General features: G+C 54.4%; 2 protein-coding genes and 1 long non-coding RNA gene across 4 annotated transcripts in view; all 3 read left to right on the top strand.

Moving 5' to 3' along the window:
• LOC306640795 overlaps positions 1–683 on the top strand; it is a 3,956-nt gene extending 3,273 nt beyond the window's left edge. The window contains exon 3 of the long non-coding RNA XR_013757914.1: positions 104–683. This is a non-coding gene — a long non-coding RNA (uncharacterized lncRNA). The remainder of the gene's footprint in view (positions 1–103) is intronic.
• A 30,897-nt stretch (positions 684–31,580) lies between these two features.
• On the top strand, positions 31,581–51,762 carry SYT12 (synaptotagmin 12). 2 transcript variants are annotated; one of them, XM_079102924.1, is made up of 8 exons: positions 31,581–31,831; positions 37,744–37,808; positions 41,889–42,082; positions 44,346–44,738; positions 46,697–46,912; positions 47,565–47,685; positions 48,725–48,858; positions 50,217–51,762. In XM_079102924.1, exons 2-8 carry the CDS (start codon positions 37,766–37,768, stop codon positions 50,388–50,390), a joined length of 1,275 nt encoding a protein of 424 aa, XP_078959050.1. In that variant the 5' UTR covers positions 31,581–31,831; positions 37,744–37,765; the 3' UTR covers positions 50,391–51,762. The 2 variants fall into 2 exon arrangements, with proteins under 2 accessions (XP_078959050.1, XP_078959049.1); XM_079102923.1 differs by lacking the exon at positions 41,889–42,082 and having other exon boundaries at positions 31,758–31,831.
• A 5,148-nt stretch (positions 51,763–56,910) lies between these two features.
• On the top strand, positions 56,911–65,578 carry RHOD (ras homolog family member D). The gene is made up of 5 exons (XM_079103217.1): positions 56,911–57,114; positions 61,452–61,539; positions 62,268–62,377; positions 64,494–64,628; positions 65,043–65,578. The coding sequence occupies exons 1-5, from the start codon at positions 56,983–56,985 to the stop codon at positions 65,208–65,210; spliced, it is 633 nt and encodes a 210-aa protein (XP_078959343.1). The 5' UTR covers positions 56,911–56,982; the 3' UTR covers positions 65,211–65,578.
• Positions 65,579–69,260: the final 3,682 nt, after the last annotated feature.

Here is a 69,260-nt window from a genome sequence, read left to right as displayed (position 1 = left end):
CTTCAGCGCAGTTCCTGGCACGTACAGGTGCCCGGCACTCGGGAGCTTTTATAGTAGCGTTTAAGTAGTAGTGTTATTTACCATTCACTTTGATTTCTCCAAGCGATAAGGTGGCCAGGTTCCTGCATTCAACCTGACAGCCTGGCATTCCAGCTTCCTGCGGGGACATGAAAACTGAAGAATGGACCCGTTTGGTACCACTGTTCTGAACTTGAAGAACGAGTGCCCGAATCACGGTGCATTGGAGACGTTGCTCAGAGCAGAAATCCACTGTCGGTTGGACATCCGCCAACGATTTTAAATTAAATATGTATGTCTGCAAGCTGTGGTCATATTTTCAAGGAGAAAATCTAATGGCACTTACCACTGGGCTTATGATTCTGTGAACACCCAGACTTCGCCCCCAGAGGGTGGAGCGCAGTTCACTTGCTGAAGACGCCTGTGCTGGCCAGACTTAATAGGGCTGGACCCAGGTCCACCCGGACCGGGCCTCTGTTAGCCCATCTGAACAATGGGGTAAGCTCTGCAATTGCAGGGGTAAGACTTCCGAGTGGAGGGCACGTGCCTTTCCTGCTGCCTCCAGAGGCCCGTGGGATTCCCAGGTAAGATTCTCATGGGCCCAGAGGTGAGCTTTGTGTCTGACTTCCCTAGGACAAACCGTGTGTTCCCAGGCTCTGGCCATCTGCTCCACTCTCCCTTCCACCCCTGCCAGCACCAGTCCTCCGTGCCTGTAAGACTAAGCTCTGCTGCCACTTCCTCCAAGAAGCCCACCTGGCTTCTCCCCCGGGGATGTGTCCTCCCGTTCTCCTCTGGGACCCCTCTGAGGCACTTCCTTATGTGTATGAGAATCCCTCCTTTTCCAGGGCAGAGATGCTACTCACCTCGCCCTGGGCCTCACCAAAGGCCTTGCCCACAATGTGCAGGCACAAATTAACTTCACTGACTGCCTTATGAGAACCATCTGGGTAGCCTGCCCCTGCCTGTAGCCTTCTCCCATCACCACGACCTTAAACAACATCCACCACTCAAGAAATAGATGTTAGCATGTGTCACTAATGTCACTCTTCTCTGCACACTTAACCTTCTCTGAAGAGGGGCTGCTTATTCCCATGAATGGGTGAGGGGTATTCTTTCCTAATGGCACATAAACCAATGCTGCCTTTCCACTGGTGCCATCTTGTCCCCATTTGAGAGCTGAAATTATAGGGACATAAAGGTAAGTCGCTTGCCCAGACCTGTAGCTAGTTCATGATAGGGTGAGGCTCTAGACTTGGGAGTGCCATGGGTCGGGAATTCTTATTGTGTGCTGCCCAATGGCCCCAGTGACTCCAGTCTCCTGCTCTTCACATCCTGTGTGATCCCCTTCCCTGGAGAACTGATGACTTGCTCCTAAGGAACAGAATAGGGCACACGTGATAAACGTCACCTCTGAGACAGCCCCGGGAGACTCTGGCTCCCCTCTTGCTCCCTATCTCACTTCCTTGCTTTGATCGAAGTCAGTTGTCACATCGTGAACTACTTTTTGAGAGACCCAAGTGTAGGCAGCCAATAGCCAACAAGAAGCTGAGGCCCTCAGTCCTGTGACCTGCCAACCATGCCAGGAGTGAGCTTGGAAGCCCGTCCAGCCCGGTGGCACCTGCAAATGGCTATAGTCCTCAATAGTAGCCTGTGAAAGACCCCAAGCGGGAGTCTTGCTGAGTAAAGCCCAATTCCTAACCCACAGAAAATGTGAGAAAATGTGCCCTGTCTTAAGCCACTAAGTTTGTTGTAAGCCTCTAAATGTCATTTAAGCTATCAGGTTCAAATTAAATCCTGGAGGGATTATCTCCAGAACCAGTAAAAATCCTTGAAAAATAGCGGTTAAAACCAAAGGAAGAGGAGAAGGAAGCAACACATTTCAGTCCTGCGGCCTTCATTCCTTGCCCCAGGAGTCATTTGTCACACAGCAATGGATGACTGATTGACTCCAGTATTTAACACCACACGTTTACTATGTTAGGTACCCGAACACAGAGAAGGATTGCCAGTCTGGTAGGATAAGGCATGTGTGTGTGATTGAGCAAGAGTGGGTTGCAGAGGGGCTGCCCCCCTGACATGGCCGAGGGGACAGGGAAGGCACAGCAGTGTCATTCACAGAGCCAGGTGCTGAAAGGTGAGCAAGAACTGGCCTGGTGAAGAAGGCAGGAGGATGGGAAGGGGAGGACAGGAACACACATTCTCTGCTTGTCCTCAGTGGATGGAGAGATTATTAAGACCCTGCATTTAGCAAGAGGGCTTGACATGAGCAACCCAGCACATCTCCAGAGCCTGTGAGTCAGCACCCTCTTCCTGGTTCAGAGAGTGGGACGGGCAGGGACAGCAAGCAGAGGCCAGGGTCAAAGACAGTGTGTTGTTGCCTTGCAGCCAGGGTCAGGGGGCCTGTGGGTTAAACACTAGGAGCGCAGGCGGGGCTGGAATAAAAAGGCCTGCGATGGCGTCAGCATCGGAATCATTGGGTCTGGCCCCTTTTTGTCCATTCTAAGCTCCTTGTCTTAGCTCTCCGGGGAGGAGCTGAGTCATTAACAGACCCTTTCCCCAAGGATGGCCCAGAAACTTCGAGGGAGGAAAGAAGGCCAGGCCAAGCCCTGGGGGGAAGCAGCAGAGAAGCCAGCACGTCCCTGACCCTATTGGGCAGCCCAAGCATGGAGGAGGCAGGGGCCTGGCTTCTGGTTCTGCCTCTGCTGCTGACCCAGGGGTAGGGTCTGGGTGGGGACAGACAGTAGAAGTTTGTGCTTTAAAGCCAGACTGACCCAGTGGGAGTCCAGCTCTGCCACTTACCGGGTATGCTCTCTGGCCAAGAGCTTGAGCTCTGTGAGCCTCAGTCTCCTTGTCTGTAAAATGGGAGTTAACAAGCTAAGCATGCAGGCAGGCTCCTACAGTGCTAGCTACTGGGGAGACTGAGGCAGGAGGGTCACTGGAGTGTAGGAGTTCAAGGACAGCCAAGGCCACCTAGTAAGAGCTTGTCTCAAACTAACAGCAGCAAAAAGATAATATTGCCTACAACACAGGACTGGCATGGTGTTCAGATGAAATCCATGGGTGTGGGCCAGACACATGAGGACCCTCCAGCCCTCAGATGCTATAATTCTCTGGAATCTGCTGGCCCCATCTCAGGAGAAAGAGCTGCTACTGGCAGTCTCCTCTGCAGAGACATCCACATTCATGATTTCATCTCAATTTTTCAAAGAACCCATTTTATAGAGGGGAGACAGACCAGGAGGGGGTTGTCTACAATAATCAATCCACCAACTCATTTTTATTGAGCACTTGCTGTGCACCAGGCCCTGTGGATCACATTTAAGCCACAGAACAATTGCCTGAGTCGTCTCAGTTACTGACCAGGAGACTCATGGGAGAAGAATGTACCCAAGGTCACAGAGCTGTAAGTGCTGAAGCTGCAATTTACCCACAGGCACTTGGTCCTCAGAGTCTAGCTCTTAACCTCTGTGCTGTGCTGGAATATTGAGGCAGAGTTAGGCTTGGAAAAATCCCAGGCCTCCTGATGCCTGGCCTAGAGCTATCTTGTTTCCTCTTATTCTTTTAGAATTTTTTTCTAATGTGTCAAAATACATGTCATAAGATTTACCATCTGGGCCTTTTAATTTTTTTTTTTTTTTTTTTTTTTTTTTTTTTTCAGTTCTGGGGATTGAACTTAGGGTCTCTTTACCACTGAGTCACCTCCCCAACCCTTTTTATTTTTTATTTTAAGATGGAGTTTCACTAAACTGCTAAGGGTCTTGCTAAATTGCTGAGGCTGGCCTCAAACTTTCGATCCTCCTGTCTCAGCCTCCTGAATCGCTTAGATTAACAGGCGTGTGTGCACATGCCGGACTCCATCTCAGCTGTTTTTGAAGTGGACAGCTTGGTGGTGTGGTATTCATCCACAGTGTTGTGCAATCAACCTCCAGAGCCCGTTTCATCTTGTAAAACTGAAAATCTATAATCACTAAACAATGGCTCTCCACCTCACTCCCACCTGGAGTTGCTGGCAGTTGCCATTTTACTTTGTGTCTCTATGAACTTGGCTTTTCTAGGATGGAGCTGTCCTGACTCATGAAAGCCTGTCTCTGCTTTGCTGTTGAGTCATCTGTGCTCCATGTCAATGAGATGAGTGGTGTGTACAGCCAGGGCCCAGTTCAGAGGCAGCCAAGCTCTTCCAGGGTGGGTGGTCAGGGAGGGCTGCCTGCAGGAGGAGGAGGCAGGGGAGGAAGAGACAGGAAGGTCTACACTCCTTGTTCCAGAAGGTGAAGAGGTGGTGGGGAGTGTGACTCAGGGATGCTCGGCTCCTGTGACCTGCCCTTTGGTTTATGACAGCCACCTCAGCAGCACCAACCTTTGCCCCCAGGTGAGTTCCCTGGGATGGGTGGAGGCACCAGGCCATCCTAGAGAGCCAGCGGCTTGCCGAGGGACCGAAGCGTCCAGAACCATGGGAACAGGGCTGCGCAGCCAGTCCCTGCGAGGACCGCGGCACTCCTATGGGAAGCTGCAGGAGTCCTGGGGAAGGCCGGTGGAGGGCCCGCTCCGCCGGGCGCTGAGCCTCAGGCAGGGGCGAGAGAGGTCCTGGTCCCAAGGCCTCGATGGAGGAGCAGAAGGGCTGAAAGTCCCTAGTCAGAAGGGGCAGCCCGAGCGGAGTGCGGGGGACACGGAGCAGCTGATCCAAACCCCGCCCAGAGGCGGCCGGTGGTGGCTGAGCCAATGCCGGCAGGTATGGCCGGGGCGAAGGACGGGGCGTCCTGGAGCGGGTCTCCCCGAGCGGGGCGGGGCGGCGAAGGCTGGCAGGGAGGCGCTCAGCCCGGCGTCTTGGGCGAGGCTGGAGAGGCAGCGAGTCCCGTGGGCTGCCGCCGAAGGTCTTAGGACGGGCGGGTGGGGACAGGTTGAAGGCGCTCGGAGCGGCGGTGCGTGGGATGGGTGCGCGGAGCAGGCCGGCCACCTCGCCCCGGAGCAGAGAGCCGGACCCTGGGGCGGCGGGCGCCCGGCCCCTCCGCGCCTCTGCTGCCCGCGGGTCGCCGGCCCGCGGCGCGTCTCCGGGGGTCTGCCGCCACCGCGCGGCCGTGGCTGGAACAGCACCAGAGCCCCCGCCGGGCCGCCGGCCCTGGCGGCTCAGCTCTCCACCTTGGCGTTCCAGCAGGTGAGGAGAAAGTGGGACAGCTTCGTCACCAGCTTCCCCAGCGTGACCCTGAGTCGGCCAGCCTCCCCGAAGCCCCCACGGGACAGCAGCTAGAGGTGCTGGAAATATGGTGGCCCTTGCTGCGCCCCAGGGACCGGCCTCTTCACGGCTCCTGTGGACTGTGTGCTCCAGCCTTCCTCACGGGGCCGGAGAAGGCCTCTGTCACCAGCCCACCAGAGCCCCGTGTTGCTGCCTGCCTTGACTCTGTCCTTCCCGCCCCAAGCCCGGCTCTCAGCAGAGACCCCTGGCTGAGCAGAAGGTGCTCGGCTCTGCCCTTGGACTAGGAAGCCCGTGAAGGTCTCAGGAATCTGCTCGGAAGTGGCAGCTTCTTTGTCCCCAGCCCCACACAAGACCTGTCATCCACTTCAAGACAGAGCTTGGTGAAGCCAGGGCTCAGGGGTCCCTCACAGACGTCAAGCCCTGGAGTGCAAGGACCGCTCTGGACGGTCCTCAGTGTTGGGCACTCTGAGAGGCCCATGCCCGTATGTTACCGACTTCCGGCCTCACAGTATCCTGATGAAGGAAACAGGGGAGGCCTTCCTTCCCATGTGACTGAGAGGGAAACTGAGGCAGGGGGTCATTGTATGGATGTACCTAGCCCCACCCTGCACCCCCATCCAATGCCCACCTTTGGGGTTGTAATAAAGATGCTGAGCCAAAAGAAAGGCTTCGCCAGTGACTAACTCAAGTTCAGAGCCTCTCTCGGCTGTGACGTATGCTGGGCCCAGAGCCCAAGCACGGCTTCCTCAGAGGATCAGAGAAGGTGAAAAACTCTCCCAGGGCCACACAGAGGGGAGTGGTCTGACTCCAAGAGCTTGAGCTCTCTGAGAGACTCTGCATTTCCTGTGGGGTCCCCAGGGCTCTCCAGGACTGGCAGGTCTAAGGTCAAAGGTGAGGGAGCAGCAGGCACCTAGCACAGGGACTGTATGGGGGTTGACGAGGCCTCACAGAGGAGTGGGCTCCCTCAGAGCCCAGAACCCTGGCAGGGTCATGTCCTAGGAAAATGTTGTCCCAGACAGCCAGTGGGAGCCTGGCTCTGAAATCAGACTGTGGAACCATCGAGCCCAGCTAATTGCAAACTTGAGGTCCCTCCTGCTCAGCACCCTCCACAGAAGCACTGGGGTGCATCTGGGAACCCCCAAGACTCCAGGAAGCAGCTCGAGTCCACAGCTGTGCCCTGGAGGCTCATCTCGGCCTCCCGGCCCTGCAGTTCTACTCAGCATGTTCTGCGACCTGCCTGTCTAGTGCAGTTCCACAGGGAGCTGGCCTGCTCCCGGCACAGTGCCTAGCTTGGTGTGGCCCTTCGTACAGCTCAGTGAATGATTGCTGAGTAGGAGTGGCTCAGGGTCACCTGTGAGCACGGCTGAGTGGACCTGCGGCTCATGGGTCTGGGCTGTTCCTCAGGCAGGGTGATCCCTACCTCAATCTCACCAGCAACCCCACGGACAGGAAGCTCATTTCCGGGACCCTTGGGAAAGCCCCAGCCACACACTGGTGGGTGGTGACCCAAGATAGCCCCCACCATTCCTCCCATCTCCTCGGCCTATTAGCCTTGTCTGTCACACCTTCTCCTGTGGAGACCCTTGAATGTCTCCCCAAAACCCATGTGCTAAAGACTTAGTCCCCAGAGTGGCATTGTTGGGAGATGATAGGACCTTTGAGAGCTGGGGCTCATGGGACAGCCTTAGGTCATTGAGGGTATGCCCCTGAAGTGGACTGTGGGACCCCAGTCTCTTTCACTTTCTCTCTTTACTTTCTGGCCACAGTTTTGCTATGTCCCACCATGATAAACTGCCTCACCACACAACCAAAGCAACTGAGCCAATCCATCGTGGACTAGAACTTCCAAAACTGTGAGGCAAAAAAAAATCCTTTTATTCTATTATCTCAGGTATTTTGTTATAGTAACAAAAAGCTGACAAACACATTTCCCATCAAAAGCAGAGACTATTTCCCCTCTCTGAATCTGGATGAGCTGCGTGATCTGCCTGAACCAAAAGACTGTTGTGAAAGTGCCGTTCAGGGTTTTGAGGTCTAGTGCCATTCAGATCTTGCAGTTCCTACTTCTTGATCCTGTTCTTCCTTCCCTGGGAAATCAGCTGCCTGTTGAGAAGGCCAGGCTGTCCTGCTACAGAGATCATGTAGAAGTCAGGGGCCACAAGGAGCAGGACTAAGGCAGTCCCACAACCAACACCAACTGCCCCAATCCTCAGACCACGGCCCAGTTCCCAACTGATGGCAGCCTGAGTTGTTCCAGCTGACCATAGAGCAGAAGAATCATCCAACTGAGTCCAGTCAACCCTCAGATGTAAGAAACCCTTCTGGCTCTGCATCACTAAGCTTGGGGTCATATCATAGTTCTAGTGCTGCTATGACAAATAGCCGCAAGCTGGTGTCTTAAAGAACAGAAATGTATTCTCTCACAGTCTGGAGGCCACAGGTCCAAAACGAGGAGGTTGTCAGGCTGTGCTCCCCCTGAAGTTCCTAGGAAAGAAGAATTCTTGGGCTGGGGATATAGCTCAGTTGGTAGAGTGCTTGCCTAGTGTGCACAAGGCCCTGGGTTCAATCCCCAGCACCACAAAAAAAAAAAAAGAAGAAGAATTCTTCCTGCAACTCGCAGGTTCTAGTAGCTGCTGGCCATCCCTAGTGTTCCCAGTCCCCAGCTCTCATCACGTGGCATTTTCCCAGTGCGTCTAGGCCTACGTTTCCCTCTTCTTGTAAGGACGCTGGTGGTACTGGATTTACGGTACTGTCTGACGTCCTAACTTGACTCCATTTGCAGAGACCCTGTTTCCACATAAGGACACACTCATAGATTCCAGGTGGACATGAACCTCAGGGGGGGACAAGTTCAACCCAGTGGAGGTGAGTAGTTTGAGATGCACAGTAGCTCACCAAAACACCTCCTCCCCAGGACCTGGCACAAGGGGAGCGCCCAGCAGGGCATCCATTTCCCTGGAGCTTCTTATCCCTGCGGAGGACAAAGCCAGCGAGGAACGGGTATTTGATATGCTGTCCTGCAGGAACAAAGCCACCCATGCTGCAGCCTGGCTGCCACAGCAGGGTGTGACCTTGACAACAGGCTCCGGGTCTATTGGAACAGCAGTTCCAGGCTTGAGGAAGGTAGGGGGTGGCCCAGGAGACCCAGACCAGTCAGTACTAGTCCCCGGGGAATCTTGACAATCAAACAGTGGCAGAAAGAGGGAAGAGAGGCCGTGTTCCAGAGCACTGACCGGGACCACACTCCTGGGCCCTCTGCCAGGTTGCTGGCGGGCCGAGGGAGACAGTGCCGTGTAGTGGTCAGCCACACCAGAGATGGAGTCCGACTGCAGGGTTTGAGTCCTGACCCTACCACTTGGGGGTTTGTGATCCTGGGCAAGCCACTTACTCTCTCTGCCTCAGTTTCCTCATTTATAAAATGCAGCTTAGGACAGCAGGTGGCTCCTAGGGTCATGGCAAGGCTCCCTTGAAGGTAGGTAGGCTAGAACATACTTCCCGCCTCACACCTGCTCACGCGTCTCCAGGACTGGGGGCTCACTCCTGATCAAGCACCACCCTTCAGAGGTGACCGCTGCCCTCCAGGCGCTCACAGGCCAGCTGGGGAGGAGACAGACAGACAGACAGACGGCTGCCGCTCTGCTCTGAAGCGGAATGAAGTGAAGGCTGGTTGGGCAGCGAGGTGGGGGAGACCCGCCGCACATCTTCCCTGGTCCCCGCAAGCTCTCTGCGGGAGGGGAAAGCATCTTGCAGGGGAAACGGGGCCGCTCGGCTGCACTAATGGGGGAAGCAATGAGGCGAGCAGGGACACCGTGTCCTCGCCTCCGCAGGGCCGGGGCTGCAGATCTGGGCTGCAGAGGCCCTTGAGCCCAGCAGATCCAGCCCATTTATTTTACAGATGAGGAAGCGGAGGCTCCCGCAGCGGGACAGAGGCTGATCTGCAGCTCTCGCCTGAGCTTCAGCCTCCCACCCGGAACTCTGCAGGGCTCAGGAGCCGCCAAGCTCTTGGGTGCAGCTAGTGAGGGCTCAGGCCTGGGCGTCCAGCCTGAGTCCATGTCCCCTCCCCACAACTGACTCTTGAGCAGCCACTGCCCTTCCCTGATCTTTTTAAAATATACTGTTTAGTTGTAGGTGGACATAATACCCCTATTTTTTTTTATGTGGTGCTGAGGCTTGAACCCAGGGCCTCATTCATGCTAGGTGAGCGCTCCACCACTGAGCCACAACCCGGCCCCTTCTCCACTCTTAATTCTCTCTCTGTAAAATGGGATGACGCTCTCCTTGGGGCTGAAGGTTAGGTAGGATGCCAAATGTGCTAAAGCTTTGCAAACTTCAGAGGGTCTTATCCTGAGCGAGAACCTCATCTCCTCCTTCTTGACACCCTCAACAAGCTGGAGAGAAAAGTGCAGAAGAGATCTGAGGCCAAACTGCCTGAGTTTAAATCCTGGCCCTCCCACTCACTATCTGGGCAGCATCAGTCAAGTTACATAACCTCTCTGTGCCTTGATTTCCTCGTCTGTTCAATAAAAGTAGCAATCCCTCTCTGCAGGGTTTTTGTCTGACCCAAGTTAACACATGTGGAACATTAGGGCAGTTAGTTGGCCCTCCGTTCAAAGTAGCCAGTTCTCAGGAGTTTTCCCATTTGACCTTGAGAAGGTCTTCCCTCGGAACCTCGGTAGCCTCCTCTGGAAAATGGGGCTGTTAATAATAGCCCCTGGCCCGAGGTGTCTGGGGAATGAGAGGCCAAGGCACACGCTGTGCTGAGCTCAGGGCCAGCCCCGGGGCGGGCGGCTCAGTGAGAGCCTGGGAAGCCTGGCACAGGGACCCAGCATGTCCTCAGCTCACCTCGGCTAGGCCAGGCCTTGGCAGGGCTGTGGGCGGCAGGGAGGGACCATCAAGATCCCAGACAGAGGGGGCCCTGGGCCTCCCAGGATGTGGTCTCACTAAGCACCCAGTGGGAATGGGAGTGGGAAGAAGTCCCCACGACTCTTCACCTTGCTTCCTGCCCCCACGGTGGCTGTCACTGCCCCTCCCTGCCACGTCTCCCCTCTCTGAGCCCCAGGCACAGCAGTAGATCCCAGCCTCCTGGGGCAAGGCCCGCTCAGAGGACTTCAGAAAGGACGAGACACAACCCTCTTCCCGAGGCCCAGCAGGGCTTCGCACCGAGAACCAACTGCACCCTGCAGCTGCTCAGGGTGCAGATGTACCCTGAGGGACAGCAGAGGGAGCTGGGCTCACCCTATGGAGCCATGGGGGAGGGTGTGGCCAGTGGGGGGCACGGAGCTGGCAAGGGACAGCAGGAAGAATGGGCCTAGCACAACTTTTACTGGGCAACCACAGGAAGACAAGGGGCAGGACTTCCGGATCAAGAAGGCAAGCCCAAGAGCCCCTGTTTCACCTGGGAACCCCAGGGAAGCCACACAGGATGTGCCATAGCTTGGGAAGATTCCCAGTGGCCACTCCAGCACAGGGGACAGGGACAGAAGACGAAGGGCAGGCAGAGCCTGCTGGGAGGAGTGCCACAGTCTGTTCCGGCCTTACAGTCAGGGTCTTAAGGCCCATGGGAGGGTGGGCTTGACTGGGCCCCACACAGTGAGGTGACAGGGCCCAGCGCCTGTAGCCTCATCCGCCTGGCCCGCCGGCCCCACCCACAGCTACTTCCATAATGTCCTTCCCTCTGCCTTCTTTCCTTCTGCCCAGGGTCACCTCCCCTGTAGCAGCCCTGGGGCAGAGGGTGCTCGGGCATCCCCTTCCCAGTGCAAGGCCTGGGCCTGACTTCAGGAGGTCGATGGGCAGCAGGCCTCACTGTCCCTGCCTTACCGATGGCGGCCCAGGTTTGCCTGTGGCTGGATCCCTTCCCCTCCTTCCCCACCCGCCCCCTACTTCTCTTCCCACCCCCAATCTGGAGCCAACGTCCCACCTATCTACCTTGGCTCCACGCTGTCACCTCCCGGGGCACGGACACCAGACAATGGCTAGTGAGTGCATCTCCGTCACAAGAACAGAGACAGCTGGAAGGACAGGACTCAAAGCTGTTCTTCCTTCCCTGGAGAACAGACCTGGGGGCCCCAGGAAGCCTTCCAGAGCCTGTATGGGGCCTCTGCTGCCTGCAAAGTCCATGGCCACTTCAGAGTCACTTTCCCAGGGAGCCCCGTCCCTGCTCCTGCCCAGAGTCCTGACCCCCCAGGTGCAGAGTGCTGGGTGCCGGTGGTTCTCCTGTTCGTCAAGTTGGGTGATTCATGTGCTCACCAGGTGTGTGACCTCTGGGGTACCCTTTACTTTTCTAGGTTTCACCTTGTTTATCTAAAAAATGGAAGAATTGAATGGGTTTTCAGGTACAATCAATTAACAGGGAACTCAACCAAAACTCGCTTAGGGAAAACAAATGCCTTGACTCACATAATTGAAAAGTCCAGACCCAGTGCTACCTTCAGGTATGGCTTGATCAGGGATTCAGAGCCATCCCTAGGATCTCTGTTCTCCCTCTCCCTCTCCCTCTCTCTCTCTTTCTCACATACACACACTCTTTTCTCTCCTCCTGGCCTTCTTATGGAGCTGCAGTAACTCCAGCCCTCTAAGCTAAAGCCCCAAAGAAGAGTGCTTACTTCTGTCTGAGAAGTCTTTGCAAAAGCCTCGGTTCAAAAGAGGTCACATGCTTATTTCTGAATCAATTCTCTGACAGAGGCGACGGGAGACTAAGTGGTCAAGCTTGAATTGACTTGCAGGAGTCCCATGGGGGCAGGACAGATTCTCCAAAGAAAGCAAGAAGCTGCCACAAGACATAGAGTAAGTGGCCTGAGGTCACACAGTCCCCACTCCTTCCCCAATTCCACACTCCTACACATCACCCCCACCTGAACATCTAAGAGGGACCTCAGGTCCCACATGTGCCAAGTCTTCTCTGGTCTTCTGGCCCACCTCGCTCCCCATCTTGTTCAGGCAACTCCAGCATAGTGGAGCCAGGAACCTCACTGGTCAGAGACTCTTCCTGGCCGCCACATCCCACCTCCACCCACTAACTTCCCTGCCCCTCTTCAAAATGCACCCAGACTCAGAGCCTTCTCTGGGGCTCAGCTCCATGGCCCTGCGGTAGGCGGGGGCTACTGGAGAGCTGGGCTTCCCTCTGCAGTCTTTTGAATTTCCCAGCATGTTTCTGCCCTGACCCTGACCCTGACCCTGACCCTGATCCTGACCAAGCATCATTCATCCATTCAGCAAATAAGTGCCAATGTCTGCTCTGGAGTGACCTCGGAGCCCTAAGCAAGCAAGCCTCAGGCCTGGATTGTTGCAAACCAAAGAAAAGATGTCCCAGAAAGGACTTGGACATGCAGAGCACCAGGCGGCTCAGTTATGAGCAATATTTGCAAAGCCAAATTAATATGATTAATGACTATTTATTAAACCAAAAATCATCACATAACTCTGTTAAGAGGGCAGAGAAAGAAGATCCGCATGTTGGGGCAGGGTGGAAATAGGAAAGCTAAATCTTCACCTCCCAGAGTAGGAAGTCGCAGATGAAGTTCAAATACACAGACCCAGGGACTCACAATGCAAGCATTTGATCTGGAATTGTGGAGATAAATCCCAGAGGAAACACCTGGTGGGGTGGCTCCCCTGGGTGTGTGGTGGGACAAGGCGAAGGGTCACAGATCTTAGACTATTTGCTTTTTAAAACTAAGTACACACACTTCTTTGATAAAAATAAAAATGAAATGAAAAAATAAATGGAACAGATTTATAAATTACTTATGAGGTTCTGACCTCGTGACTATAAGGAATAGATGTTTTGGAAATAAGTCTCTTGAAGATCATTTCAAAAAGCACCACGGGGGGCTGGGGTTGGGGCTCAGTGGTAGAGCGCTTGCCCGGCAGGTGTGAAGCCCTGGGTTCCATCCTCAGCACTGCATATAAATAAATATATAAATAAAACAAAGGCCATCGACAACTAAAAAATAAAATTTAAAAAAATAAAAACAACACAGGATGATTGGCAGAACTGGAAGATGGTCTAGATCCTAGATGATAGAGTGGCGACCCTGCAATGCTGAGGGTCAGGGAGGAGTTCTCAGACCCACACTGAACGAAGTGGCTCAGGTGGAAGAACGAGGTTCTGCGGTATTTGCAACCTGTTCTCAAAGGATATAGGGAGAAATTTTGCATAGCTGCATATATTTAACTACATATATATGTCAAAGAATGTACATCGCAAAGCACAGTGGCAGCGACTGGTGATCAGGTGGAGAGTACGCCAGAATTCACTGCACTTTCCTCCAACTTTTCACACGTTGAACTTTTTTCAAAATAAGTCCTTGATTTTTTTTTTTTTTTTTTTTTTTTTTTTTTTGTGCCATGGATTGAACCCAGGGGTGCTTAACCACTGAGCACTCCCCAGCCCTTTTTATATTTTATTTTTAAAAATTTTTTCGTAGTTGTAGATGGACGGCATGCCTTTATTTTATTTGCGGTGCTGAGGATGGAACCCAGGGCCTCACACGTGCTAGGCAAGCGCTCTGCCACCGAACCCTAGCCCCGGACCCTTTATATTTTATTTTGAGACAGGATCTTACTGAGTTGCTAAGGGCCTCACTAAATTGCTGAGGTTGGTCTTGAACTTATGAACCTCCTGCCTCAGCCTCCTGAACTGCCAGGATTACAGGGTGCACCACCGCACCTGGCTTCAAAATAAGTGTAAAAACTAAAGTAATATGATCACATCACTAGAAGAGACAGTATGCGTCTCCTAAGGGGAGCGACAGCTGGGACATATTCTAGCCCCCCAAATTCACAGCTGTGTTTTATCAAGCTTCAGATCCAGCTCTCAGTTCACAAGAACCCTGGGGACAGAGCAGGTTCAACTACACCACAAAGGCAATCAGCCAGATTCAGGTGGGGGGCGGGGGCGGTCCCTAGAGGATGAACAGCCCAGTTTTTATCAACAAATAAATTGCCAAGAAAAAACCAAAGATGGACGGGGATATTCTAGATTAAAAGACACATGACAAAATTCCCAACCACAATGTATTAACTTTATTTGGATACTAATTCAAACAAAATGAGAGGGAAGGAAGGAGAGAAAGTATTTCTGAACCGTGGAACACTTGGGACTTTGAGCATTGATCAGCTATTTGATACTATACGATTATTCTTTCTTAGGGGTGAAAATTATACAAAACCTCTGTGTCCATGGGTTTTGCTATAAGATTCGACAACCGTGGGTCAAAATATTGGGGAGAGCTGTGGGTGTATCTCAGTGGGGCCGGGGGGGGGGGGGGCACTTGCCTAGCGTGCATGAAGCCCTGGGTTCCAACCCCAGCACCACAAATTTGCATCTAGAAGCCAGGTGCAGTAGCACACATTGCTAATCCCAGCAGCTCCAGAGGCTGAGGCAGGAGGATCTCGAGTTCAAGGCCAGCCTCAGCAATTTAGTGAGGCTCTAAGCAACACAGTGAGACCCTGTCTCTCAATAAAATATTTTAAAAAGGGCTGTGGTTCTGTGGTTGAGTGCCCTTGGGTTCAATCCCCTGTACAAAAAAAAAAAAAAATTGCATCTAGATTTTTTTTTCTTATCACTAGTCCCTAAACGATGTAGTATAACAACAATTTGCATAGCATTTACATTTCATTAGGCATCATACGTAATCTAGAAATGACTCAAAGTATATGGGAGGATGTTCCTGCGTCACGTGCAGATACTATGTCATGTTATGTAAGGGACTGAGCATCCTCACAGTTAGCTATCCGCTGGGGGTTCTGGAATCAATCCCCCAAGTATACCCAGGGCAACTGTCGGAGTTACATGAATAAAACATTCCTCATCTCTTGGATTACTTTAATCGCTTGTGGATGGTGAGGGGAACAGATGAGAATGTCCACAAGCAGAATGTCCAACCCTGAGCTGATGCTGCTGAAGCCGGGTGACAGTACTGGTAGACATGAGGTGCCTAATTTGGCACATACATCCCAAATTCTTCTTAATGGAGAGTTTCGTTTGTTTGTTTTTGTGATACTGGGAATTGAACCCAGGGGCCTTAACCACAGAGCCACATCTCCAGCCCCTTTTTATATTTTATTGAGAGACAGGGTCTTGCTGAGTTGCTTAGGGCCTCAGTAGGTAGCTGAGGCTGGCTTTGAACTTGTGATCCTCCTGCCTCGGCCTCCTGAGACACTGGGATCACAGGCATGTGCCACCACACCTGGCCATATGGAGAGTTTTGAAAAGCAGTGTCTTCTTGAGTCCCGACCACGTGGAAATGGCTGCCACACCCAGCAGACAGAGAGCTCTGTACCACAAATCGCCTCCTGGATATGAGGCTGGGGTCCAGGGTGCTGTCAACAACTCACAGAGGGCTCCATCTGACGAAGACCTTGCTGACAACTGTTTCATAAAATGTACCCGGGCTGGGGACGGTGCTCAGGGACAGAGCACTTGTCTGGCATGTGTAAGGCCCTGGAATCCATCCCCAGTCCTGTGGGTGGAAAATGATATGTATGTATCCCCTGTTTTCCAAACAGGGACTGCAGCCACTAACTACTACTAGTTTGTTGTTGTTGATGGTGTCCTAGTGCAGATTTCACCTCTGTCGCACAGCGAGGGCACATGCTGACCCAATAAGAACCCAGTTTGGAACCCATGGCCAGAAGCCAGTGGAGACATTTGGGGTTCCAGCCAGTCCCAGCTGTGGTGGGAGGAAACAGTTATCCCGTATATTTGGAAGTCTGTGGGCAGTGTTTACTTACTGGGAAGTCTGGGTCACTTCCCCTGTGGGCGCTGGAAGCCATGTTGGCCAAAGGACACCAGCTGGAGGAGGGTCAGGCGTGGGCACTTGGGGTGGGGACATAGTGAGTAAGAAACAACCACAAACTCGGTGGCCTGGCCAGAACCACCGACATGCCGAGTGGACTTGGACAGGCGTCTCTGGACGTCAGCTCGGCTCTGAGTAGTTCTGTCCAGGTCTGGCGCAAGGGGCTGTGAATCCTTAGTCTGTGTCCTTCCAGCTCTAGTGCGGCTGGGTGCCGGAAGACCCCTTCTCCTTTCTCATCTGTGAAACAGAGACAACGAGAGGACCAAGGCTGTGGGTTGTCCCGAGCAGCTGTGAGGATCTTGAGGGGATGAAGCTCTAGGCACAGGGCTCTGTGTTCTGGGAGCTCTCACTACAGAGGATCTGCCACTGCTGTCACCTAGTGTCCCTTAGATGACAGAGGTCCAGCTCCAAAGAGACTGAACACGTCAAACTTCTGCACCAACAACCCCATAACACAGTTAAAGGATAAAACAGAGCCAGGCGTGGTGGCAATTTGGGAGGCTGAGGCAGGAGGATCAGAAGTTCGAGGCCAGTCTCAGCAACTTAGAATCTGTCTCAAAATAAAAAATATAAAGGGCTGGGGATGTATCTCAGTGGCAAAGCACCCTGGGTTCAATGCCCAGTGCCAAAGGGAAAAAAAAAAAAAAAAAAAGTAATTTTGTAGTGGAGAAACCTGATAAAGCCTATCTCAGTCAGGTGATCAAGGTCCATATCAACAGTTAATGGCACTTTTCCTCTGTGATCTTTCTCCCAAAACCAAAAACCCCAGCTTAATCATGAGAAAGACATCAGAGAAACCCCAGCTGCAGGACATTCTAAGAAATAGCTGACTAGTTGGACACGATGGCACATGCCTCTAATCCCGGTGGCTTGGGAGGCTGAGGCAGGAGGACTGTGAGTTCAAATCCAGTTTCAGCAACTTAGTGAGGCCCTAAGCAACTCAGTTAGACCCTGTCTCTAAATAAAATACAAAAAAGGCTGGGGTTGTGGCTCAGTGGTAGAGCCCTTGCCTAGCACATGTGAGGCACTGGGTTCCATCCTCAGCACCACATATAAATAAATAAATTAAATAAAGGCATTTTCCATCTATAATGAACAAACATATATTTTTTAAAAAGGGGAGTGGCTGGGGATATGGCTCAGTGGGTAGCACCCCTGGGTTCAAACCCTGGTACCAAAAGAAAGAAAAAAAGAGAGAGAGAGAGAGAGAGAGAGAGAGAGAAGGAGGGAGTCATAAAATAGAAGAACTCCAAGAACAAAGAAAAAAATGAGAACTTCTATAAATCAAAAAAAAAAAAAGACCAATAACTCATTAGGAAAATGAACAAAAGAAGAACATAATACACACCTGAAGAGAAAACCAAGCCCTGTAACCAAGGAAACCATCCAATCAACAATGAACCGTCATTTTGTGACCTATCTGATCGGCAAAATTGGAGCATATTGCTGGTGTCCCGGTGCTTAGGGAAACGGGCTCACAGGCAGGAGTGGCAATGGGCACAACCATGGAGGAAGAAATTTGGTCGTAACTTCCAAGAAAAAAATGCACGTGGGCCGTGTGTTCGTTACAGCATTGTTTGTAATAACGGAAATCAGAAGCAACCCTTGTGCCTCAATAGGAGGCTACAGTGAAGACACCAAGGTGGCCTGCGGGGCCAAGGGCAGCACTGTGGAGTGCTTATCAGGGTTGCCTCCCAGAAATGGACTTTCCACCACTCTCTGAGTTAATTACTACTATCATCCTCATTTATAGATGAAAAACTGAAGCACAGAGAGGTTAAGTCACTTTCCCAAGGTTGCATAGCTAGTAGACAACAGAGTGAGGATTTGAATGAAGAGAGATCTCTGCACGCATACACAGTTATCCCTCGGTATCCATGGGGAATGGGTTCTAGGCCCCCCTACAGACACCAACATCTATTAGAACTAAAAAGTTCAGCAGGACGCAAGACGGACATACAGAAATCGATTATATGGTTGTCCCTTGTACAGTGGCCCCAGGACCCCCAGCAGATACCAAAACCCAGATACTGACATCTCTTATAAAAAGTGGCTTAGTGATGGCAGTAATTTACACACGTCCTCCCAGCTACTTTAAGTCATCTCTGGATTGCTGGTATACTTAACACAATGTAAACAGTTGTTCTCCTGTATTGTTTAGGGAATAATGACAAGAAAAAAAATCTGTACATGTTCAGTGCAAACTCAGCCATTGCAGGCCCACACCATGCATGTCAGCAGCAAGGTGACAGTTCTGATCCGGGGCTGGCTGGACCCTCCGATGTGGAGCCTGCAGGTACAGAGGGCTGGACCCACACAAATCTGCATGCATGTTCTAAATGCAAACACCCAATTAAACAGCTGAAAGAAACACACAGTCCACCAACTTGACAGGCGTCTTGCCCTTCCAGGTGTGTGGGAGGCGGAGGGAGTGAGTAGGACTTCACCCCCTCCCCATAGGACAGGTGCCTCTGATGCTGTGGCTGTTTCTGCTTTCCCTCTTCCCTGAAGCTGTCCTCCACCCCTGACGCCTGCGCCCTCACCCTGGCCTGTCTGGCCTCCCAGCACTGACCCCAGGAGGGTGGACGGGGGAATACGAGGTCATCATTCAACTTTGAATTTCAAATGAGGCTTTTCCAGAGCCCCAAACAGAAACTCTGGCCTTGAGAGCAAGCTTCCCCCTGGAGGAGCCTCCACCATGGGGCCATCCCAGGGAGAGTAATGAAAGTCTCGGGCCACGGAGGACTCACAGTCAAGGGTTTTCAGCAGCCATCCAGGGGTGTGAGAAGGTGAGGGGGAGATGGGCGCCATTCCTTGTGTCCAGGTGGTCTGATGCATGTCCCCACCACACATTTCCCAGGACCCCCTCCCCAGGCTGTGCCCCCAGAACATTAGCACTTGCAAGTCTCCAGAAGAACCACTTAGCAAAGCATGGGGTAAAACCAGACAGGCAGGACACTGGTTCTGGACCCTGGGCCTCAGGAAGCTGCAGGGGGCTCCCCGCCGCCACCTCTGCATCCCAAGAAGATGGAATAGCCTCCCAAGGTCAGAGGCTCAGGCTGAGGGAGGACTTGGTGCCAAGAAAGGAGGCTGCTGCCTGCAATCAGGCCCTGGTCAGCAAGCGTGGACGCAGAGGAACTGAGGCCCCAGCCCAGAGTTGAGGAGCAAGACCCTCAGAGCAGGACAGAGAAGGGTGTGGGAACCAGGCACCCCTTCCTGATACTGAGCCACACTTCAGTGCTCTGATCTGCCCTGAGATAAGAAAAGGACAGGGAGAGAAACCGGGTTCGTGACCCGTCAGAGGCTTCCGAAATTCAGTGGGTTGATGAATAGAACAAAATCAAACTAAACAGCACAGAATAGGACAGAAAATAGAAACAGGACTGAGCAGCCAGGCACTGAGGCACACGCCTTTAATCCCAGCGCCTCAAGAGGCTGAGGCAGGGGGATCCCAAGTTCAGGGCCAGTGTCAGCAATTTAGTGAGACCCTCAGCAACTTAGTGAGACCTTGTGTCAAAATAAAAAGGGTCAGGGATGTGGCTCAGTGGTAGAGCACCCCTGGGCTCAAAACGCAGTACTAAAGGAGGGAAGGAAGGAAGGACAGAAAGAAGGAAGGAAGGAAACAGGAAAATGTCAAGGTGCTCTGCCTTGTTGTTGTTGTTGTTATTGTTGTTAAGTTTTTGCTACATAATTATTGATTAGATGCTGAACCAGGTTTCAGAACACAGTGAATTTATTAACCCAAGTCAAAATTCCAAGAAAGGCTTTCCCCAAAACTAAGAGAAGTAGTCTAAAAGTAAAAAGAAAGTGACCAACATTAAATGGTCAATATTAGGAATTTTGCTTCCATTAAGCAGAATTGCAGGCTTGTGGGCTGAGTTCAGTTATTAGAGAATTAGAAAGAGTTGTATTTGTCACATGAAATTTTGTGCTTAAAATCTGAACTATAGCCATTTGTTTGGTTGTTGGCCCAGTGAGGACACGAAGTCAGCCCTCCAGATCTGCAGCTTCCATGTCTGCAGATTCAACCAACTATGGGTCAAAAGAATATTTGGGGAAAAAAAACTGCAACAGTATTGAACACATACTGATTTCTTTTTTCCTTGTTATTATTCCCTAAACAATACAGTGTAACAACTATTTGCAGAACACCAGCATGTGTTAGGAGTCACCAGAGATGCCCTAGCGCTTATAGGACACCGTGGGTCCCAGGCAGTTACTATACTGCTTTGGATCAGGGATTTGAACATCAAAGTACCTGGGAGAGGCTCAGGAATCAATCTCCCACGGGTGACCACGGGCGACTGCAACTTAAGATTTTTAAATGAATGTCACTATCATCATAAAGGGACCAGTGGGTTCAATAGGCACAAGATTGGCCACTGTGATAGGGAAAGTAGGAGTGGCAATGGGGCAGGAGGGAACTGACCCCAGCCCTGGGGCCTGCAAGGAAGAGAGGCCTCAGGCAAGTCCTGAAAGTCGAGTGTGAGCCAGGCAGAGTCCCCAAGGGCATGAGAGCTCCCTGTCCAGGGGACAGCGCCAGCCCTGCCCTCCTCCAGGCTGGCTGGGAGGGCTGTCGGACAAGGGCAGCCATAGACTGGGAAGACAGGGTGAGGATGCCAAAGCCAGGTAACCAGGCCAGGCCTGTGGCACTGCTGCCTGGCAGGACCAAGGTGCAGGCACAAGGAGCGAGGTCGGCATTAGGACCGAATGGTGTCCCCTCCTTCACCAGCAAATGCATATGTCCAAGCCATGTCTGAACAGGACTATGAATCCATCCTTTGTGTCTATGAGGTCTTCATCTCTGGATTCGATCAACGGAGATCAAAAGTACGGGAGAGCTGCGTCTGCACTGAGCATGCCTGAGCCTTTTTCTTACCATCAGCCCTGAGAAGGCAGAGACTGCTCCTCGCAGCCTTTCGCAGCACAGCAGGTAGTGTAAGCCACACGGAGGTGATTTAAAGAACACCTGAGCCTCCCAGGAGAAGAGGTGTCTCCAGGGGAGGGTCCAAGGCATTCCTGGAGAGAAGGGAGACTCCATTCAGGACCAGCATGGTGTTGGGTTTATGTGAGAGGAAGCAATTTCAGTGGGCTGGGGATCTAGCTCAGTTGGTAGAGTGCTTGCCTCACATGCACAAGGCCCTGGGTTCAATCCCCAGCACCACCACAAGAACAAAAATGGGGGCCTTCTCAAGAGTGAGAGATGAGGCTTTAGGGTTCCTGGCTTCCTCTTAAGGGAATCTTGGACAGGGGTGGGTGTGGGAAGGTGTGTAGGAATGGCCTCAGCCTGGTGATCCCAAGGTGGGTTCCAGTGAGCTTGGGCAGTCTCAGGATCCTCAGGTTGATGTGGTCTCCATTATCTGATCAATGATAGCAACAGAAATTCCTCAAAATATTGCATCTTTCTTTGATTGATTGATTGGGGGATTAATTAACACTGTATGGGTAAATTTATAGTTTTTGTTTGTTTGTTTGTTTGTTTGGTACCAGGGATTGAACCCAGGGGTGCTTGAGTCACATCCCCAGCCCCTTTTATTTTTTATTTTGAGACAGGGTCTCACTAAGTTGCTGAGACTGGCTTGGAACTTGTGATCCTCCTGCCTCAGCCTCCCAAGTTGCAGATTTTTCAGGAATTTGTGAGTAAAGGGCCAGGAAGAAAGACTTGCTTAGGGCTGACAGGCCTGGAAAAGTACACAGAACTTCTGAATTAAAGTCTTTTTACTTTCCTTTCTTTATGTCTCCTTTCCACCTATTTATTTCTTTTATGCTACCTCTGGAGGATGCACACTGGTTATTGCAAATATGAAGCCATTTTGTATAGGGGTCTTGAGCACCAATGGGTTCTGGTACCTGAGTGGGTGTGTTGAGTCAATCTCCCACGAACACTGAGGGATAATTTTACCTGGAAATAGGGTTTCTGGAGAGGTAATCAAGGTTAAGTGAGGTCTCAAGGGTGAGGCCTTAAAAGAGAAAGAGAGACCAAAGATCCAGAAATGCCATGTGAGGACACAAGGAAGCTGTCTACAAGCCAGGAAGAGAGGCCTCATCAGAAACCAACCCTGCTGGCATCTAGATCCTGGACTTCAGCGTCCACGACTGAGAAAATCCACTTCTGTTGTTTAAGCTACCGGGTGTGGGGTATTTTGTTACAGTAGCTCCATCGACTAACATAGGCTGGGAAAAAAGTTCAACGTGGGTCAAGGAGAGAAGCAGGGCCAGCGACATAGTTTGCAGGGCCTGGTGCAAAAGGAAAACCCTGAGCTGTCTTGTTGAAAACTGATTGAGGGGCTGGGGGTCGTGGCTCGGTGGTAGAGCGCTTGCCTGGCATGTGTAAGGCACTGGGTTCGATTCTCAGCACCACAAATAAATAAATGGGGGGGGGGGGGGGGTCATCAATATAAAAAAAATCAAGAATTTCAAGACAGAAACAGGTGTGCATTAAACCACGTGTGCAGACACAAGTTGGGCACCCTCCACGCCCAGAAGAGAGGTTCCGGTGGAAGCCTTTAACTAAGTAGAGGGATCACATCTGTGTGCATGGCATGCTGGGGCCCCAGTGTGTGCTGTGCACTGCGACAGCGACAGACAACCCGTTCAAACGGCCAGCGGCAAGATTCCACAGCCTGCCTGGGGTTGCCAACGCCCAGGGAGCACAGGTGGACCGTACTTCCCCCGAGGAGCGAAGGCGAGGCGCGCACAGACATCAGGCCACCCTTTGGAAGTATTTTCAGCCCGCAACACCCGTACTTCTCAAGGGCAGCCGGTCTATACCACGTGACTGTTCTCCTGGCCACTGGGGATTGGAGCAGGGCTGGTCACCTGACCTGAAGCAGCCAATCAGAGCTCTCTCCTGAGCCGGACGCAGACTGAAGTCCGAGGTGTTAAGTGGGGCATCTGTGGCTGGACGTTCCTCCCCAAGAGGAGGCTGCAGAGGAGGACCCGCACCCAGGCGCCTGACAGCCTCTTCATGGTCATCCTGTCCTTTATGGACATCTGGCTATACCGCTGCCTTGAAATGCTGAGTCTTTTTGATAAATCCCCCTCTGTGGCTTGAGCGGGCCCTTGGGGCCTGCTAAGAGTTGGGGAAGGTGACACAGAAGAGGACATGAGCTGAGTGCTGGAAGGAGCAAGAAATAGGGAGTGGACAACATGGTGGGAAGAGCTGGAGGGAGCGCAGAGGGAGGCAGGCTGGGCTCGAGGCCTGGGTGGTGGAGGAGCAGGAAGGTCGGTGGGTCGGAAGGGACCAGCGCCCAGGGGGCTGGGAGAGGAGGCCAGGAGACACCGACTCATCTGCAAGGGTCAGGCCGTGGGGCGAAGGGCCTTCCCAGGGACTGCCCCTGCTCAGGGCCCTCCTGCTCAGCTTCTGCAGGACCCTGAAGCCACCAGCATCAGAGGTCACAGCCGTGTGGGGTGCTCTGCGAGCACTTCCTGCGAACTCCTTCAGTTTCGCTATTTTTACACAGAATCTCAGTTCCTGAGTGGGAGGAGTAATGAGAGCAGGGGAGGAGAATGGGTTCTTTATTAAAGGCTGCATTTAGATTGAGGGCTTTTGCTCCTCATTTTTGAGGGGGAGCATTTTCTCCCGGTCTGAGGAAGTCTCTCTTCACCGGATTTTCTCCTCCTTTCAGTTCTTTTCCTGATCTGTTTGCTCACCAACGAGTCGTAACGGTTGTGACTGCTCTCGCTATGGGTCCCACCTCTGCCACCTCTTAGTGTTTATTCTTGGCCACATTTTGTAACCTCTGATGTCTGCGATTCCAAATGTGTGAACTGGGGGCTGATAAAGGAAACCCATCACAGGGGCAGCTGGAGAATTGGGTCAATACATGGAACACAAGGACTTTGCACATGTGGGTTCTTGATATATATATGAAAAGACACTGTGAATTTCTAGGTACATGGGGAAGGCCAAGACTGGCTTGCTGGAGCAGTTATGAATGAGGTCGAAAGGTAAAGAGGAATTTATATCATCTGGAAAGAAGCAGTTGGAGGGCATTCCAGGCAAAGGAACTGTGCTAAGCAAAAGTTGGGGACAAGAAAGTATTCCTTGCCTAGCACAGTGGCACACGCCTGTGATCCCAGCAGCTTGGGAGGCTGAGGCAGGAGGGTCTTGAGCTCAAAGCCAGCCTCAGCAACAGCAAGAGGCTAAGCAACTCAGTGAGACCCTGTCTCTAAATAAATACAAAATAGGGTTGGGGATGTGATCCAGTATTCAAGTGTCCCTGAGATCAATCCCCTGTACCCCAAAAAATAAATAAAAATAAAAAATAAAAAGGGCTGAGGATGTATCTCAGTGGTTAACCACAGCTGGTTTGATATCCAGTACCAAGAGAGAGGGGAAGAGAGAGAGAGAGAGAAGGGAGGGATGAAAGGAAGGGTTTGTGTGTCTGGGGAATAATGAATAGGGCATCATGCCTGAAGCTTCCAGCATATGGCCTGAGGGATGGTGACAGCTGGATGAGAGGCTGGAGTGACAGGTGGGAAAATGCAAGGAGACAGGGTGACCAGTGATTTTTGGCTTACGGGGACTTGAGAAAATGTTTTGCTCCCTCCCAGGCTAGAAAAAGAAAGAACATAGTCCTGGGAATTACCCAGAAGAACCTTTACTCATTCTGTCCTCCACTGCAGAAACATCTGCGCTGGCTCCTCCCAAGCTCCCTTGCAGGTAGTGGGTGGCGGGGTGGCCTCTGGAGGTAGCCACTCTGCCTGGGCCCAGGTGGCAGTGCTGATATTCTGGGCCCTGAGGGACAGTGTCCAGACAGTGAATATTGGGCTGTAACTGGAGGTGGGCAGGGCTGAAACCCATGGGCCCTCCCATCCCCCTGGTCCTTCCCTGGGTTCCATCCCCAACCCTGAGCTCACCAGGCCTGTTCTGGCTCCAGACTTTTTGGCTGCCCAGCCTCCTGCTGGTGACACCTGCCACCATTTCCAAACATTTGCTGAGGCTGCCCTGTGAGTTAAGGGACATCTCTATCCATTCATCTATTGAAGGACATCTAGGTTGGTTCCACAATCTGACAATTGTGAACTGAGCTGCTGTAAATATTAACGTGACTGTGTTACTGTTGTGTGCTGATTTTAAGTCCTTTAGGTAAAGGCCAAGGAGTGGGATAGCTGGGTCAAATGGTGGTTTCATTCCAAGTTTTCTAAGGAGAACATCATGCTAAGGTAGATAAGCCAATCCCAAAAACCAAAGGCTGAATGTTTTCTCTAATAAGTGGATGATGATACATAATGGGGGTGGTAAGGGAAGAATGGAGGAAGAATGGATTATGTAGAGAGAAATGAGGGATGGAAGGGGGTTGGGGGAAGAAAAGATGGTGGAATGAGACAAACATCATTACCCTCTTACATGTGTGATTACACAAGCGGTGTGACTTTACTTTGTAACCAGAGAAGTGAAAAGTTGTACCCCATTTGTGTACAATGAATAAAAAAATAAAAATTAGAAAAAAAAAAAAGACACCTCAGGAGAGAAGAGGCTCAGAATTCAGAGCCAGCCCACATGGCCAGGCCTAGTGACTTCAGCTCTCCTGCACTTGGACTCTTCGTCAGCAGAAAGAACCAGGAACGGCCTCCCCTCCCAGGACTGTGTGGGATAATGAATATAATGAGGATCTGGGACAGGCCTGACAGATGCCAGATGTGGTGCTGTTCCTGCAGAACCCTGCCTGTGTCGAGCGCTCTTGTCTTTCTAAAGCTCCTGCAGGTGTGTGGCCGGAGCCACTGGGACTTAGGAGGGTCACAGCCTTTCCATCCTCCCTGGCTGGCCCAGTGGGCTTGGGACCTCAGGAGGCTGAGAAGCAGGCAGAGGAGATTGGAGAAGCCAGAGACCTGGCTGTATATATATGGAAAGCCTGAGAAGTCATGGCTAGAGAAAAATATCATAAAGAAACAGGCTACCCAAGAGGACAGCTGGGGAAGGAGCAGTTCTGTGAGGGCAGGTGGGAAGGAGGGGCTTGCCCCAGCATTATGAATGTACTTGGTGTTTTCCAGAGAGGCTCCTGGGAAGACAAATAACTTTTCAGCCATTTAGATGCAGGCCTGGGAGCAATGGCGCATGCCTGTAATCCCAGTGGCTCAGGAGGCTGAGGCAGAAGGATGGCAGGTTTGAAGCCAGCCACAGCAACTTAGTGAGACCCTAAGCAACTTAGGGAGAACCTGTCTCTAAATAAAATATAAAAAGGGTTGGGGATGTGGCTCAGTGGTTAACTGCCCTTGGGTTCAATCCCTGGTACCAAAATAAATAAATATATAAATAATAGATACTAGCCCGGTGTTTCTTTCAAAACATCAGGAGAGTCTCAAAGGAGTGTATTTTAACCAAAGAGGAGCACATAAAGTCTGCAGGGCAGGCCTGTTCTGGAGCCATAGTCCTTGAGCCTAGCCCATGATGGGGACCCCGGGTTCCAGCACTATGGGCCTTAGCCAAGGGCATCCTGGGTCTGCTCACCCCTAGGAGACCACAGCTCTGCGGACTCTCCCCACCCAGTACCCCACACTCCCAGAGGAACCTTCCACTCCACCTGTGAGCTCTGGGAAATTCTCTGTGTCCAGCCTCCATTGTCCTTTCCACAAACTGGGGTTATCACCAAGTGTTGTAAGAGTTGGCAGAGAACACGTTCACACAGTGTCACGTGCTGTGCAAATTTCTTTGTTATCATTACCTCAAAGGGAATATTGGGGGGAGGTGATACTCCTCCAACCTGGTGAGGTAGTCCCCATCTTATAGATGAGGGCACTGAGTCAGAGAAGGTAAGTCACATGTCTGACAGGAGAATTCAAGTTCACGTTTGCCTGACCTCAAAGTACTGGGCTGAGCCTCTCTAAAAGAAACTGGGTGCAGTAGCATGCGCCTATAATCCCAGCGGCTCTGGAGGCTGAGGCACGAGGATCACAATTCAAAGTCAGCCTCAGCAACTTAGTGAGGCCCTAAGCAACTCATTGAAACTCTGTCTCCAAATAAAATATAAAAGGGCTGGGGTTGTGGCTCAGTGGTAGAGCTCTTGCTTAGCATGTGTGAGGCACTGGGTTAGATTCTCAGCACCACATTAAATAAATAAATAAATATTAAATAGTTCAGCCTGCAGGGAGTGCAGGGCAGACAAGTGACAAGTGGCCAGAGCACCATGAGCTAAGCCAGGCCCTGGGAAACGGCCAGCTGCTTGCCAGACCACTGTCCCTGGGGCCCACAATCCAATCCTGTCTTGGAACTCTGCAGCCAAGGGCCATGACTGGCGTCCCCGTCTCTGTGCCTTTGTTTATCTGTACCTGAGACTGACTACACAAAGAGTCCCCAGGGGCTGACACAGCCTGCCCTTTGGGCCAGACCCCAGGGCAGTGCCTCATCCAGAGTGCCCTCAGTCCTCAGGAACCCATCCCAATTGTCCCGAAGGCCAGTGGAGAATGCGTAGGATACCCACTGGGAGGCGTGCATATGGGTCCCCTCCAGGTCAAGGGTCAGCCATGGACTTCCCCACCAGGATGTCCAGGCAGGAGTGATGCAGCTGCCCCCAGTTCCTGGGGCTTGAGGACTGAAGAGTCTCAAGAAGGGTGAAGCACCAGGTCTGTGGCCTTCACCAACTGGCCCCGCAGTCACAGCCGGGATTCTGTCACTTGGAACCTTCCTAGTCCTAGGGAGGTTCCAAAGGTCCGGAGAGCCTCTGGCCAGAGGCAGATAACTCATGTCACCTCTCTGGGGTCACTGCAGCCTGAGAAACTGAAGGGCAACATCACCTACCAGGGGCTTACACACTGCAGGGACCCCAGGCAGGACAAAGACACTCAAGGCAGAGGCCCCTCTGGAAACAGCCTCTGTGCCCAGCAGGGGAGGCTGAGCTGGGCCTGCCTTGTGCTATAGCTGTCCCCAGGCACACGCCAGGCCTTGGCCCTGACCGGGGTTTGTGGTTAATTCCAGTTGTCTTGGGACTTCTGTCTGCTGTCAGCTGCTGGTGACCCTGTGGTGAGGTTCCAGATGCCACTGTCCCCTCTTGGCTCACTGGGCTCCAGCTTTCCCACCGCCTCTCTGAGCCTGCAGCACTTCCTCACTCACTCATTCGCTTACCCACCCCACACACACTTATTGCACACCAACTGCATGTCAGCACTGTCCCAGATTCCTGGGGTGGCCCCAGATAGACTATAACCAAGAAGATTGTCACAGTCTGTCCTAGCGTAGATTTAAGAGCAGGTACTCTGGAGCCGAGCTGCACATGCTCAAATCCTGGCTCCACTGCTTCACAGCTCTGTGACCATGAGCAAGTTAGACATCTCTGAGCCCCATGTGCCCAACTTTAAAATGGAGCCAAAGGTTTGGGGTGAGAATTCAATGCCTTAAATTGGTTTTAAAGAACCATTGGCAGGGCTGGGATTGTGGCTCAGTGGTAGAGTGCTTGCCTAGCATGTGTGAGGCACTGGGTGGGAACCTCAGCACCACATACATAAATAGTTGTGTCCATCTACAACTAAAAATTTTTTTTTTTTTAAATAGCCATTGGCCCTGACCTAATAGTGTGCCATGTGTTTTCCCTTAACAGTCTTGTGGGTTACGGAGAATGAACTGTAAACAAAGGCATAAGTTCACTGCCGACTGTAGCTGTTCTTGTTTTTGTTTTTGCTTTTCCGAGGTTTGACTTGAACCCAGGCCCTTGCACATGCCAGCACGTGCTCTGCCACTGAGCACCGTCCCAGCCCTTTTCATGTTTATTTTAGGACAGCATCTGGCTAGGTTGCCCAGGCTGGCCTCAAATCCAAGCCCCACCACCCTCAGCCTCCCGAGCCGCTGGATCGTAGGCATGTCCCACAGCACCTGGTGCAGTGCCGTGGGAGGCATTAGTGGAATGGAGAGGATCCTCAAGGTAAGGTAGTCAGGAGGGTCTCTCTGAAAGAGTGACTGCTTCAGTGTGAGAGAAGTCTGGGAGGTGGAAGGTGCAGGCTTGGCCACAGCAAGGAAAACGCTTTCCAGGCAGAGGGACTAGCAGGTGAGAGTCCCTGAGGTGGAAAATAGCTTGGCAGGTGTCAGAACGCCAGAAGGAGCAAGAGGCAGAAGCCTGGTGGGTGAGGGGGCAGTGATGCGACAGTGAGAGAGGCCAGGAGGGCCAGATCACGCAGGGTCCTGTGAACCACAGAAGGCTTTGGCTTCTATTTCCAGTGCAGCCTGCAGACACACATGGTGTTTTTATAAATTGTATTGAGGCATATCACACATGCAGGAAAGCGTACAGGTCATAAGTGTGCAATGCTATGAATTTTTCACATGGCAAACACACCCAGGAGACCTGTACTGAGATCTCCTCCAAGATATGAGCAGCACCCTAGAACTTCCCTTAGTCCATTTTCCCTTACTATAATAAAATACCAGAGGCTGGTTAGTGCATAAAGAAAAGAGGCATATTTAGCTAGTGGTTTTAAAGGCTGAAAGATTAAGAATGGGTGGCCCCACTAATTTGGCCTCTTTTCGACTGTGTCACATCATGGCAGATGGCATCATGGTGGGAGACAGAGAGATCATATGGCAAGACAGAAAGTTTAAAGGACTTGGGAAAGGACAGTCTTGCTCCTTTATAACAACCCTTTCAAGAGAATTAGTCAGGGTCTTACAGAGTCACTTTATCCCTCCCAAGGGCAACAACCCCCACTAACCTAGCGACCGTCCCCCTGCCCCCACTTTGTAAAGGTCCCACCACACTGAAGACTGAACCTCCAGCACACAAACCCTTGGGGGACCTTTGGAACCATACTCAAACCCTAGCTCTCCCCTGGGGCCCCATGGTCCCCCTGAGAAGCGTCATCCTGGCCTCTAACAGAAGAGAGTAGTTCTGCATGTTTTGAAACTCCTACAACTGAAAGTGAGCAGCACTGCGCTGTGGGTTCTGGCTTCTCTCACTCAGCGTCGTGTTTGTGAGATTCACCCACAACCAGCTGCAGTTCTGCTGCTTCTCTCCGATACATGGTATCCCGGGGGACCATGGGCACCACAGCACATCTGCACTTTCAACTGCTGGCGGGCATTGGTGGTCTCCAGTAGAGACATTCCAGGTCTGTCTTCCGGTGCACACGAATTTGCTTTTCTGGTCACTGAAGGATTTTAAATTTGAAATGGCCAAGATTTTTCTCATACTCACTCCAGGTCCCCAGGGGTACACCAGAATCAGACCGGCTTCAACTTTACTTTTCTTGAGCTGACAGAAGCTCTTCTCAAGTCTGCCCTGTTATGCCACGGTGTGTCTAACTCCCCGCGCCCTACCAAAGGGAGAACCCAGGCATTCTGCAGGCCTTAGGTGTCCTCTGGCCCCTAGAAAATGGGCACAGTCTACCAAAGCTGCTGATGGATGTGGAGATTAAATGGAAACTGTGAAAGTCAGTGGTCTGGCACCCAGCCCCTCCCCAGCCACAGGACATAACTAATGCACTCTCTCCATTCTCCTCCAGGTCCAAGAAGTGTAATGAAAACAAGGGCGCCCCCTATGGGTGAGGGTGAACCTGCAGGCAGGCCCCCTCTCCACAAGGCCAGCGCAGACAGCCTCTACTGAGAGGGCTCTGCCCACAGCCTGCTCCCAACTCCAAAGGCCGAGAGCTTAGATGGTCTAGAAGCGCGATCGCCCTCGCACACTGGCTCTGCGTCTGGGATCTTCACCCACCTTCTCCACCAGACCCCAGATCCTTCCGGAGGCTTCTCCAGGTGCCCACCCAACCTGCTCTCCTGGTTGCTTGTGCCCACAACACGTGGCACCTTCCTCCGCACACCCAGCCCCTCTTGATGCGTGCGGTGTCTCCTGCCAGACTGAGGCAGGCAGGAAGGGACCTGTCCCCCTGTTCCCGGAAGATGGAAGATCGCCCACACCTGGCACAGTGCCAAGCGGCCAGCGGGGGCGTCATAAGTTGCCTCCTGAATGATTCATTCATTCTTTTGGGAGAGAAAGCACGACCCTTAAGAGGTTAAGAGGGAGGGCACTGAAGTCACAAGGCCCTGGGTTCATGTTGGGTCCCTGACCTTTGACACCGTGACCTAGGTCACCTGAGTTCCTTCCCTCATTTAAAAAATGGACTGACCACGATTTGATTATGCCATTTTTGGGACTAAACGAGATGGTGTTGTGAGGAACAAGCGTGGATCTGGCCTACAATAACAGCTCAATCATGGAGGGGGCGTGGATTATCCATTTATCCATTCAAAAAAGGGGAGGCTTCCCGCTGCGCTGCCCGCGGGTGTTTCCTTTGGCTTCTGGGAGGTGGGCGGCATCGGGTCCGTTTTACAGATAATGAAACTGAGGCCTAGCAAGGGAACAGGATAACCCGGGGCGCAGCAGGCTGAAGCTAGAACGCAGGCCTGCTGCCTCTGCGTCCAGCGCTCTAAGGTCCTCCCAGAGCCTCGAGTGAGCCTGTCCCCACCCACCGCACCCCATCCCGGGGTCCGGGGGAGATTGGGCTTGGTCTCAGGCGCCCCTCACCCGGGACCCCCGGGCTGCGCTCCGGCATCTCCGGCTCCGGCAGCGCCGCTCCCGGGAGTGGAGAGAGCGCTCGCGGTTGTCACTTTAAATTAAAGAGGGAGCGGGCGGGCGGGTGAGCGCGAGGGAGCGCGCGGCGGGCTCCTGGGAGCGTGCCCGGACTGCGGCGCAGCTCCCGTCCGCCGCCCCGGCCCGGCGAGCCCCCGACCCGCACAGCACTCCTCCGAGGCGGGCGCCGCGAGACACTGCAGGGGTGGTGTGGCGTTGCCGCGGGCCGCCGGGCTGGGCCGGTGCGTGCGCGCTGCGGGAGGCCGGCAGGAGCCGGAGCCGGGAGCCAGAGTCAGCCTCAGGCGGAGCGGCGGCCCCTCGGCGGAGCCGGGGTGAGTACGCACCGGGCCGACCCCAGCGCGCCACGGGGATCCGCGCCCTGCGCGCGGATGCACGTCGTCCCTCTCCCTGCGCCCGGGACCCGGGGCCCCGCGCACTCCACGCGCCTGCACCCTGGCGCCGCGCTGGCACACCAACGCCAGGCACAGCGCACGCCGGGCGCCCTACCCCGGCCCAGCCGCTCCGCGCACTGCGCATCGCCTCGCGCCGCTCGCCCGCACGCGTGTGCACACACGCGGCTCACCCCGCTATTTACACACCTCCCCTGCGCCCGCGCGGCGCCACAGCCCTGAGTTTCACACTCAGCGCCCTGTCCTCCCTGCCCCTGCCCTGACGGCACAACCCCTCAGGGCTCTCAGGTCAGCTCCCCCACAGTCCTGTCCCTATTGTCGCTGGGCGATTCCTCAGGCAGAACGCTGGGTCTGCAGGAACTGTGCACATTCCGAGGGGCAAGGCACAGCCCATCCCCAAAAGGCCCCAGGCTGCATCAAGAGCCAGAGAGGACCGATGACCTGCCCCGGGTTGAAAATTTGGGCCAAACATGGGGTCAGTGAGCCAGGCCTATGAGTGAAGAAGCCCTAAGCCCAACTGGTGATCCGTGCTGCAGAGGGACTCTGTGCCCCCACCTCAGTTAGTGAGGCCACCTCCATCCGGAAGAACTCGAGAACTTGCACACTAAAATGTCAGCCCCTCCCCACACCCCCGAGTTTGGAGAGTGGTAGAAATAGTACTTCCTATTAGAAATGGGGAAACTGAGACTCAGAAAAAAGAAGAGACACACCCAAGTTCACACAGCGAGTTTGAAGAAGGATCAGGAAAGTATCCAAGCCCCCCTGCCTTCCCACTCTGAAATCTGAAAGCTTTCCTGAGCAGCGTGGAAGAGTGGGGACTCCTAGCCTGAGGTCCAAACCTGGACCCTGCTTCCTAACAGCTCTGGTGACTATAGGCAAGTCATTTCTTGCACCTTGGTTTTCTTACCCCTCAGAGAGCTGCAGGGAGGAACTGCCGAGATAAGAGGAGCCAAGTGTTTGGTCCAGTGCCTGGTGCATAGTGGGTGCCCAATGTCAGCCACCACTGCCCCGAGCCAGTCTGTACTGTGGTTTCTGTGGCCTGTTTGAGGGATGGTGCCAGGATGTGGTCATCTCAGATAGTGTTGGAAAGCACTTGAAAAGGTTTTCTTTTCTTTTCCTTTTTGGCACCAGGATTGAACTCAGGGGTACTCGCTCCCCAGCCCTATTTTGTATTTATTTAGAGACAGGGTCTCGCTGAGTTGCTTAGCACCTTCCTTTTGCTGAGGCTGGCTTTGAACTCATGATCCTCCTTCCTCAACCTCATGAGCTGTTGGGATTATAGGCGTTTGCCACAGGCTGAAAAGGTTTTCAAACCTAAAGATCCTGAAGAAGCTCACAGCCCAGAAGGTTGAGGCCTGCCTGTACCCCTCACTCCCATCCTTCCATTTCCTGCCCTCATGGGGAGGGGGTCAATACCTTGCTGGCCAGAGAGGTATCTTGAGATTGCTGAGCAAGGAGATGGGGTGGCGTGGGGAGCAGGGACAAGGCCCCCTTCCTCTGCCAAGGCACACAATTCCTGGAAAGCCACCTCTCCAACGAGCCCAGGAGGGGGCCTCCACTAAGGTCAAATTCCAGCAAAGCCCAGGTGGTGGCTCTTCCCACCCACCTCATCCCCGAAACACCCGTTCAGGAGTCCGCATGGTGGCCCAGAGCCCAGGCCCAGCTCCATCACTCCCTGGCACGGGGCCCAGTGTTACCACTCATGCTGAGGCCCTGAGACCCCAGCTTAAACATCTGTAAAAGGGAATCCAGTGTCCACAATCCCCAGGTCTACAGCGTGTGCCTTAAACACACGCACGCACGTCTACGTGAACACAGTGATAAGGAGGTGCCATTGAGCTAGAAATCTAGAAATCGAACCTGGAGCTGTTTACAAAGAGCAAACTCCACAGTGGAGACTGTGGGACTGGTGCTGAGACCCAGTGGGGTGCAGTCTTAGGAGCTCAGACAAGGGCCTGGCTCCCCGCCGTGCTAGACAGTGAGGGAAGCGCTGCTCACTGGCTGCTTTGGCCTCTGATATGTCTTGCCAGCATACTAGTCCTAGCCTGAGCTGTGCCCCTCTTCCTGGCAGACCTCCAGGCTGCCACAGAGAGCCCACTGAGGTTGCCTGAGGTGAGATGGACCCAAGGGATGTCAGGGATAGTGAGTAAAGCCATTAAGAAGGGCACTTGCCTGGGGCAGGTTGGTGGGGGTACCGCATCCCTGTCCAGATACTCAGGGGCTGAGGCAGGAGGATCAGGAATTCAAAGCCAGCCTGGCAGCCCTGTCTCCGAATGAAAAAAAAAAGAGGGCTGGTGATACAGCTCAGTAGTAGAGGGCCCCTGGGTTCCATCCCCGGTACTACGAAATTAAAAATAAATAAACGAAAAGAAGGGCTCTGGCAGCAGAGCCAGACCTGGCCCAGTGTCAGCTCCCCGCTCAGGGCTTGGGTGACCTTGGGCCAATTCGCTGTCCTTCTCTGAGACTCCTTTTCCTCCTCTATAAAGTGGGGATGATAACAGAATTTACTGTCTTGGGTGCTGAGGAAGAGGGATATGAAGTCCTTGGCATGGGTGCTATTGCTGCTAATGGAACAGGCACTGGACCGGGGGCAGGTACCACCACTGCTGGCTTCACACAGGTCACTGGAGCTCTCTGAACATCTCCTAGCTCACCCCAAGTCCAGTTTACCAGGCTTAAGAAGAGAGATGCTTCCAAGGGCCATCAGGATCTGCAAGTGAATGTGGGGAGGGGTGGAGGAGCCAGGTGTGAGCCCAAGAGCAAAAGCCAACTCCATTGTCTCTGTGTTGGGGTGGGTTGGGGGTGCAGTGCAGACCTGTCCTCTGAAAATCCTTTTGCTGATTTTGTTTTTGTTTATTTGTTTGCAGTGCTGAGGAGGAGCCCCTGGCCTCCCACATGCTGGGCAAGTGCTGCACCCCTAGGCCCTCCACCTTTTGTAAATACATTTTTTGGGTTATCAGGGATTGAACTCAGGGGCACTCGACCGCTGAGCCACATCCCCAGCCCTATTTTGTATTTTATCTAGAGACAGGGTCTCACTGAGTTGCTTAGCGCCTCACTTTTGCAGAGGTTGACTTTGAACTCACCATCCTCCTGCCTCAGCCTCCGGAACCACTGGGATCACAGGCTTGTGCCACTGTACCCAGCTTAAATCTATTTTTAATTAGAAATTTCCCAATTTAAATACAACTCACCTAAATTTCAACAAATTAAACACAGCCACAGGCTGGCAGCGCGGCCCATGTGATTCCTCTGTTCAATCTGGGCCTGTCTAGACCGTGCCAGGCCAGGAGCCCCAGCAGTGAATATTTGCTGAGACTTACATGCTTACCATCCTCCTGGCACACTTACAGGGCAGTCATGAGTCCTTTCTACAGATAGAACAACTGAGGCTCAGCGAGAAACTAAGTCCAAGGCTACTCGAGCCAGCAAGGGGAAGATCTGGAGTAAGCTGGGGACAGCTGACTAGGAGTCCTGGTGCGGGCTGGCCCCTGCAAGAGCCTCCACATCTCCCCCCCATCTCTCTTCCCTTACTCAGGCAGATGTGCTCTGGCTTCTAACCCTTCTCAGCAGACCACAGAGGAACTTGAATCAGGGGGCCTGCATAGTGGTCATTCATGCCTTCCCCAAAGTCACAGCTCCCAGGCCAGGGTGTTGTGATGAAGGAAGGCAGGAAGGTGGGCTTTTGGGATTCTGGGGTCTGGCTGGACAGGGATCCCCCAACAGCCAGAGGCCAGTCACAGCCTCAGGTTCTGCCTGGGCCATCACACTGTACTATGGGTGTGTCTTTGGCACATGTACCTCATGAATGTGCAGCTGGTGTTGACCGTCCCAGCCTGACCTCCCTCTTGCCAAGCCAGCAGGAAAGCTCTCTGATGGCATTATCGGTTCCCGGCAAGGCAGAGGCAGGCTGGGAGTGTGTGCTTCCGTTGTGCTTCGGTGTATCTAGACCTCTTTCCCCAGCAGCAGGGCCACCTTGGGCTTGTTCACACTCATCATTTGACCTGCATTCGGCCACTTTTTCGTAACCATGTGCCCACCTATGGAGAGACACAGTGGTTAGGAACTCAGAACCAGAATGAATTGGCCTGGGCAAATTACTTTAAGTCCCACTGACAATCCCTCTGCAAGCCAGGCATGACAATAGCACCTACCTCTCCGAGTTGTTAGGGGGTTAAGTGAGGTCATGCGTATGCAGAATGCTCAGAACCTTGCTTGGTGAGTAAGAAGTGCTTATCCAGATTGGCTGTGAGCGCTCTCTCAAGCCCAGGGCCCAGGGATGCACTTCAGCTGAGGCAGGATGGGTGAAGCCTTCCTGGTTAAGCACCGCCTCCCATCACCATGACAACCCTCCTCTCACCATTGGGAGCACCATTGGGAGGGGGCAGCATCAGGAGAGCCAGGAGCCAGGAGCCCTCGGTGTGCCCTCATCTGCCCTGCCTGGCAGGACATCTGCCTGAGGGCTTGTGGCACCTGTCTACGTGCTGGATAACCCTGACTAGACCAAGGCGCCCAGCTTCTTGGTTCCAAAGCCACAGGATGAGGAGACCCTCAGGATTCCTAAAAATACCCAGTGTCTCAGCCTCATCCTCTGTCTTGACCCTGGTTCCAAAGGGAGCCTGCAGAATGCTTGGCAGGGTTGGGAACTGGTAAGCCACCGCCCAAGCGCCTTTCACACTGCGCCTGAATGGTCTGGACGTTTTTTGCGAGTGGGTGGCAACATTTCAAAATAAGGAAGCCAGGTGCAGTGGTGAGCGCCCATAGTTACGGCTACTTGAGAGGTTGAAGCAGAAGGATCACTTGAGCCCAGAAGTTCCAGACCAGCCTGGGCAATGTAGTGAGACCCCGTCTCAACAAATAAATAAATAATTCTAAAAAATGCGCACATCAAATAAAAATCAGGAAAGTACGTGCAAAAACATCCAAGCAACTGGCTCTTCTTTAAAGAGCCAGGAGACTCGGCCATGATGTTGTGGCCGTCCCACTATTTGGGAAGGTTGCTGCCCAGGAGCCAGGCAAGCCTTCTGCCCTTCTCACCCCACTCTCCCTTACCTGCCTGAGGCTTGCAGGCTTCCTGAGGTGTAGACATCTCTGGACTGCAAGGGAACCCAGAGGTCGGAGGTGGGTAATTCAGCCTTCTGTGCCCTTGAGTTGAGGTCAGTGCAGCTCATCCCCGGTCTCCGTAGATCTCTCCCTACCCACCCGCTTAGCACGCATCTGGGAGCCAGATGTGCTGCTTAGCAACAATGATAATAAAAGAAGGGCCCGGGCTCAGGTAATGGCCTTTCTAGAATAACTTGGACCTCAGTGATAGTTCATGAAACCAGGAGTGAAGAGCAGGGCAGAGAAGAAGCCATCCCGTGCAGGGAAAGGACTGGGTATAGGATATGTAGGAAACGCAGATTTGCTCTTTTCCAAATTTGACGGAAGCATGGGCGGTGAGGTTTGTGAATGAGCTGAGGAGCCTCCCCCGCATATGGGAAACCCGGGGTCACTGCTCAGCAGCCCGTTGGTGTTAAGGGGCTGGAGATGAGGTCGGGTTGCCAGATTTAGCAAATAGAAACACAGGCTGAACAATTGTACTTTTTTGGCCTAAGTCTGTCCATGCGATATTTGGGACAAACATGCTGCTGGGAATCCTGTGCTTCATCTGGCAACCTGAGAGGAGGCCTGAGAGTGCTTGAAAAGAGATTTAAACTCCATTTTTTCAAATGTCATTTTTTAAAAAACTCAAGCTCTGAGTGACCCGTGCACAGGTGCCACAGAGGCAGGACATAGGATCAGGGACCGTGACCCCCTGCAGCCCTCACCGCTGACTCTTTCTTCCCTTCCAGTCCCAGCCACTGCAGGGGCGCCATGGCCGTGGATGTGGCGGATGTGGCAGAATACCACCTGAGCGGTGAGTCCCTGGGAAGACCCTGTGGGCCATCTCAGGAGCCCCTCCTGCCAGGCCTGGGTGGAACATGACTACTGCCCTGCTCAGTGGTTAGGGCAGTGGTGACTTGTCCCAGCCCCTGGGACACCATGCTGGGACCCATCTGAAGTCTCCCCATCTCTCCGTTCCAGGGGCTACTTCATGGTAAAGCAGCTCCTTCTGTTTGGCCTGAGGGACCCCTGGGAGACCCTTGTCCCACTGCTCTGTAAGGATGGGCCTGTGACAGGGAACCACTCCCCCATGACCCTTCCTGGAGCCTGCCAAGGAGCCAAGTGAAAGGGAGCCCAGGAAGGTCGACGTGAGCATCGTGGAACATGGGGCTCAGAGGGCCCAGCCTGGGTGGGAAGCGTGTGGCCACAGCTGGCCTCTCAGTGGCCAGGGCTGAAGGTCGCAGACCTGCTATGCCCAGCAGTGGCGGTGGTGTCCGGGGAAGTACACCCACCATCTTTTATCCCTCTGCTCCCCTTCCTGTTGGGAGACATGAGCCTCAGTGCTCCCCATTACACAGACACCTGCCCTCCACCGTCCCCCATCCCCTGAGGCCAGGAACAAGCTTCAGGGTGTGTCAGGCCCTCCACTCTTACCCTCCAACCAGCGTGGCTCACTGTTCACCTGCAGGCTCAGAGGTCACCACCAAGGCCATGGGTGGCTTCGAGCAAGTGAGGAAACCTCTCTGAGTCTCCACTTACTCATCCATAAAATGGGTATAATAACAGAACCTGCCTCACAGGATTGTTCTGAGGACTCATGGGTCAGTATGTAGAAGTGCTTAAACGGGACCTGGCAAATACTCAATAGGAAGAGCTTCATGGGCAGCTGTTATTATGATTCCTCCTCTTCCCCCTCCCTCATTTCTGGTCTTGGCTTAGACTCCTTTCCTTTGGGAAGTCTTCCCATATTGCCCTTGAGGCTGACACTCCATGAAATCAACCAGCAAATGAGGACTTATTGTCATTTCATGTCCCCTTCCTGACTTGTTCCTTTCTGTCCCACCCCAACTCTGCTCTTCTGCCGACCAGGGCTGCCGGCAGCCTGCTCACCCCTGGGCCTCTCTTCGCACCCTCTGTCCAGTCCCCTGCTGCCGCCTGCCCTGCTGTGGCCCAACTGAGACAGGTGCACATCCCTCTCTGATCCACCAGGCACTTTCCTGCTCACCAGGCTCCAAGAACACTCCAGAGCCTTGTCACAGCTGGGCCTGGGACCCTCCATAGATCTCTTGCTTGTGGTTTGATTTAACCACACATTGTACCCACAGGAGTAGGCAGGGAGGTAGGTTTGCTCACAGTCCCCTCAACGCATTACCTGGTCTTTCCTCTGTTCTCCCCTGGTCTGGGTGACTTTTACATCAGCATCTCCCATGACTTTACACTGTTGGGGATTGATTTTTTTTCTTTCTTAACAAGGCTAGCAACCTTCCTCTGCATTGCCACAGGGCATCCTAATGACCTCACTTGTCATTCTCGAAGGCCAGTGACATTACCTCCCATGACAGTGCCACCGCCCCCACCAGCCTCCTTGGTGGAACCTTCAGGCTCTTTCCAGATTTCTGCTGTTATAAATACAGCCTCAGTGACTCACGCCACACATAAAACTTGTTGAGATTTTTCCCCTTAGAATACACACGCCAGGGTGAGATGGGTAGATGGGGGATGTTTTCACCACTATCTCCGGTTTCTGGATGAGGAGACTGAGGCCCAGAGGAGCCAGGTGCCTGGCCTGGGAGCCAAGGCGGCTGTACCCAGACTCCGCCATGCCAAGGTCTGTGGCCTTGAGCAGCAGGGCAGACATGCCAGGGGCCTCTCTCCACCTCAGTTCTCCTCTTCTGGAAGTGGAGGTCAGGACCTGATAGGGTGCTCTGTGCTGGGTGAATGTGGGGTCTGGGCTGGGCCCTGACCTTCTCCAGAGAGGCTGGATTCTGGCTAGAAGTGCCCCTGCATGATTCCTTCCTGTGCAGCTGGCTTTGGGGCGGTGAGGGCAGGGGCCTCCCCCAGTCCCCAGAGGCCCTCTCCTCCCACTGGGCCCTCTGCTCACTCTGGGTTCTTCATACCTCCTCCATCCTTCCTGCCCTGACACCTTGACCTGGCCCACTTCTTGCTTCTTCTCCAGGAAACCTTCCTGGCTGCTCCCGATGTGACAGCTGGTACCCCGTTTCGTTTGCTTATTTTCCTGTTCCACCCCACTACCTAACTGTGAACCACTACATATACCCCAGGGATAGGGCCTGGGGTAGATTCGCTAACCCTGGCTCCCCCTGTCCACAGGGTGCTGGCACACAGTAGGTGCTCAATGGATGTTCAGTCATTCATCTCTACCTCTGACATGCCCTGCCTCCTTTCTTCACCTTGCTGCTGGGGACCCAGAAGGGGTGAAGGCCGGGTGGGACAGTGGTTACCTCGCTTGCTCTGGAGTCTGTCTACAAGTGGGAATCCTGGCCCTGGGCCTGGGGCCAGTTCTTTAGCCTTTCCATGCCTCAGTATCCCCGCTGAAGTGGGTGCAGAGGCAGAACCGAGAACTGGTTAGAGAACCGTCCTTGCCAATAGTGTGAGCACCTGCCCAATGAATTCCAACACCTGGTCTGCTTTCTTTGGAAAGCAAAGCTGGGTCGCCAAGCAGAGCGAGGCCTCACCTTTCAGCCCTTCCTCGGGCATTGGAGCTTTGGTCCTGCTGCGGGCCACACACCATGTAAGGGGGGACCCAGCAGACACGGTGGAGGGAGCAAATCACTGGAGACAGCCGGGTGCACACACGGATGTTGGAGGAAAGTCTCTGGACACCTGAATTTGCCTCCAAGCGCTGCACAGCTCTGGGCTCCTTTCACTTTGGCTGAGTTGGTTTCTTGATTTGTTGATTTGGGGCAAGATTTTTTATTTATTTGTTTGCTTTTTTAGTTGTAGGTGGACACAGTACCTTTATTTGCTTATTTTTATGTGGTGCTGAGGATCACACGTACTAGGCAAGCATGCTACCACTGAGCCCCAGCCCCGGCCCTGGGGTGAGATTTATTGAGATAAGATTTACATACAGTATAATTCACCCACTTTAACGCGTATGATTCAGTGGCTTTTAGTATATTGTACCACCAGCAGCATGGTCAATTTTCAGAATATTTTAACACCCTAAAAAGACACCATATCCCCCCAACTTCCCCTATTTGCCAATTCTAGATATTCCCTTATACTGTCACGCCTCGTGATCTCAGGGGATTCCTTCAGGACTCATTCACGTACCAAAATCCATGGATGCTCCGAGTCCCTAACAGAACCATGAGTATTTGCATATGATGTGCACACATCCTCCAAATTATTTTGAGATTACAATGTCAGTGCTGTGTAAATCATTGGGATGATGCGTGGTTTACGGAATAACAAGAAAAAAAAGTCTGTGTGTGTTTGATACGGGCACAGGCCTAGCCCCACAGCATGCCATCTGGGTTCGGTTAAATCCACAGATGTGGAACCCACCGACCCAGAAGGCTGGCTGTGAATGGACTCACGCAGCATGTGGTCTTTGCAACTGGCCTCCTTCACTCAGCCTGCTGTTTACAAGGTCATTGGCGTCAGAGCGTCTTCTCTTCGTATTGCCAAACAGCATCCTGGTGGTCGGGATGCTTTGTCCCTCCTCAGTTGATGGGTTGTCCTGGCTGCGGCTTCAGGCAAAAATAGGATCATCTTTTTCTCACCCAAATCTCCTCTCTCTTCTCCTGCTTTGACTACCTGGAAGCAAGAGGTCCTATGAATGAACCCAAGGAGGCAAGGACAGCCCTCTTTGTAAGCCTAAGAAATATGTAACCTTTGTTCACAGCTCTGACCAAGGATCTCCCCAGTAGAGACGCATGCTTTGTGGAAAAGGAGGTAGAAACAGATACCTCGAAAAGTGTGTGTCCTCTTCAGCCCTGGATTCCTAGCACCAAGTACTGAGCCTTGCACACAGTAGGCCCTTAATAAAAATTCACTCAATGAACAAGTCACTACTGAGCCACTTGCTTCCTGGGTGGGGGTCTGGACCACTGCACCCCACTAATGAGAGGCTGCCCTTGCCTTACAGTCATCAAGAGCCCCCCTGGCTGGGAGGTGGGAGTCTACGCTGCAGGGGCCCTGGCCCTGCTGGGAATCGCAGCTGTGAGCCTGTGGAAGCTCTGGACATCGGGGAGCTTCCCCAGCCCCTCCCCATTCCCAAATTATGACTACAGGTACCTTCAGCAGAAGTATGGCGAGACTTCCGCAGAGGCCAGGCCGAAGGTGAGGCTCTGCTCCTGCAGGTACACGCCCCCAACGTCACTCTCACGATGGCCTCTAGTGCCTCCCCTGGCCCTCGCTGCCTCTTGGTTAACATCTTCCTGTGAATGGGGACCAGTCTTCCTGCAGATCTTCAGCTCCTAGCCCCCATGCTTGGGAGTCAACAGATACTTGAATGAATGAATGCTTTCCATTTTAAAAACCATCCTGAGAAAAATACAAAAGTATAAATAAGAAGGAAAACATCTCTCCAAATGACACACCCACCTGCCATTTTTAAACTGACATTTTGATGTGAAATACATTTTCAGTATTTTTAATCTATCTCTTCAGTTCTTTCCTTCTCTTCTTCCTTCTCCTCCTTTCCTCTTCCTCCTCTTCCTCCTCCTCCTCCTCCTCCTCCTCCTCCTCCTCCTCCTCCTTCTTCTTCTTCTTCTTTTTTTGTACTATTATTTTAAACCCAGGGATGCTCTACCACTGAGCCACATCCCCAGCTCTTTTTATTTTTTATTTTGAGACAGGGTCTTACTAAGTTGCCGAGGCTGGCCTCCAACTTGCAATCCTCCTTCCTCAGCCTCCTGAGTCACGGGGATTATAGGTGTGCCATGGGGTCTGGTTCTGTTAAGTCATTTTCCATATATGCTTTATGTACAGTGGGCAGCATTACACCCTGTTCTTTTCACCTCACTTACGGCTGAAGTGTTTTCCCCAGGTTGAACAGCCATTGCAAACATCATTTTAATGGCTGCATATGATTCCTCTTTTTGTGCTTATGCCATGGTTTACTAAATGCCTTCATAAATAATGCAGTGGATGTTTTGTATGTAAAACTTTATCTTCATTTGGAATAATGGATTTTGGATAGATGCCCAGATGTGAAATTACTGTATCAAGGGGTACAAACATTTTTAAGGCTATCAATACATATTGCTGAATGTTTTGTCACTTAACACTTGGCACAGAATTATTCAAATGTCATGTAGAGTTCCAGGGAGCACAGCATGAATCTGTTACCAGATTGGAGTCTCTCAATTGGGGTGCCCAGGGGGACCATCTCACTCTTTGTTGAGAGGAGTATAAATTGGGATAACTTTTCCAAAGAGCATTTTGAAACATGTCAAAAGTCTTTAGCCAGGCCCAGTGGTGCACACCTGTAATCCTAGTGACTCAGGGGACTGAGGCAGGAAGGTCACCAATTCCAGGACAGCCTCAGCAACTTGGCAGGGTCATAAGCAACTTAGATGGGCCCTGTCTCAAAATATAAAATAAAAAGAACTGGGATGTGGCTCAGTGGAAAGATGCTTTGGGGTTTAATCCCCAGCACGCACACACACACGCACTCACGCACACACACACAGCCTTCAAAAAGGGCTGTCCCTGGGCCAGGATTTTAAGACAGCTATATAATACTGTATTTGTGAAAAATACAGTATATTTGCATTTGTGAAAAATTAGAAACAACATAACTTCCCAACAATAGGGGAACTAAATTATTATGGTGAAATAAATTATGCTTATCTGCTCAGTGGAAAATTGGGGAGCCATAAAAAATTATGTTAACAAAGACATGGGAGATGCCTATGATATGAGGCTTTTGCCTTCTCAGATCCTAAGGTTAATTGAGAGAAAAGAAATTTTCAAATGGGTGAATGTGACCCAACACAAAAGCTTCCATGCACTGTGAACTTTTTCTAATCGTTCGAGGCTACTCAGTCATCTGTCAAGTGGCTATGCCCTCCTGTCCTGTCCTTACCCATTCCCCTTGTACTGGACACTTACATTGCTAACTGCTTTTCTCTTTTATAAATATCATTGTAGTAGACATCTTGAGCACATTGGGGGATACCAAGGATTGAACCCAGGGGTGCTCTACCACTGAGCTACATCTCAGCCCTTTTTATTTTTTATTTTAAGACAGGGTCTCACTAAGTTGCCCAGGGTGGAACTTGTTAGCCTCCTGCCTAAGCCTCCTGAGTCACTGGAATTACAGGCATTCACTACTACAGGCTTTAACATCTTTATATATAGAATTTTGTCCCTATAAATAAACATATTGAGGAAAAGCTTCTGATATTCTGGTAAAGGAGAAAACACTAAGTGACATGAAATAGCACTAAACAAGAACCTTCCTGGCTGGGGATGCACTGGTTTTGTGGAGGAGAACCAGGAGGTACCCCTGAACAGGGCTCACCCACCACATCACTTTGCTGCCTGCTAGAGACTGTGGCCCTTGTGAAGACCCCATGTCACTTTTTCTCACCTCCAGAAAATGCCTGCCTGGAATGCCCAGCGGGCCAGGACTCGGGGACCACCCAGCCGCAAAGGCAGCCTCAGCATTGAGGACAATTTTGAGGCCATCAATGAACTGGGGCCCCTGGAGCTGATGGGTCGTGAGCTGGACCTGGCCCCCTACGGGACTCTCCGGAAATCCCAGTCGGCAGACTCCCTGAACTCCATCTCCTCTGTGAGCAATACCTTCGGGCAGGACTTCACGCTGGGCCAGGTCGAGGTGAGCATGGACTACGACCCAGCCTCCCACACCCTGCACGTGGCCGTGCTGCAGGGCAAGGACCTCCTGGAGCGCGAGGAAGCCAGCTTCGAGTCCTGCTTCATGCGCGTGAGCCTGCTGCCTGACGAGCAGATCGTGCGCATTTCCAGGGTAAGTGGAGCCGGGCGGGCGGAGGGCCGCGCTGCAGGCCCGGGCAGGGTCCCCGAGGGCACTAGTGAGCAGGTCTGGTGCTGATCCAGAGCCAAAGGCGCAAACTGTCCTGCAGATAGAACAGGAAGTGTGAAGGCCTCACACAGTGTGCAGAAACTGTCCATCTCCACTTCTGTCCTGTGTCAACACTGGGTCCTGGCAGGAAGGGAACGATATGCTCAATTGGCTAATTTAGGGAAGGCTTAGTGGCAGGACTATTCACAGTGGTGGGGGCAGGGAGGGGGCAGCCTTGGGGATGGCATGGTGCCCTGGGTCTACTAACAGGAGGGTGGGCTCACCCTAGGTCTGAAGGGAAGAGCGGGGACCAGTGGAGAGGGCCAACATGGTTAGCCCTGGGGGTGCAGCAGAGAAGGACCTCGGGGAATAAGCACTCTGGCCTTCCTCAAACCTCCAGTCTCCTCCGGCAGCCCCAGGCACTGACCTGACAGGAGAACAAAGGCCAAGGGGAGCTGTAGACAGTCTGTGGAGATCAGCTCCAGGGCCAAGAGCAGATGCAAGAAGCGGGGAGAGTCAACAGGGAGGGACCCTCCACCCAAGGGTTCCTCAGCCTCGACAGGGGCTGCCTTGAGCCAACACGAGCAGCAGGCAGCTTCAGGCCCACAGAGATTCAGACACCGATGCCAGGAGATGGATGGGGTCCGTGGCCTCTCACAGAGTGGGAGGATCCCGAGGACCTGCAGGACCAAGTATCTCTGACCCGCCTGGTCCCTGAGGAGGGCCGTTGGTAGACAGCAGCGACTGCAGTCTGAGGGGTGCTGAGAACCTGCTTCCCAGAGCCCAGCTCCTCCCTGACTCTCTCATTAGCCCACGGGGCCAGGGCACCATGCTTGCCCGGGACAACCCCAGCACCTAAGCCGGAGACTGGGGACTGGAACCCAGAGTTCCAGTGGCCATCAACACACTGCTCCGAGAATGAAAAGAAGGGGACCCTAGCCCCCATGGGCAGGGGTCAGCCAAGAGGCCAGCTGCATGCTGAGGTCAGACCAGGAGGTAGCCTTGTCTCACGGAAGCAAGGAGGCATTAAAGGCTTGAGCAGGGGGTTGTGGGGGCAACAGTGGGCTCCTGGGGAGCACTGTGGGAGGAGCCTTCCCACAGCCAGGCAGTGGCAGGAGAGTTTGGTCACAGGTGCTGGAGGCACTGGAGGATTTGTTCCCGGGGAGGCAGGTGACGGAGCCTCACATCCCAACCAATCCTGGGAGCCTGCTGCCTCCAGGCGGGGCAGCCCCAGCTGCAGAGAGGGTGCCAGGAATAAGAACTCCTCTTTAACTATTGCCAGGCAGTGACTAAGGCAGCCCCCCACGGAAGGGAGAGCGTGCCCGGGAGTGCACCTTCCCAGGGGGCCTGCCCACGGCTTCCTGGGAGGAGGCCAGCGGCACCCACGAGGCAGGACTGAGCTGGGAAGTGGAGCCTGCCTAGCCTTGCTTAGTCACTCCATCCATCTGCCCTACAGTGTTCAGGCAGCAGGGCCAGTCTCTGCAGGGGGCTGGGACATCACTGGCTCTCGACTCTACAGACAACTGCCCCACCCCCAGTGCACCCCTGGGGCCAGGGCTGGGCCCAGGCATATGTAAGAAAGACAGCGACCGGTTCAGTGGGAGCACCACAGGGCTCTGGGGTGCCACAGGCACTGAGCGTGGGGATGAGCTGGCTCAGAGTGTGGAGGCTTCAGATGCCAGAGCAGGACACTAGGTTGGCCACCACCGAGGAGGGCGTGGGGCTCATAAACCTTCAGAGCTGAGCTGCCAAATGAATAGGTGGTGTTGAGATTGTGGGGACAAGAGAGCCCCAGGTCTCCGGACTCCCAGTCCAGTGCTCTCTCCCTCCCACGACCCCTCGGGCCCCTGGTGCCACCCTCTTCCTCAGCTTGGGGGCTCCCTCCATGGCCTCTCCCTCTGCAGATCCAGAGGAATGCCTACTCCATCTTCTTCGATGAGACGTTCTCCATCCCGCTGGACCCCACAGCCCTGGAGGAGAAGAGCCTGCGGTTCTCCGTGTTTGGCATTGATGAGGACGAGAGAAATGTCAGCACCGGGGTGGTGGAGCTGAAGCTGTCCGTGCTTGACCTCCCGCTGCAGCCCTTCAGCGGCTGGCTGTACTTACAGGACCAGAACAAGGTAACTGGGACCTGCCTCGTCCTGCCTGTTCTCTCCTGGAGACAGTGCACACATACACTTCCCATAAAGGATTCCGCTGTCTTTTTTCACAACCTGAACCTCAACATCATTAGGAGAGCAGAGGAAGAGACCTGAGTTACTTTGGGGGAACTGCTTTCTGCATTCTGACCACTGTTTACAGCTCTTCTCTACTCTTACCATCCAACCTTCAGAGGCTCTCCTCCTACAAGCCTCTGCGAGGGATGCACACCTCTGGCCCTAAAGTGGATTATTTCAGATGGCGGTCAAGCTGAAGCTTACTTTTATAAGTATAAGACCAGCAGGGGAACATTATTATTGTAATGCAAATGATGTAATTCCTTTCTACTAGGATCACAGAATGTTTTCCTGAGCCCGGAGTGAGGGAGCAAAACTGCACTTGATCAACATGTTTGATAGGCAACCTCTGAACCTCCTTCCAAGGAAGGAGTGGAGCATGCTCCATGCTGCAGCACGGGGTGGACTCTCCCTTAGTCCACCTTGCCTGCCTGGTGCCCCAGGTACAAAGGGCCCCCAGGAGCAGCAATTCTCAATAGAGAAGGAAACTTCTGTCTTTCCCTGGGCCCCTCAGGTCCTAGGGTCAGAAGCCTTCTGAGCCACACCTGTCCCCTAGGCCGCCGATGCAGTGGGGGAGATTCTGCTGTCGCTCAGTTACCTGCCCACGGCCGAGCGCCTCACCGTGGTGGTGGTGAAGGCCAAGAATCTTATCTGGACCAATGACAAGACCACAGCAGGTAAGGCCCTGTTGGCTTCTGGGTTCTTCCAGGTGGCCCAGCCCCTGTGCTGTGGGCACCTGGCAGCATCAGCAGGGGTGGGGCACAGGGCCAAAGCCCCATGGATTCTGCTGAGCCCCGGATCTGGACACAGTGGGAAGATGAGTCCAGCTGGGAAAACATGGGAAACCTGAAGGGTGATGGGGGGCCCTGAGAGGGAAGGGTGAGGGGCCAGCACTCAGGACCAAGGTCTGCACCTGCCTCTCAGAACTAGAGTTCACGATGGAAGCTCCATTCCCAGACTTCAACGGGGCCCGGGCTGGGTGCCTGGCAGGACCTCATGCCCCAACTCTATGGAAGCCTCCAGCCCCTCTCAAAGCGGGAACCTGTGGAGGCAGCGACCATGAGGACCCAAAGAACAAAGGGCTGGGGGCTCCCAAATCTCGGGAGTTGCAGGCCTAGGGTGCCCAGGCCCAGGCCCAGGCAGGCTCAGCAAGAATGCCTGGTGGGCGAAGTTCACAGCCAGTTGGTGACTTGGTATCTCAGAGCAGCACGCTGTTAGTTAGGCAGACTGCGGCGCCAGCTCCCGGTGACTCAAGCTGATGTCTGCTCTCAGGCCATTTATAGAACAGAAAATGGTGAAGTCTGTCAGGCTCCCATGTGAGTCTGTGGGCTGCGAGGTGGGCCACCCGAGTCCAGAGCCCAGCCCTCTCCTGACCTGCCACATGAGCCTCAGTGTTGTCACTTGTCAGATGAGATTCAAAATAATAGAGTCAGGCGCCATAGCTAGCGCACATCTGTAGTCCCAGCTGTGGGGGGAGTAGGGGAGGCTAGGCAGGAAGATCCCTTGAGCCCAGGAGTTGGGGACCAGCCTGGGCAACACGAGGAGACCCCATCTCTTATAAATGAACGAACGAGGGAACCCCCAGAGGCACGGCTGCTAGAGGTGACGATGATAGCCGAGGGTTGCGAGCTGGGGTCAGGAGGCCCAAGCCAGGGTGGGTAGAGCTGTGCTGGCAAGTGTGGCGCCAGTCCTCACCCCCCGCCCACCTGCCTGCAGACCCTTTTGTCAAGGTGTACCTGCTGCAGGATGGGAGGAAGATGAGCAAGAAGAAGACAGCCGTGAAGAGGGATGACCCCAACCCGGTGTTCAACGAAGCCATGATCTTCTCGGTGCCGGCCATCGTGCTCCAGGTGAGGGTGGGGCCGCCGTGGCCCTCAGGGTCAGCTGCTCAGGTTCCTGGAGGCCATCAGCTTTCTAGTTAAGAAGCATGTATTGAGCTCCCCCTGGGTGCCAGCCCAGCAGTGGGTATTTGGGGACATGGGCATTGCTTTCTGGGGACGCAGCCACTGTTTTCCTGGTGCTCACAAGAGACAGGCAGAAAGTCCGCAGACAGTGTTACTCATGAAATGCATCCTCGACTTTAGCAATTAGGTTGCTTCCCGCAGCGGGTACAGCTCAACAGAGGCTTGGGGGAAGACAGCTCCCAGTGGAGGCAGCTTCAGGGGCCTAGAGATGGGTGGGGGAACCCCAGGGCCCAGAGTTCTAGCCCTGAATCTCCTGGGGTTCTGTGGCAGAGGCCCTGCTGTGCGCCCCACACCCCCATGGCTTCCAGAGAATGCTGTGCTGTAGGGAGACCTCTCCCAGCAGGCTGTCGCAGACCACAGGTGGGGAGGCTGCACCCCCCTGCCCTGGTGGTCCTGCTTGGGACCGTGCCCCCTTCCTTCACTGTCTCCTTCATCCTTAGGCACTCCGGACAGTGAGACGGTCCTTTGTGCCTGGGACCAAAGCCTGTTCCCATAGCCCTGGGACTGTGCAGAGGCTACCTAATCCCACCCCCAGGGGCCCCCTCTGAATTGGAAAGCCCAGAACTCTGCCCCACTGTGGCTGTTTCCAACAGCATCTCTGGGCAGTCCTGTGCATCACAGCCCTGCCACCCTCCTGGACAGATTGCCCTCGCTGTCCCCTGGGCTGTCACAGAGCCACTACTCCAAGCCTCCAAGGGCGAGAGACGTCATAGAGCTTCTGGGGAAGGAGGGCCAGGAGAGAAGGCAGGCAGGGTTCCAGGTTCAGCCTCGTGCCTTCCCCAGGAGCATCCTGTCCCTCCTCTGTTGGGACCTAGGTAATGATTACATTCCTGAAAAGAAGAGGCCGCAGGTTCTGACTGTGGCAGCCCCGCTTCCACATATTATAACTCTTCATCCCTGGAACATCCCTAAGAGGTGTCGCATTGTATGGGTGGAAAAACAGGGAGAAGAGCTCAAGCCACTGCCCAAGGTCACATGGCAGGGAAGCCGGGGCCTTTGAACCCTCCTGGCCTGGTTCTGCCACTGTTCGCATGTTAGGCAGATCTAGGTCAAATCCTTGCCTGTCATGCGTTTGCCAGGTGACCTGGGACAAGTCCCCTCCTCCCAGATCAGAGGTGAGTACTGGGGGCTCTACCTGGCCCCTCAGGGGGTCTGGCATTCATCATCTGGACCCAAGAGTCAAGGAGGAGCTCTGGCTGCTCCTGGTCCCCAACACCCACTTCACCACTTCACCTCCTCCCCAGGACCTGTCTCTCCGTGTGACAGTGGCCGAGAGCAGCAGTGACGGCCGTGGGGACAACGTGGGCCACGTCATCATCGGGCCATCAGCCAGTGGCATGGGCACCACACACTGGAACCAGATGCTGGCCACACTGCGCAGGCCTGTGTCCATGTGGCACCCTGTCCGGCGAAACTAGCAGCCAGGGCAGTGAGGGGGGCGGCGGAACCTCCAGAGCCCGGCGCAGACTCAGCTCTATCCAGTGCCCTCTCTACTGTCCAGCTGGAGCCGTGAACGCTGGGGAACCCTGGTGGAGTCCCCATCAGCCATCTTGGATCCTCTGTCTGGGAACCCAGGGTCTTCTTCTGCTGACCAGCTGTGGCTGGGCTAGGACCCTGGGAGGGCAGCGGACACTAGCCATTGTGCACCACCTCCAGATCCTCACGAAGTCTGTCCTTGGCCTGCAGGGGCATTGGGGCTCTCAAAGCTGGCAAGCCCCACCCCTCATCTCCTGGGAGGCCAGCTGACAAGCCGGGCTGTGCACTGTGACCCAGCGAGTCTTGGGGGCCAGACACTGTGCTAGGAACTGGCAGGAGTAACATGAGTAAGACACAGGTCCCTGGCATGTCAGGAAGTCAAGATCCCCTCGCCCCAGGCGATCTGCCCAGTGCCAGAGGACGGCCCGGCTGTGGACTCTTGGGGAGAGGCTCTGGGGGCTGGGGGAACAGAGAGGGCCCCTCAGACAGGGAAGGAGCTGCACTTTGAGGGGTAGAAAAGACTGAGTGTCTCAGGCAGGGGACACAGCCCAGGCACTGGCAAGAACATGAACTTCCCCATCACAAATTTGGTCTTCAGCCCACTGCTGGCAGACAAGGGCCTCTCTGTGGACTGTAGAAAAGACCAAGAGACCAGGCCCAAACAGAGGTCTATGGGCCGAATGGAGGCTCCAGAGTTATTCTTTATGAAATCGCCTCCCCATTAACCTCATCCGCTGCAAGAACCAGAGGTCCAAAGAGGCCCAGACCCAGGTTCTTGCACTGCTCCCATGCAAATCAGCCACTGGATCCAGATGTTTGCTGGTGTCCCTCCAGCCTAGCCCTGATGGGAAGAGAGGTGCTTTAGGCAGCCTGGTTCCAACACCCAGGCCACTGGGCATCCTGGCTCAAGTTCCCCAACACTGTGGCTTCAGGAAATGTCCAGCCTCAGCCTGTTGGCTAGGGAAGCCCTGGAGGGGAAAATGGCACCCCCAGAGGTCCTGCCCAGAAGCAAAGGGACTGGGTTGCTACATCCCCAGGTGGAGTGAGGTGTCCTGCCCCTCCAGGTGTCACAGGATGAGACAGCTCTTCAGGTTTAAAGGGATGGCAGGGGCGGGGCAGGGCCGGTGGAGTGCATGGCTACAGTGCCAGCTCTGTGAGGCCACCCACCGGTGAGAGGGGCTTTGCCTCTTCCTTGGCTCTGGTGAGCTGTGGAGACCCAGGTCCAACCAGCTATCACGATGACACGGGGGTAGGTGTGGCTAGAACAGGTGCCCAGAGGGGTCGTGGGACTGGAGGCAGGACACGCTTAACAAAACCGGGGCCCCAGCCCTGAGGCCAGGCTGTCCACCCCGTGGCCAGCACCAAGTCAGTACAGGGCCAGGGGACATGCGTGGGGGACAAGCCTCTTTCTAACCCAGTGGCTTTGCAGTGCAGAACATGTCCTCCCTGCTGTTCCTTCCCACTTTCCCTCCCTCTAACTGCATGAAGTGTGGACTGTTCCCAGGGTGGCCACGGTGGGGACCGAGAATGCTGACTGGAATGATTCTAGAACCAAAATAAAGCAGGGCTTCCAGGGAGCCCTGCTTGGCCCTAAACCACCTTCGTCTCTTCTAAGGGAACCAGGTTCTCAGGCTTTGTGGCGGTCACAGCGCACACACTTCCCCTGTGCTGGGTGCCCAGAAAGGAGACCATCGCCAGGGTCATGCCATCAGGCTGCTTGGGAAGCTCTCAAGAGGGGCCCCTGAGCCTACCCTGGCAGGGGAGGGTGGTGACAGGAAATCAAGGAAGACTACCTGGTGGTGGCACTCAGCTGAGTACTCAGGGCAAAAGCATGCCAGGTGGATAAGGCAGGAGCGTTCCCAGCAGAAAGAACAGCAAGCACACAGGGCAAGGGTGGGCAAACCTGGACCAACTTGCCACCTTGTAGAGCAGTAGCGGAGAGGGGAGAGGCCCAGAGAGGAGGGCCTTGCGCTTCAGTGAGTGCTGGTGTCTGGCCCGTAGCCCGCAGTGCTTAGCAGGAGGTGCTGTTGGCATCCCCTTTCCACAGATGAAAACTCAGAGAAATCAGGTAACCAGCCCGAGATGGCACAGTCAGTCGCAGAGCCAGGATTCCACTTCAGGCTCTCTGGCCCCAGGACCCATACGCCTGACCATTAGGCTGCACTGCCCCTTTCTCTCATTCCTCAAAGATGGGGCTGAGGGGCAACAGACAAGTCCCTTTGGATTCCAGAATTCCCCCTCCCCACCTCTTCCCAGGGAGATCACAAGCATGGACAAGGATAAGCTGGGTAAGAAATCCCAGCACCACCCAGGAGGCCTGTCCCACCAGGAGGCTCTGTGGAAGCCCCCGTCAACTGGGAAGACTGAGGTAACTGACAAGACAGGCTGTTCCAGGGACACATAAGGGCAGAGACCAGGGAGGGCTTCCGGAGCAGGTGCGAGCAGCGTTGTGCATGGAGGAGGGAGGGGGCCCCAACTGCCTGGGCAAAGGTATTACCCATGTCTGGGGAACACCCCCAACTGAGGCTCAAGAACCCCTGGGGAGGGACTCTGGGGAATTCAGCATCCCAGGTGAGCCAGTGCAGAGCCATGGAGGCGTCCTCGGTGGGAGCAGATCTGCGGGAGCAGATTTGAGGGAAGTGGGGGGTCACTAAGGAGCTTTAGGAGTGACATTGCTCCTGATGAGTGAGGGGCAGGGAGGGCAGGTGGGAGGCGTCTGAGCTGCCTTCAGGTTTGGGGTTCATTTAACAGGATTCAAACTGAGGCGCCGCCCCCAGGCTGGGAAAGCTGCTTTTCCCTGGGCTCATCTCTCATGATCTTCTCAGCGGTTTCGGCTCTTCTCTGAGCCCCTCCCCAGTCTCCCATCTCCTCCTGTCACTTCCTCTCCCCTTCGCCTCCGGCCTCCCACCACAGAGGTGTGGGTGGCTGATCTGACCAGCAGCGTGGCCTGGGCCAGGTCTGCGTGTGGGAGAAGCACGATGAGCCACTGTGGCAGCCACAGTTGGCCTCAGCCCCGAGCCTCTCTCCCCTTCTGGGACACACACCCACAGGGACAACCAACACAAAGGCTGAACGAGCACCGAGAGGGATCACAGGGCTCCGTCTCTCCACCCCGTCACTGACCCACCACCCCACCTGGAAAGTTCAACACCAATAAGTCAGGGAGAGGAGGCAGGGGCAGCGGTGGGCTGGGCTGGCTCTCTGGGTTCCACCTGGCATCGACCTGGGTCTGTTCTGCTACTTTCTTTCTGTGTGACAAGTTCCTTCCCCTCTCAGGGCCTCAGTCTCTCCATCTGAAGAATGAGGATGTGGAAGAAGACAGCCTGTCAAGATCCCCCTCCTGACTTCTGGGAGTTCTGTGTGGGTGGGCTCCGGGACCCAGCAGCCTGGGTTCAAAGTCCAGCTCGTCACGGACCAGCCATGGGACTTTGAGCAGATAATCTGTCCTCTTGGGCCTCAGTTTCCTCGCTTGTCAAAGGAGTATAGGAATGGTACATGCTTCATAGGGTGCGATAGGTGACAGGCCAGGTGTCGGGCACACAGCAAGTATTTGGCAAATGCGAGGTCAAGGTTTGGGGTGGAGAGGTTCAGGCTGAGCATCCGGGCTTCTTGGGATCTGGAGTTTGGGATGAGAGCGGAGGGTCCAGAGGAGGTGTGTGGAGCCGGTGCTTTGGAAACGGCACCCCAGGCCTCTCCAAGGTATCCCGGGGCAGGACTGTATCTCCGAGGTCCTGCTCCCTGAGTCTGCACTTTCTTCCTCCCTCCCTGAGCCGGAACCCCAGGCCCGGCAGGCACCTGGGGCAATGACAGCGCAAAGAGACCACACGGGGGCAGCAGAGAATCGACTGGGACTGGCAGGGACTCCTGGGAATTCCGACTCAAGGGAGGGCAGGGACGGGTGTCAGAGAATGGGGCAGAAGCCAGGGGCCTTGGAGCAGGTAAAGGCTGAGGAGTGGTCTGCAGGCCCCCCTTGGGCGTGTCGCACACTCATCTGCGCAAGCTTTGGTTCTTTCTGCCAGCGCATCTACTCACCTACTTCCTCTCTTCTTCTTCACTCTGCCCTTTTCCTTCCCTCCCCTGTTCATCCAGCCTGGCCATCCCTTGGGCACAGCATCCTGAGCCACGCTGCTGCCCGCCTGAGGCAGGCTGGGGTACAGCGATGGTCCACCATGGTCCCTGCCCTTGAAGTGGTCCTGCCCTGGCTGGGGGCTAAACCATGCTGTCTGCTAACCTACATGGCAAGACGGAGGCTGGTCCGGCCTCTGCTCCTCGGTGTCTTCAGGGCAGTCATTCGTAAAGGACTCCCAGCTCAGGATGGGCGGGGCCTGGAGGGGTCTGAGTCACCCACAGGCTGGAAATTAACAGTGGCCACAATAAAGAGTAAAATAGTAAACAGTGCCCTGGCCAGGCCAACTGTGTGACCTGGGCACCTCCCCACTCCAAAAATAAACTCCAGGAAAACAATGTGGTCCAGAAGACTGGGGGGAAATTCCCCGCCAACTAGATGGCCATGTGCAGGGATCAATCCGCCTCTTGTAGAAGCACAAGCGTGGGATGGGGTGAGGCTGGGCTTGACATCAGGAGACCAAATCTTACCTCTGGTCCCACTGGCCAAAGACAAGCTGTGGCCTCTCTGAGGCTCAGTTTCCAAATCTGTAAAATGGGGAAAGCGGCTCTCTGGCTCTGCCCACTTGGTAGTCTGAATTGAATGCAATACCACAAGTGAGGGGTGATGTTGGGGGACTGGGGTCCAAATTCCAGTTTGGCCTCTTACAAGCTGTAGAGCTCAGACAAGGACCTAACCTGTCTGAGCCTCAGGTTCTTCATCTGCAGAATGGCACTAAAAACTCCCACCTTCTGCAATCCAGTATCGGGCACTGTTATTATTAGGAAAAGTTCAGAGAAACTGCAAAGCATGCCAGCCATCAAGCATGTCATTAGGATGATTATTCCTATAGCAACTGGGGCCTGACTCTCAGCTCCCTCCACCCTCACTGGCCCCACCTGCCTCCCAGCAGCAGGGAACAGAGGTGATGAGGATGACGAAGCTGACAGCTGATGTCGGGGGACAGGGCCCCTCCTCGCCACTCCTGGGGCGGGGAGCCCTGCTCAGTAACTACACGCCCAGCCAGGGCCAAGTCACTGCCCAGCCCTAAGGCAGTTTCGGGGAGGAAGGGACTCCTGAAAGGTGGAGCCATCCTGGGGAGGCTCCCTCCATCCAGGTGAGGCTCCATTCAGCCTGAGTGAAGCCTTGGGGTGAGCCTGGGACAGGAATGAGGGGACTGGGGCATGCAGAGGCCTCTGCCCTGTTCCCGTAAGCTTCAGTGAAACATCCAGTCCAAGATCTGCGCAGATGGCTTGTGTTCCTTTTATAAAGGTTTAAACTCTGGTCACTCACAGGGGTGGGGAGGTCAGGTGACAGTAAGTTTCCAGTTTGATACTGGATTTATTCCTGGCATCCAAAGTGTTCTGGGCACCAGCTCCCAACCAAGCGTGCCCTGGCCCCGCCCTGGGAAGGCTGGGGGCGGGGCTCCCCTCACTGCCTCCTACCTGGCAGAGCGCCAGTTGCCTCCTCATTAGGAAAACCTTTTCCCTCTCCCACTCCACCGTGTTTTACTTGTTCCTCATGACTCTGGCCGCTCCTGTCAGAAGGGTTTCCTAACTCCCCCAACCTGGGTGAGGAGCCCCTTTCCCTATTCCTGTCCCAGAGCCTACCTGGTGTGGGTCTCATCACACTGATGTCCTGCCTGTCTCCCATTCTAGGCTGTGGGCTTCTCAAGGTAGGAACTTTGTCCTAAACAGTTCGGGGTCCCCAGGCCCTTGGAAACGGGGCCATCTTTGCTGGTTAAACACTAAGAACCCCTCGTGGCACCAACCATATGTCAGACCCCGCTCCAAGCACTTTATGGATGGAAGATTCCATCACTTTCCGTAGATCACATTCCAGACAAGGTGAAATAAGTGGCCAGCCACCTGCGGCAGGCTTCCCCGGTGCTGCCTGAGGGGACAGGGTAGGCCCGACGGGACTGACCCACAGGGCATGGCAGGCCACCCCCTCCGCACCTGGCCTGAAACACCTGGAGGGAGGACTGTGCTGTGCTCAGTGTCCGGCGCTCAGGGGAAAAGCACAGCGGTAAAGGCCACGGCTCTCGCTCAGGCCACTTCCTCCCAGGGGAAGCAGGCCAGGCGCCTCTCCTCGGGTCCGCACCCCAGCCCCCCTTTGGCGGCCCGGCTACTGGTCTTCTCCCTCTCGAGACCAGGGTGCCCTCCCGAGGACGTAGGGCCCTGCGGCCCCGGCGCCCGCACTCGGCAGATGCTGTCAGCGCCTCCTGAGCGGCTGGAACGGACGGGCCCGGTGCCCGCGCCGCGATCCTGGCGGGGGCGTCTCACCTGGGCTCGGCCGCCCGCTCCGGCCGCCGCCCCCGGGCCGCCCGGCTCGCACTTCCTCCCGCCGCCCCGCCCCTTCCACATTCCTGCCCCGCCGGGCCTGCCCCGCGCCCGCCGCCGCAGCCCGCGCCCGCCGCCCGCCCGGCGATGAAGGCGGCCCAGGCCACCGGCGAGGACGCGCCGCCCGGCGTGCGGTCGGTCAAGGTGGTCCTGGTGGGCGACGGCGGCTGCGGGAAGACGTCGCTGCTGATGGTCTTCGCCGATGGGGCCTTCCCCGAGGTGAGTGCCCGCGCGGGTCCGTGTGCCCAGTCTGTGCAGGGGCACACGCAGCCCCGGCCCCCAGGGGCCTCCCAGCGGGGTGTGGGGTCAAGGGCAGAGTTCTCAATCTGCCATTGGGAGTGGAGGCCCCAGAGATGTCATCTGTAACGTCGGGCGAATGGCACCTACCCTGGAGGAGTGACCCGGAGATGGAATCAGACCTCCTGAGTACATGACGGGTCCCAAGGGAGCACTTTGGCACAGCTAGGCTAAGAGAGACTGAGGGCTTTGGAGGACTGGCAGGATTCAAATCATGTCTTTGCCACTTACAGCTGTGTGCCCTTGGGCAAATCTCTTGACTTCTCTGTGTCTGATTCCTTGACTGCATAATAGAATAATGAAAGTGACCACCTGAGTTAATAGAGGAGCCTGTTACCAGAGGTCAAGTGTTCAGCTCTGAAAACTGGCAAATGTCCTTCTTGGGAAACATCATCTCTTCTCTGGCCCTTGTCCATGCAGTGCTCATGCCCTGGCTACACACAGAGAAGAGCAGGCCAGTCTGGAGCCAGACAGCTGAGTTGGCACCAGGGATGTCCTCTAATGAACCCCACTGCTCCTTAATAACTTGCTTAGTCTTTCTGAGCCTCAGTTTTGCTTCACCGGCAGAGTGACCTAGTAGATAACTAGGTAGAGGAAAGGCAAGTCTGCTGGACATCTCCACGTGGCACCTGGGTGCCCCAGCCACCCTAGGCCTATTGACTTTTAGTCCTGCTCTGCCTTTCTCATTGATAGACTGTCCAGACCGACTCCTCGGGACACCAAGGCTAGGGCCAGGGGTTGGGCCCTTTCGGAATGAGAGTCCTTGGAACCCATGAGTGGCCTCCAGCCTCTCCACATCCTCCTTTCCAGTCAGCCTCCTGGGTTGTGCAGGCCTCTGATGGTGGAGGCAGGAGAGGCCGGGCCTGCAAACAGCACCAGGCCATTCTTTCCACGGTGGTAACATCCAGCCACTCATTTTGTGGTTTTTGGAGCTGACTGACATCACTTCCTTTGGCTAGTTCCAGTTTTTTAGGTTGGAGGTGATTTCTAGGCCCCCAGATACTGCCCATGAGAACACAACCATTGTGCTGGCACCCTGGAGAGACCACAGGGGGTCCTGGGGCACCTTCAAGACTGGAGCGTGGAGGGGCCGCCCCTCCCCACCAGTGTCCTGGATCAGTCCTCGTTGATGGTGAGATGGTGGCAGTTTCTGAGAGGTTACGATGTGGAAGTGCACATTCAAGGAAGTGTTTTGGAGGTCGTGCTGGGGTGGCCAGGGGAGAGGCGGGCATGTTCATCATCTGGGCTTTCTGTGCCTGGGTTCCCTAGCACTTCAGAAGTGCCTTCTTTTAAAGAACCACAGATTCAAGAACTGTAAAGGTTTTATTTTACAGAAGGGAAAATAAGCCAGAGAGGCAGCCTCACAGGGGGGCCATGACCCTGCCACAGCGGTGCCCATCCTGAGCCCAGGCCACTCAGCCCCCAGTGCTCTTTCTGCTGGACTCAGCCTCCTCTTCCTGGCAGCCCTGGAAGCCCAGGGAGCCAGCAGCTAGGAAGGTTGGGGTCCCACCCCCAGGCTTCCTGCCCTAAACGAAGGCTGGAGAGCAGGCTGGGGTTTGAAGACTCCACAGGGAGTCTCGTCAGTTGGGGCCCAACCTCAGGTACAGGGCAGAAGAAAGCAAGGGGGACAGAGCTCCTGGGGCAGGAAGGGACCCAGGACTGGGTGACAGCCCCTGTCCAGTCCTGGCTAGAATCTGGGAATACAGCCATTCCCATAGGACCAATACCCAAAGGCCTCAAAAGGGGGACAGGAGGCAGCAGGAAGCAGTTCTGCCTGCTCAGTTCACCCGGGCCCTTCTGGTCCAGCTCCCATAGGCGTCCTTCCTGGGGAAATGCTGGCACCCTCTCTTGAGCCGTGTCCCCCATTCTGTAATGATCCACTATCTGTGAGAGAGCCCCATGAGGGCAGGCCCCAGGCTGAGTCACCTCTGACCTGGCCCAGCACAGGCCCGACCCTGCCTTTCTAACTGAGAATAGCTCTGCAGATAAGATTAGGCACTTATTTGTCCCATGGACACAGGGTGACCCTCCCTGGGGGTCAAAGAACACAACAAAAAGTATAGAGTGTCTCCAGAGCCACATTCCAGAGTAAGGGAAAGGGCAGTGACAATTCCAAGTCAGAGGGGTGACCTGTCACTTTCCTGTACACTCCCAGCACCAGGAATTAGAGTTGGTGACTTCAGGAGAGGCAGGTGCCGGGGACAGAGCCGGGCCCCTAGAGCCAGATGGACTTGGCTGCATAACTGCCCAGCTGTCTAGCCATCACTGGAGCATATCACTTCCCTCCTGGGCCTCTTTGGAGAACACAGAGTGTACTGGCTCTCCAAGGTTGTGAGGATCAAAGATGGTGCCGTGACGGGCCATGTGCTTAAGGGCCTAGCAAATGGTGGCCTCGGGGTCTCCACCATTTGCATCTCTGCAAGACACCAGAGTGCAGATTGCAGGAGCTCTGTGTCCCCGCCCTGCAGCTCAGGCCAGGAGACCCCTCACCGTGGAGGCTGGGGAGGAATGGGAGGTGTTGTCACCTAGAGGAATGGACAGGGACTGGAGTAGACACTGCCTCTGGCAATCAGCTAAATAGTGAGCTTTTATGCTGGGGACTTTCCTGCCAGTCCACCCCTCTACCACATCATAAGGTGACATTCTTCCCCTTTAATCAGTGACAGGGCTGGCCTAAGGTCACAAATGGTGGGTGCCAGAGCCAGACCCTAAGCCAAGCCCAGCTGATCCCAGTGCCAATAATCCTAGCTACATTCCCAGGTCACACTGTCCCCCAACAGGCAAAGGGCCTAAAGGCCTGGGCAGGCCAGGGGGAATGGGCAGGTGGCTGGGTCCTTGTCTGCTACTCTCAGTTGGTAGAGAGAAAGACAGAGTGGCTGATCCAGGGCCTAGCCATCTTCCCAGCTGCCCACTCTGAGGCCCCCCCCACACCCTCTGTGGCCTTCCAGGTGTCCTGGAGGTCAGTCCTATCCTACCACTTCGGTGCTGCTCCTCCCAACTGGCCAGGGCCTGTCTCAGATGGCCAGCAATTGGGCTAGCCAGTGGGTAGGCCTGGAGTCCTCCTGAGTCACTGGAAGGTGAGGGCCGCACCTGGCATGGAAGGGGGAACAGAGACTCCACACTGTGGCCCCACCAGCCAACCTGAGCAAGCCATTGAGGCCTAGGGACCCAAGATGCAGACAGTGCAGAATGCCCCTCAGGGCAAGAGTGCCACACTGTGGCGGAGTTGAAAACCTCCTTGCCTGTTGCTCAGGGTCTGTTTAGCAAAACCTCCCTCCTTATTCCTGTGTTTTCATCTGTGCACAAAACCTGTCCTCTTTCATGTGTGTCTTACCTGTGTTTGGAAGAAGTGAGCTCAGGTAAGGCAGGGCTTGGAGGGGCCTCTGCCCTGGATGACTGACTCCAGAGATGCCTCAGGGAGGGGTTCAGGAAAGGCAACCCAGTGGAAGGGGCATTTGACAGGGGTTTTGTCTGAATTCCAAGAGTTTGAGAGGCAAATGAGGGACCCCTAGCCTGGCATGGTGGCGCACACCTATAATCCCAGCAGCTCTGGAGGCTAAGACAGGAGGATCGTGAGTTCAAAGCCAGCCTCAGCAACAGCAAGGTGCTAAGCAACTCAGTGAGACCCTGTCTCTAAATAAAATACAAAATAGGGCTGGGGATGTGGCTCAGTGGTTGAGTGCCCCTGAGTTCAGTCCACCTGGTGCTCCCCCAAAAGGAGGGACCCCTAAAACTCATGGGCTCCCCTGAGCAGGGATTGAGTCTCGTTTGTGGCATGCTCCTTGGTGTTTATAACTGGGCCTTGAGAAGGTGCTCATGTTTGCTGAATGATTTCATGAAGGAACAAGGAACAGATGTAGGTTAATGTCACTCCAGGAGAAGGAGACAGCATGAATGAAGGCTTAAAACTGGGAGGCCCCTGTCCAGGAGGACAAAGAAAGCACCAGTAACTGACATGTACAGGGTGCTGATTCTGTGGCATGGCCTGACAGGAGCTGGACCCCCAGTATCTCGTAGACCCTGTAGAGACATTCCGAGGCAGGGATTTGAAACTTTTATAAAGGAGGCGAACAGGGCCAGGGAAGGTGGAGGTCTCGCCTGCAGGGCTCTAGGCCTCCCCTCTGGGCAGGCCACCCAGGAGCTTTCCCAGAAGCAAGGACACTGACGCCTGGGGAGGGGGCAGTGCTGCCGGTTCCTGGGTGTTGGCGGCCCCACCCTCCCAGGAGCTTCCTCACCTGCCTTCCCCCTTGCTTCCTCAGAGCTACACCCCCACGGTGTTTGAGCGGTACAGTGTCCATCTGCAGGTGAAGGGCAAACCTGTGCACCTCCAAGTGTGGGATACAGCAGGTGGGTGTTGGGGGCTTCGTGGGGGCAGGGTGCAAGAGGCGCTTCCGTGGGCCCCAGGGGCCTGGGACAGAGCCCTGCCCCTTCCTTCTAAACCCGGGAAGTCAGTCAGCCTCCACAAAAAGGTGTTGGCTCCAGGAACCTGGTCCCTCCTAGATTTGGCCCCTGTCTGCTGCCATCCCAGGGCAGCCCCCTGGTCTGGAGGAAAATAGGAGTCAGAGCTCTGCGCTTTCAAGAGTGGACTGGTCCTGGCCTCCCAGGCTCTCCACCCTTTTCTTTAGCTTCCAAGACCTGCCTGATCCTGATCTTGGCCTCTGGCCTTGCCCACACGGGGTGAACTCAAAGCTGAACTGAAGGCATCCCAGGTTTCCTCTTGCCTTCGATGGGCTAAGATGTCTTTGTGGGGTCCCACCTGCCCCTTCCTCCTCAGCCCCCAAGCCCAGGGCAAAGCAGGCTCCTGAGCGGTGGGTGGGCCTCAACTGCTCCAGGCAGGCCTCTGCCTAACCTCTGCCCCTGAAACAGGGCCCCCTGGCAAATGCTCTTCCTAGGCCAGGGCTAGTTCATCCCTCAGGCAGGCCAGGTGAGCACCACCACAAGAGGACACTCACATAAGGAACAAAACTAGGCCCTGCCCTCCAGAAGCCCCCATCTGCTGGGGTGGCCTCCCTATCCAGGAGGTGCCAACAGCAGGCAAGAGATCTGGAAGGAGTGACCCCCCCAACTCTGCCCAGGACAAGATGACTATGACCGCCTGCGGCCCCTGTTCTACCCGGATGCCAGTGTCCTGCTGCTCTGCTTCGACGTCACCAGCCCAAACAGCTTTGACAACATCTTTAACCGGGTAGGTACTGGGGAGCAGGGAGGCTCCATAACACCATAGCCACCCTTGACCCATCCGACTGGCAGAGCTTGGCAGACCCTAGCTGATACTGAGTCTGGTGCCCCAGGCACGTCTGTGGGGAACCTGAGGCCTAGAGGCGGGCAATGACTTGCCCAGTGTCTCCCAGGAATTTAGAGGCAGACTCAGAAACTGGCTCTTTCCACTGTGACTGTGCCTGAGAATGCTGGGGGCACAGAGGAACTAGCTCCCCGCCTGTACCTGCCCAAGGTGGTGTGAACCATGAAGTCCGATCCCAGCCACACGCAGCAGCCCCTCCCCCGCGACTCTGCTGCTGGCTGCCAGGCCTCCCAGGATGCTCCCTGTCTTGCGGAATTCTCGAGGCTGCCCACAGGTGTCAGATGCAGTCCCTTGAGTTCCTCTACCCAGCCTTGGCACAGTCCCTCATCCACTGCTTCCAGGGCCTCTGTGCAAATGGCCTGCTCCAAGATTCCTTGGGGCATGGCCAGTGACAGCATGAGTGATAACAAGGATGGGGGCAGCAGTATTTGCTAGAACTTATTAAATACCAGGCCCTGTCCTGGGCGCTCACATGTGTCTATTTGCTCATTTAATCCCCTTAACAATATTTCAGAGTAGATACTATTAGTGTTCCCAGGCGAGTCACTTGTCCAAAGATACCCATCTATTAAAGTGGCACCTCTGGGATTCCAACCCAGGCAGCCTGCCACACGCATTCATTCAGAGCTATTGATTGAGCACATCTCTGTGCCAGGTGCCATTCTGGGCTCTGGGGACAGGGAGGGATGGGGGTGTCTGGGAAAGGGATGCTAGCAGTGGGGACGAGAGAGGAGGGTAGATTGAAGTTGCCCAGAAGGCAGAGCCATTGGAATTGCCTGATGAGCTGGACGTGGGTATGAGGGAGAAGTTAGGACCAGAGCAGCTGCAAAGTGGGGGTCGTTTCCCAGCATGGAAGGAGCAGGCTGGGGGTGGCAACACCCCACTGCAGTGTCAGGGCAGGTCTCAGAGGCAGGCGTCTGCAGTCCTCTGGAGGGCGTGCTAGGCTGGAGGAACCACCTAGGAGCTGCCAGGGTCTGGGGAGGAGGAGGGGGGCTGCTGGGAACCAGGAGACAGGAAGGTGTAGTGCAGACCTGGCTCCAGCAGAATCCCCTGTTGGATTTAGAGGTGTCACCGTGTGCAGTGTCCATCTAGGACCCTACTGAGGCCCATTTGACCCAGGAGCTGGACAGACCCAGATGTTTGGGCCGGATTTTCCTGAATAGGCACACTTAGCCACTGAGCGCTCCTGGAGATGGAAGGCCCCTCCCCGGATGCTGGTGCCCAGCTGCAGTCCAGGCTAAAATAACTGAGCCCTCATGGCCTCTCATTCCAGAGAGCAGTGACACAGACAGGGGCTGTCTCTCCAATGGGTGACAGTTGAGACAGACAGCTGCTGCCACCATTTTGTGAACTGATTAATCTTTATTTTATTTTGTGGGTTGTTTTTGTTTTTTGGTGCTGGGGATTGAACCCAGGGGCCCTCTACCACTGAGCCACATCCCTGGCCCTTTTTATTTTGAGGCAGGGTCTCACCAAGTTGCTGAGGGTCTTGCTAAATTACCCAGGCTGTCCTCAGATTTGCAATCCTCCTGTCTCAGCCTCCTGAGTCACTGGTATTACAGGCTTGCACCACAATGCCCAGCTGAGATGATTTATTTTTAAGGGAATACATACTTGGCCAGTTTGGGAGGTGATCATGAGATCCCTTACCTTGCAGTGAGGCAGGATTGGGGGAGGGGAGAGCAGGGCTCTGGGCCCCACCCCCTGGGGCTCAAATCCTACCATTTCCAGTTGTGTGACCAAGGCCAAGTTACATAGCCCCTCTGTGCCTCAGTGACCACATCTGTTCAATGGGCTTGATTACAGAATCTGCTGCTAGGGCCCTGGGGTTAATAAGCTCACACATACAAGTTCTTAGATCAGCCTGGTCCTGAGAGCTTGTTCCCTGAACGCTGGCCATGCTGATCGTGGTTGTGTGCATCCGGCGAGGGCAGCAGGAAAGTGACCCACTGGGAGGGCAGAACTCCTATTGACTCACACTCCCCTTGCCCTCCTGCAGTGGTACCCAGAGGTGACTCACTTCTGCAAAGGAGTGCCTGTCATTGTCGTGGGCTGCAAGACTGACCTGCGCAAGGACAAGGCTCTGGTGAACAAGCTGCGGAAAACGGGATCAGAGCCTGTGACCTACCACAGGGTAGGAAGCCCAGCCTGGGGCTGAGGGGACTGGGACAGGGTGCCTCTCCCTGGTGCCTGGTATGTAGCTCACTTAGGGGTCTTGGGGGCTGCCAGGAGTCAGGAACTGCCTGTACTTGTACATGGGAGGTTCCTGGAGAAGGAAGAAGGCGGGAATGTGCATACCAGAGTCAGTCCTACCCACCCACTTCACAGGTGGGGAGCTGAGGCCCACAGAGGCAGTCCACTCTCTGCTGTGTGCCTGGCTTAATCTGAAGTTAATTGGTTGGTGTCTCCAGAGGCAGAGAGCCAGACCGGGGCACAATGCATTGCGGGACAGTGTTGGGTCAAGCCAAGGTGCAGGAGCCAGGGATTCCCTAGAAAGGCCCACCCAGTGCCCCCAACTTATGGCAGCCCCACCCACGTCTCCCGGCAGGGCCAGGAGATGGCGAGGTCTGTGGGTGCAGTGGTGTACCTCGAGTGCTCTGCTCGGCTGCACGACAACGTCCACTCAGTCTTCCAGGAGGCAGCGGAGGTGGCCCTCAGCAGCCGGAGTCGCAACTTCTGGCGGCGGATGACCCAGAGTTTCTGCGTGGTGATCTGACCAACCTGGGCCCTCCCTGCCCCTGACCATCACACCAGCTTGGGAAGGAGTTGGGCAGAATTGCAGAATTGGGTGGCCCGGCCCAGTCCCCAGGCTGGGCCTGCTGAACTGCACCTCCATGGATGGACACCACCCAGAACCTGGGGATGCTGAACTGAGGAAGGGGGTTCCCAGTGCCCAGTCCTAGCAGGACGTCCTGGAGTAGCTTGCAGCCTGGCCTGGCGCCGCCTCGTGGCCATTCCCCGGCCTACATCTGCAGGACCTGGTGTTCTTAGGCCCATCAAGCCAGAATCCACACCCTGCCCCTTCCTCCTTCCCCCTACTAGTTCCAGTGGGAAGTGTAACAACTAAAATGACATCACTTGTCATTTGTGTCCTGCTTCTTGTTGTAAAGCACCTTTACACGTGTACCAAGATGGGTAAGAGCCAAGGTGGGCAAGAGACGGTTAGAACTCTTGGATTCAAACCTGGCTTTATGGATTCCAGGACCTTGGGGAAAGTTCTTCTGAGCCTCAACCTCCCTATTTGTAAAGTGGAACCAATCAGAGACCATGTCCTGGAACTTTGGAACATGTAGGAAAGTCGTGAGGACCAACACATACAAGGAGCGGGAACTGGGTGCAGTGGTACACGCCCATCATCCCAGCAACTCAGGAGCCTGAAGCAGGAGGATCACAAGATCAAGACCAACAGGGGCAACTTAGCAACACCCTGTCTCAGAATAAAAAAGTAAAAGGGCTGGGGATGTAGTTCAGTAGTTAAGTGCCCCTGAGTTCAATCCCCAGTACTAAAAAATTTTTTTTTTAAATTAAAAAAGCTTCATAGGAAAATACAAATCAAGAGTTCCAGGAACCCACACTTTAGAAAATTAGAGAACCACCTGAGCTAGGCTGAACTCACTGGGTTGGTGGAGAACAGAGAAGAACATTCTGGTGTGGGATATGCACTGGGGAAGAGCATCAAGTTTAAAACCTAGTCTGGAAATAGTTGCTTTCTATTCCTGAATGGCCGAGACTAAAAACCCAAAGTGGACATTCAGGAGGGGTTTCCACAACACCATTCACTTGCTGCAGCCAGCCCTGTAACCTGAGCTGTGGCCCAAATGTTTCTTCATCTGCAGCTGTTTCAGATGAAACTGCTGGGCTGGATGTTAGTGGCTGCCTCTTGTTAGCTAGCATGTGTGTTGGCCCAAACAAAATGGTTTAGTTTAGCCAGACATGGTGGTGCATGCCTGTAATCCCAGCTACTGGGAAGACTGAGACAAGAGAACTGCAAGTTCGAGGCCAGCCTCAGCAATTTAGCAAGACCCTACTCAAAAAAATCCATCCTCCTCACGAACCACAGAGCCATCCGCCAAAGCACAGATCTGGTCCTCAGACTGTCCTGCATAAAAGCCCTCCCCCCAGAAAGGGTCCAAAGTCTCCAGCTGGGGACTTGGGCTCTCATGTGCCTGATCCCAAACCACCTTAACATACCCCCTTCCCCACCCTGCCGGGGGCCCTGACTTCCAAGGCTATGTCCAGGCCACTTCCCTGCCTCAGTGGCCCTTCCTCCCAATCCCAGCCTGTGCAAACTCCCCCCCTGTAGGGAGCCTTTGGGGTCGAGCTCAGCCACAATCTTCTCTGAGAAGCCAGGGAACCTGCCACTTACTTCCTCCTCACTGAGCCACCTGCACTTGTTCACACACGGAAGTAGGTGTCCTCTACGGGACCAGGATTTGCTTCCCATGCCACCAGGGGGAAAGGCCTGGCTGGACTCCCTGAGACGCAGCTCTCGTGGCCAGACCAGGCAGGGTGTCCAGGAGTGTGGATTCGGGAGTCCAGAGACCAGTTGTGCATCTGCAGACGTCCAGACCCAAGGAACAAGACACCACAAGTCAAGACTTGGTGGCTTCTGAACTGGGAAACAAATGGGGGGACTGTGGGAAAGGTGGGGACATCCAGAGTGAGAGAACTTAGATTTGGCACCGTGTCACCCATCTGTGATCCCCCGACTTGGGAGCCTGAGGCAGAAAGTTTGTAAGTTTGAGGCCAGCCTCAGGAACTGAGTGAGGCCCTAAACAACTTAGTGACACCCTGTCTCAAAAATAAAAATGAAAAGGACTGGGGATGTGGCTCAGTGGTAAAGCACCACTAGGTTAATTCCCTAGTATCAATTTTTAAAAATCCATAAATAAGAACGTGGTCTCTCCCCAGGGGGTGATAACTACGGAAGGTACCCAGAGCCTCCTAGGCAGGGACCCAGTCAGGTGGCCTGTTTCCCATTCCCCTGCCCACACAGCCGTCAGCGGTGTCAGAGGAGGGCAGGGGTGGGTATGGTGGAAGCACCTCTTCCCCACCCAACAATCCCCCCTTTCAGTTTCACCCGGCAGGCAGGCGGGGCCAGACAAGTGGGAGCCGGGAAGGTACAGCCCAGAGGCCAGACGGGGCCAAGAGCCACAAACCACACTGCCTCGCCCGCCCGGCCTTGGGTTTGTCTGCTGGGAAGGCAGGGGGCAGGGGTGGGGACCCCAAGCCATCTCCTCCAGGACTGGCCACTCCCTGGCATCCTCAGGGCGGGGAGGGTGGAGCCCACACTGACTGTGAGTCATGAAGCTTTCCTCTCCCCTCTGCCTGGGCAGCACCCTGCCTTGGCCCCATGTCTGGGTGCTGGGAGAAGGAAGTGGCCACCCTCTGCTCTCTCCAGCCTCCAGATGCTTTTGGGGGTGTGTCCTTTGGAGACCAAGCACTCACAGTCCCAGGAAGTCATCCCAAGGCCCCTGCTAGGGAATAGGGTGGGGAGCAGAGAGATCAAGACAGAGGGGAACAGTGGGCAGCTCAGCCTTAATTTTGGAGGACTTGATCTCCAAGCTAAATACATCAGATTTGTGAGAAGAAGGGGATTTTCTTGAGTTCAGATCCTGGCTCTGCAAATTACCAGCTGGGCAACCTTATGAGTCACTAGTACTCTCTTATCTGTCAGTTCCCTTATCTATAAAATGAGATTGTAAGAGTAGGACTGCCCTGCTGGACTGGGTAGGAAAATTAAATGACTGAATGCAAATTGTGCTCACTGCTAGAGTTGTTGCCTATGACAGGAGGATAAATGATCTACTGTGCAGGGTTGTTGCAGGGGCCACAAACCAGGAGCAAGCATGTAAATATTCAATGCCGGTCCTCTTACCCACCCGGGCCACCAAGCCTGGGAGGAGGAGAGAGAGGGTTCAGACCATCCCTGAAGCCTCTAGGGGAAGAGGGAATAGAGCATGAGGCTCTTGGCAAGCCTGAAAGAATGGCCTGACCCCTCTGAGCGAACCTGGGAGGACAGGGCTAGAATCTTCTCCAGAGCCCATTTTTGCAGGGCAGACACCAGCTTGGAGCCAGTGCCCAGCCCAGGGCAGACTCTTCATATGTTTGATGAAGAAATATATATTCCAAGCCTGGCATGGTGGTGCACGCCTGTAATCCCAGCGACTCGGGAGGCTGAGGCAGGAGGATCAGGAGTTCAAAGCCAGCTTCAGGAAGGGCGAAGCACTAAGCAACTCAGTGAGACCCTGTTTCTCAAAAAAATACAAAATAGGGCTGGGATGTGGCTCAGTGATCAAGTGCTCCTGAGTTCAATCCCCAGTACAAAAAAATGTAAAAAAAAAAAAAAAAAAAAAGAAAGAAAGAAAAGAAAAAAAGGAATACATGTGCCAAGAGGTGGAGATGGGGGCACGCAGAGGTAAGGAGCATGTGGTCCTTGCCTTCCAAGTCTCCATCCTCCCTTCTCCCAGGAGCACGATAGCTGGACACAACCAGCTTGGGGAGCAGAACACCTGACATTGGCACTGCAGCCCACAAGAAGGGCACTCCTGCCACTGAGGTCTACAAAGAGGGATCAGAGGCCACCCACTCCCACCCTCGGACCTCTGCACTAGCTCCAGAACCCCTGTGCCTGTCTGCCCCAGGAGTATCACGGTTGGCTCCAGCCAGGCAACATAGGTGCCACCTTGCCTTCCTGCTTAATTTGATGCCCAAAATCCCCTCACTTTACAGGTGAGGAGACGGAGGTTCAGAGACCAAGAAAGGG

This window comes from Sciurus vulgaris, assembly GCF_902686455.1.
Source record: "Sciurus vulgaris genome assembly, chromosome: 11".
Taxonomy (NCBI): domain Eukaryota; kingdom Metazoa; phylum Chordata; class Mammalia; order Rodentia; family Sciuridae; genus Sciurus; species Sciurus vulgaris.
The sequence above is the reverse complement of the archived record's forward strand: the minus strand, read 5'-3'. Positions and strand labels throughout refer to the sequence as shown.

Coding starts and splice junctions, on each gene's coding strand:
- SYT12 (XM_079102924.1), top strand. CDS start 37,766: ATGGCCGTGGATGTGGCGGATGTGGCAGAATACCACCTGAGCG. Junction 37,809..41,888: donor GGCAGAATACCACCTGAGCG/GTGAGTCCCTGG, acceptor CTTGCCTTACAG/TCATCAAGAGCCCCCCTGGC. Junction 46,913..47,564: donor ACTTACAGGACCAGAACAAG/GTAACTGGGACC, acceptor CCTGTCCCCTAG/GCCGCCGATGCAGTGGGGGA.
- RHOD (XM_079103217.1), top strand. CDS start 56,983: ATGAAGGCGGCCCAGGCCACCGGCGAGGACGCGCCGCCCGGCGTGCGG. Junction 57,115..61,451: donor CCGATGGGGCCTTCCCCGAG/GTGAGTGCCCGC, acceptor TTGCTTCCTCAG/AGCTACACCCCCACGGTGTT. Junction 61,540..62,267: donor CCAAGTGTGGGATACAGCAG/GTGGGTGTTGGG, acceptor AACTCTGCCCAG/GACAAGATGACTATGACCGC.